The 50,682-nt window shown below is 41.2% G+C and overlaps 6 protein-coding genes across 6 annotated transcripts; 4 read left to right on the forward strand and 2 right to left on the reverse strand.

Moving 5' to 3' along the window:
* Positions 1-321: 321 nt before the first annotated feature.
* On the forward strand, positions 322-1,496 carry LOC113036691 (lysophosphatidic acid receptor 6-like). The gene has a single exon (XM_026193127.1). It carries the CDS (start codon positions 620-622, stop codon positions 1,466-1,468), a length of 849 nt encoding a protein of 282 aa, XP_026048912.1. The 5' UTR covers positions 322-619; the 3' UTR covers positions 1,469-1,496.
* Positions 1,497-13,239: 11,743 nt separating this feature from the next.
* LOC113036520 (lysophosphatidic acid receptor 6-like) lies at positions 13,240-14,546 on the forward strand. Its single transcript, XM_026192920.1, has one exon. The coding sequence runs from the start codon at positions 13,539-13,541 to the stop codon at positions 14,385-14,387; it is 849 nt and encodes a 282-aa protein (XP_026048705.1). The 5' UTR covers positions 13,240-13,538; the 3' UTR covers positions 14,388-14,546.
* Positions 14,547-19,768: 5,222 nt separating this feature from the next.
* On the forward strand, positions 19,769-22,741 carry LOC113036360 (lysophosphatidic acid receptor 6-like). The gene is made up of 2 exons (XM_026192677.1): positions 19,769-20,456; positions 21,835-22,741. Exons 1-2 carry the CDS (start codon positions 19,830-19,832, stop codon positions 22,036-22,038), a joined length of 831 nt encoding a protein of 276 aa, XP_026048462.1. The 5' UTR covers positions 19,769-19,829; the 3' UTR covers positions 22,039-22,741.
* A 1,057-nt stretch (positions 22,742-23,798) lies between these two features.
* itm2ca (integral membrane protein 2Ca) lies at positions 23,799-29,287 on the reverse strand. Its single transcript, XM_026193406.1, has 6 exons — positions 29,008-29,287; positions 27,206-27,349; positions 26,804-26,992; positions 25,656-25,766; positions 25,024-25,174; positions 23,799-24,861 (listed from the first exon to the last, which is right to left on the reverse strand). The coding sequence occupies exons 1-6, from the start codon at positions 29,098-29,100 to the stop codon at positions 24,770-24,772; spliced, it is 780 nt and encodes a 259-aa protein (XP_026049191.1). The 5' UTR covers positions 29,101-29,287; the 3' UTR covers positions 23,799-24,769.
* A 1,704-nt stretch (positions 29,288-30,991) lies between these two features.
* cab39 (calcium binding protein 39) lies at positions 30,992-45,193 on the reverse strand. The gene is made up of 9 exons (XM_026192526.1): positions 44,948-45,193; positions 42,097-42,252; positions 41,783-41,947; positions 39,322-39,440; positions 37,512-37,680; positions 36,312-36,371; positions 35,806-35,871; positions 35,251-35,394; positions 30,992-33,236 (listed from the first exon to the last, which is right to left on the reverse strand). The coding sequence occupies exons 2-9, from the start codon at positions 42,208-42,210 to the stop codon at positions 33,048-33,050; spliced, it is 1,026 nt and encodes a 341-aa protein (XP_026048311.1). The 5' UTR covers positions 42,211-42,252; positions 44,948-45,193; the 3' UTR covers positions 30,992-33,047.
* her8.2 (hairy-related 8.2) lies at positions 43,470-50,053 on the forward strand. Its single transcript, XM_026192527.1, has 5 exons — positions 43,470-44,130; positions 48,241-48,555; positions 48,672-48,767; positions 48,847-48,925; positions 49,348-50,053. The coding sequence occupies exons 2-5, from the start codon at positions 48,493-48,495 to the stop codon at positions 49,680-49,682; spliced, it is 573 nt and encodes a 190-aa protein (XP_026048312.1). The 5' UTR covers positions 43,470-44,130; positions 48,241-48,492; the 3' UTR covers positions 49,683-50,053.
* Positions 50,054-50,682: the final 629 nt, after the last annotated feature.

The following is a 50,682-nucleotide window of genomic DNA, read 5'->3' on the forward strand; positions in this document are numbered from 1 at the left end:
CTGTTTGTTATTTGATGAATTTTCCATAAGGTGTGAACTCAAATAGACCTGTGGGTGGAGAGGCTAAAATGTGTTTTTTGATGTTAAAGGTTGCCGTCCCCTACATTAGACATAGCCATATTGCGTTAACAATTTGTTTAAAAGTCCTACAATGTCACATCCAAAAAGTTGGGACACTGTCCCAAATGTCAATAAGACATGTAAAATATTTACAGTGAGAAAGTTGGAATCTGATTGCAGCAATATATCTTAGGAGACAGAGGCAACAAAAGCTAGAAAACAGAAATAATGAGAGCAATATTTTGCAGTTTATTGGGTTAATAGGCAACAGATCAGTAACATGAGTTGGTATAAAAGCAGCATCTTAGAGAGGCAATAGTTTCTGTGTAGTAAAGAGAGCCGCATGATAAAAGTGGCTCTGCCATCCAAGATCACAATATCGTCAAAGCACAAATGTAGAGGAAGAGCTTATGAGATGAGCTTGAGTTTCCTGTAGTGAGACTAGTTACAGTCACAAACTAGTCACGCCTCACTCACAAAGAAAAACCACACAAAGAGGAACCTTTGCCACACTGCTTCCGTTCTTTAAAAAGGACATTCAGACATTTCTTTTCTCATCATGAACACATCAAACAGCTCCACAGAAGATGACCGGGTTTATGCTGGGATCTTTGGCTGCATTATGGTGATAGGTCTGCCACTGAATGCAGTCTCACTGTGGATTCTTCTTCGCCGCCACAGCCTCAAATCACCCAACGCTGTCTTCATGGTGAACCTGGCACTCTCAGACCTGCTAGCCATCTTCTCTTTGCCCATGAGGATCTACCATCATGCAACAGGCACCTCGCTGGGAATTATCACATGCCTCTTCAGCCTAATAATCTTTCGCAACAACCTCCGCTCCAGCGCCTCCTTCATCACCTTCATAAGTGTGGACCGACTGCTGGCTGTGGTTTATCCTCTGAGGTCTCGCCATCTTCGGACCTCGTGCAATGCCTGGAAAGGAGCAGCACTCGTCTGGGGGGTTTTGCTGGTGGTAAATATCCCAGAGGGCATAGGATTTTTTAAACACTTACAGAACCACACAGAACACAATTGTTTTCAATCTCATTATTATAAAAGTGTAACACGATCAGCAATTATTTACCTTCAGATTGTGTTACTGGTCACAATGCTAGCAGTCAACATTGTGTGCACCGTTATGGTTTCTTGGACTCTACACAAACATCACAGTGACTCTGCAAAGGTCAGAAACAAGGTGAACGTAATGCTGATTTTTGCCATCAACTTGTTTATATTCTGCACATGTTTTCTGCCCATGCCACTACACGCAGTTACAAAAAGCAAAGGAAAAATAGCTCCACTGGCATGTCTGACTGTTTTGAGCTGCTGTCTGGATCCACTGATGTATTATTTTTCTTTTGACTCCTTCTGGAAGAAAAAAGAGGACGTGGGAAGAGAACTATAGATTAGTGACCTGCTAGAGTTGCTATCAGATGTCCCATGATAAATGCCTGTTTTTTTGTTTTTAACAAAGTAGCTCGTTTGTGCACAAGATTCTTAAGTAGTTCAACCACATGCAAAGTTTTCAGCAGTTAACCATCAATATTCATTTCTTCAGCAACATTTGCGTGAAAGCCAGAGACTGAAACAGCAAAAGCAAAGGCTTGGGTTAGTGGCTTCATATTTTATTTTCACTGCAACATGAAAGCCTCAGCTACAGAAAGTATGGGAAAAGGCAGCAAATCACATAATTGATTAAATCTACTTTATATTTGTTCACTTCACAACCAGTGTTGCCAACTTAGCGACTTTGTCGCTATATATAGCGAGTTTTCAGACCCCTTAGCGACTTTTAAAAAAAAGTCGTTAAAAAAAGACGTGAAAGCGCGTATCTCTTTTACTCTCAACAAGCAGCGGGTGCTGTAACGCAGTCAGTTCTTCTTTTACTCTTTTACTCTTATGCTGTTTTGTGGATCACAAGGTTTAAAACTACTTATAAACACACACACACAAAGTAACTTCACCAGAGTGCCTATTTCGGGTCACTTGCCGGTCCAGGCCCGGGTAAAGGAGCAGGGTTGGAATTGTGACATTAAAAAAAAAACAATAATTGCTAAAAGAAATTTAATTTGTAGTTCTAAATAAACTCTAAATGCATTTAGGACGTTTTTTACTCACTTTATGTCTCTTCCACGATGTTATTTCTCTCTCCAACAACATAGATTACAATTAGATTAGCATGACCAATTATGCAAATTAGGCGAGGACGTCATTTAGCGACTTCTAGCGACTTTTAGGACAACCGATTTTCCTTACTGAGGAGTTGGAAACAGTGTTCACAACTGAGGAAGCAGCTTGTCTAAATCAGTTAGAAAGCTTCTGGAAGTCACCGCTTGTTGAACTAAATACTGTCAGGACATGAAACAAACCACCTTTTAACAAACAGATAAGAAAAACAGAAGAAAAATCGTGTTTTTTCGTCTTTTTAGTCAGACTAGCTGCTTTGTTTTTGTGATAAGTTGTCTCCTTGTTGTACATTTTTCAGTTGCATGAAAGACAGGTCAGTAATGTGGTATAAAAAGAGCATCTTAGAAAGGAAGAGTTTCATCAACCTATAAAAACTGCGTCTTTAAATTGTGAAAAAAAATCAGAATAACATCCCTCAATGTAAAATTGTAAAGGCTTGAATATCTCATAATCTACAATACATAACACCATCAATGCATTATGAGAATGTGGAGGAATCTCTGTGCGCAAGGGACAAAGCCCAAAATCAACATTGCAGTCCTGTGATTTTCAGGCCTTAATATAGCACTGCATTACAAAAAAGTATGCCTGTGTCATGGAAATCACTGCATGGGCTCAGGAACACTTGCAGAAATTGCTGTATGTGAATCATAATCATAATTTACTGTGCCAACGACAAATCCAAGTTAAAGAAAAAGAAGAACATGGTCCAGGAACACCACCATCTTCTCTGGGCAAAATGCATTTAAAATGCACAAATTGAAAAACTTTTCTATGGTCAGAGCAATTCTCTGGACTAAAGAAGAGATGGGCCTTCTAAAGGTTACACTTCTGATGGTATGGGTGTGCATTACTGACCATGAAATTGGCAACTTGCACATCTGGAAAGGCACCATCACTGCTGATAGTTATATACAGATTTTAGAGCAATGCTCTAAATGTTGATGACATTTTTTCAGAGAATTTGTTGCATAAGACTGATAAATAACATACTGGCTCTATTACAGCAGTGTGGCTTCATAGTAGAAGAGTCTTTTTTTTAGATCAGTTGCTGCCATCAAATTTAAAATGGGCTAATATTTGTCTTTAAAAGGTACATTTTCTCAGTTTAAACACTTGGTATGTTTTCTATGTTTTTTTGTGAATTGTTTATGAGTTCAAGAGCTTTTCATTTGGGGCTGTTTTTCATCTGCCTGAAACACACTTGCTTCTACAAAAAAGCCTCTCTAACCTTATGGCTGATTTAGTCCAATATACAATAATGTTACATTCTGCTTGATATTAGGGTTGCTAAGGTTTCATTTGAAACTTCTGTCGATACAAGTGATTGCTCAAAATGAATTTTAGTGGCAGCCCTGTGACATACTAGCGACCTGTCCAAGGTATATCCTGCCTGTCACCCTATGGTAGCTCGAATAGGCTCCAGCACCCCTTCAACTGTGAATTGGATAAATAGAGGTGAATGGATGGAGATTTTAGTTGCCACTATATCAGCCCACCTTATGGCACATCATTTAGAGAGGGAGCTGCTGCTGCTTTGCTCTGTATGGCTCTTTCTAAAATTAAGCCCATGTGTTTCATTGTGGTAATTTGTGCTGTCTAATTGTGATAGATATAGTGTCACATATAAAACTCTCCCACTGCCTGTTACAACTGCTGACAGCTAAATCAATCTTAGCATGTTAGTTATGCTGTGCTCGCCTTTCTTTTGAAAGAAATTTGTGAAGAATGAATTTCCCTTACTTGCTGCCTTTTCTCCCGCTTGTTTTGTTTTGATTCTTTGATTTTGCTTTGATTTGTTTCATCCATGTGCAGTGAAATTGATTTCATTTAGTTAGGTTAAATCTCCTGTAGATACGTTTCTATTGATATTGTTAAACAAATGTTAGCTTGTGTATGTCGCAGTAATGTTGGGCTAATATATGTCAAAGTGTATAAAGATTTTAAATAAAACAAATATTTGTTGTTTACACAGATGCTTTTTTGTTTTGTTTGTTTTCTTTTGTGTAACAGCAAAATGTACATTACTTAACTGTCCTGTAGCTGATGCGGTGTTTCCTGGAGGAAAAGATTATAAAAGGATGAAGAATTCTTTTTCTACAGTTAAAGCTGAAGATTCATAAAACTTCCAGAAATACCAGTAAAGTTCACCAATGTTTGACTGGTGTTTGCTATAGATTCTGCATTATCCACTTTTCTGTGATGTGACCATGCACAGAGTGGTCAGTAGAAGAAGGTTTAACTCAGCTGACATAGCTGCAGATGAAGATGCAGATACATGGTACTGGACTGTGAGCACGGGGCCCACTAAAGGATGTTGGAACCTTGTGCCACCTTCACAAAACCTTTTCCTGACAGTTTGATAACTAACATGCACAGGAATAGCCTGCTGGAGGTCATTCTGTGGGAGTCTGGCAGCTCCTCCTAGTAGAAATGAGCAGACACAGATCTTGCCCTTTAGGGTGAGGCCTTTCTATGGCCCTGTCCAACTCTCTTTGTGCAACCTCCCATCTCCTGGTATCTCCTCCATATACTCAAGACTGAGCTCGGAGACACAGCAAACCTTCTTGCATGGATGTGCCATCCTGGAGGAGTTGGACTACCTGTGCAACCAGAATTGGCTGTAAGCATCTGGGCTACCAGCAGTGACAAGAACAGTAGCTAAAAACCAAACAAAAGGAAAATCAGTCAGGAGGGAAAGTAGAGAAATGGTCTGTGGACACTGTGGCTCTCCAGTGCACCTGTTGCCACTTTTATTTATCATCACCATATGTGATGATAGCGCACAAGCGCCACATATTTAAATGTTTTCCAGAAAAAGACTCCAAACGAGGAACATTCACTGTGTCCAGTCTAATCATTTATCATCACGCTGCCACATTTAAGAAATTGTTTCTTGTTCTTCTGTTTAGTTTTAGCACAGGTTATCTACTGTAATAACATGTCTTTACCTGTTTATTCAAACGGATCATCTCTCTTCAAAACTTACAAACGTATTAAAGGTAACTGAAAACAAACCATCTGGCATCCATCAATGTAAATTCACATAAGCCTAGGCCCTGTAATGTTTCATACTTTTTATTTATTTCATGTAAAATTACGCTTTGTTTTTTTTTCTTTTTTTAGACCGATCATATCTCAGTTTTACAGGTCCTTCTTAAAAAATCAGCATATTGTGATAAAGTGCATTTTTTTTCTGTAATGTACTGATAAACATTAGACTTTCATATATTTTAGATTCATTACACACAACTGAAGTAGTTCAAACCTTTTATTGTTTTAATATTGATGATTTTGGCAAACAGCTCATGAAAACCCAAAATTCCTATCTCACAAAAATTCTGACCAATAAAAGAAAAGTGTTTTTACTACAAAAAAAGTCAACCTTCAAATAATCATGTTCAGTTATGCACTCAATACTTGGTCGGGAATCCTTTCTCAGAAATGACTGCTTCAATGCAGCGTAACTGAAAACAAACCATCTGGCATCCATCAATGTAAATTCACATAAGCCTAGGCCCTGTAATGTTTCATACTTTTTATTTATTTCATGTAAAATTACGCTCTCTGTTTTTTTAGACAGTCCAACGTTCATTTTTATGTGTACAGCTGAACAGTGACGAAAAATATCTTATTTAAGTATAAGATGGGGAAAATCCCTAAATTACACAATACTTAAAATAACAAAACTCTAAAAATTTAATTGACTTGTTATTTGTTTTATTTTCAATGTTCTTGAAAGTGAAAAAAAAAAGTGAGGGAAGGAAATAAGGCAAGCTGACTGCAGATTAGTGAACTTCAGTTTGGAAGCCATTTATGTGTGAACTTTATCATGGTCCTGCCTGCAGTGGAGTCACAGTGGTTACAATGGCCTAGATCAGGGGTGTCAAACTCAAATACACAGTGGGCCAAAATTCAAAACTGGAACAAAGTCGCGGGCTAACGTTAATATTTATTGAAAAAAGAATCTTCCTCTAGATATAAGAATGAATCTTTTCTTATGGATTCAAACAAGTTTTGCTGAAAAACTGAATATGGAACAAGCAAAGCTTAATACTAAACAATATATATATTAGCTGTATAATACCAGTAGGCCAGCTCTAATAGTAATTTGGTATGGCTTCGCGGGCCAAATGTAATTAGGCTGTGGGCCAAATTTGGCCCGCGGGTCAGAGTTTGACACCTATGGCCTAGATTAAAAACGCAACTCAAAAATAATACTGTCATTTCCAATATTTCTAAACCATCATGATCTGAGGCTGCAGATTGTGTGAGACCAATCAGTGAGCACCAGAATGAAGACGACACAGGAGAGATTGGTAAAAGAAAACAAGACGTTTATTTTGTATTTTGGCTGACACAATAAACAAGACAAACCTAAATGCAACAGGGAACCTGAACTGGGAAAATACTTTATAGAAGCAGGGGCGATTTTAGCTCATTTTTGGGGGTGCTTCAGCATTTTGGGGGTGCTTCATCACCCCCCAAAATAAATCAAAGCACCCCCAAAGATTTCTTACTTTTTTTTGAAAATATTTGCTGTTTGTGGGACACACTACTAAAAATATAAAAAGCATACAGTACTTACTTGAGATGGAACATTTTAACAACAAAAGTATAGATAACCCCTCCCCCCTCCCAAAATGGTTTGTTCCAGCTCGGCTCTCCCCTGCTCTGGCTCTAGCACCGTTGCTGCCAGAGCAATAGTGGCTGAGCGGAGGTGGGAGTGCCTGGCTTAAAACAGGACATGTTTTTTTTTTTGTTTTGTTTTGGGTTTTTTTCCCATTTCAATTATTTATTTTTACCAGTGAAACCAATATAACATCTCTACATTCACAAATATACATTTCTGACATTCAAAAACAAAACAAAAACAAATCAGCGACCAATATAGCCACCTTTCTTTGCAAGGACACTCAAAAGCCTGCCATCCATGGATTCTGTCAGTGTTTTGATCTGTTCACCATCAACATTGCGTGCAGCAGCAACCACAGCCTCCCAGACACTGTTCAGAGAGGTGTACTGTTTTCCCTCCTTGTAAATCTCACATTTGATGATGGACCACAGGTTCTCAATGGGGTTCAGATCAGGTGAACGAGGTGGCCATGTGATTAGTTTTTCTTCTTTTATACCCTTTCTTGCCAGCCACGCTGTGGAGTACTTGGACGCGTGTGATGGAGCATTGTCCTGCATGAAAATCATGTTTTTCTTGAAGGATGCAGACTTCTTCCTGTACCACTGCTTGAAGAAGGTGTCTTCCAGAAACTGGCAGTAGGACTGGGAGTTGAGCTTGACTCCATCCTCAACCCGAAAAGGCCCCACAAGCTCATCTTTGATGATACCAGCCCAAACCAGTACTCCACCTCCACCTTGCTGGCGTCTGAGTCGGACTGGAGCTCTCTGCCCTTTACCAATCCAGCCACGGGCCCATCCATCTGGCCCATCAAGACTCACTCTCATTTCATCAGTCCATAAAACCTTAGAAAAACCAGTCTTGAGATATTTCTTGGCCCAGTCTTGACGTTTCAGCTTGTGTGTCTTGTTCAGTGGTGGTCGTCTTTCAGCCTTTCTTACCTTGGCCATGTCTCTGAGTATTGCACACCTTGTGCTTTTGGGCACTCCAGTGATGTTGCAGCTCTGAAATATGGCCAAACTGGTGGCAAGTGGCATCTTGGCAGCTGCACGCTTGACTTTTCTCAGTTCATGGGCAGTTATTTTGCGCCTTGGTTTTTCCACACGCTTCTTGCGACCCTGTTGACTATTTTGTTTTTTTTTGGTTTTTTGTGTCCCGTTTGGATCTTTAGCCATCAGAATTGTTGTCTTAAGGCCAAGAAAGATGCCAAGCGGATTTATTTTACCAAGTGGATCATCATGGCCTTGCCATATTGGTCCATTTGATTGACCTTTATTATAATTATGAATTTATTTTATTTTCAGTTGCTACAAACGGGACAGACATGACTGGGGGATAGGACAGGGAGAGAGAATGAAAGAAAGAGAGGGAGAGAAAGAAAACCAAAGGGGAGAAGAGACGGTGAGAAGGGGGAGAAGGAAGAAAGAAAAACAAACAAAACACCTGGGTCACCTGTATGGAGAAAAAAAACAGAAGAGAAAGCAAACAACAAAGAGCAACATAATAAAAAAAAAACGCACCATCACAATAAACTAGCTAGCAGTAGATATCAGTAGATACTAAATAATAAACGATATTGTGCAGCACGCAAGATAGACAGCGTACAATGTGCTTTGAGGCAGCAGCCAAGAAAGCTGTAGTCCGCGTCTGTGAATACCCGTGTGTACACCTGTGTGCATACCTGTGTGGATCAGCATGCTTGCATTCCAAAGGTTTCTCCATGTAACGATCTGCTAGGGAGTGTGGGGAGCCACAGCCCCGTCCTCCAGGGTATGAAGCAGGTATGGAGGAGATCAAAACTCCAGACATCCAGAGGCCCCCAGAACACAAGAGACCAAGGAAGACCAACAGAGGGGCAGCCGCGCCACTGTCCCAGTAAGAGCTGAGGAGAGTCCCAGATGAGGGCTCACTCAGCAGCCGCGGAGCAGAAGCCAGGGGGAGTTGCAGTGACGCGCCCGTGAGCTCCGCCGGCACCCAGCTGTGCCTGAGTGACCGAGCCCCAGGCCGAGAGACCGGGGGCACCCCACCTCCGAAGTGGCCCGAGCGAGCCCCAGGCTCCAGGCCCCGATAAGCGGCCGCCAAGGAGTGAGCCAGTGTGTACCCGGACGCCCACCCCCAGACACAAAGAACCACCAACGCACCGACACCTGAGGGAGTCCGCCACTGGCAGGGGAAGTGGTGGGTGGAGATAGGCCTCCAAACCTTGGAGGGCCTGAGATGTCCCCAGAGAGGTGGCGTCTGATACCCAACCTGACATATAGACAGAGACATATAGGCACACACAGACACAAACATCCATCCCCACCCTCATGCTCTCATATGCACTTACTCCACACTCAACCAACGTGGAGACAGACATAAAGAGACGCTGTACACACGATCACACTCCCCAAGCGTACTCTACGAACCGGGTCTAGGTACCCTTGCCCCTGGAGGGGGGAACTGCACCCAGACCCAGGTGGTGGTGGTCTTCTCTCACCCCCGTTCTCTGCGGCCTGCTGGAGCGGGGGGGCTAGGAGGAGTTGGCCGTCCAACTGCGGTCTGGAGTGTGGGGCCTCCCTGCTGCTGCGGAGTCGGGGCGGTCTGCCTCTCCCCACCGCAGGGAAAAGGGTAACACCACCTGGGAAACAGGACATGTTAGCTGCATTTAATTTTCAGTTACTCTTTATATAGTTAGGTAGGAGTCAGGCCATGTTTCTTTTTAGCTGAAAAAACATTATAACAGGTAACCTGCAGTGTTGAAAACTTCCGACGATGTTTGCTACCCTACAATCCGTCCTACTCTGTAGTAAAACCAGCGCTATTTGACTGTCCTGTTGATGTCATTGAAATGTATATAGCCTATTTAAAATCTAAAACTTAACATTGTCCGTAGCCTGCTGTTGTTACCACTGTCCTGTTTGAAATGTAATGAGAGAAACTGGTTATTTTGTCATATGTGCATGTACCGATATTGAACCCAAGGTACTAACTAGCTAACTGACTGGATGCCCATTAACTTTATAGCTCCTGTTCTGTGTGTGTGTGTGTGTGTGTGTGTGTGTGTGTGTGTGTGTGTGTGTGTGTGTGTGTGTACACAGAGAGACAGCCAGGCTCATAATGGATATGAGGAAGTTTTTTCAAAAGAAGGAGCCACATTCTGTCATGGTCTGCGGTGGGTGACTGGAATTTCCATAAGGCTCCTGAACTGACCTGGGATCCGCCCCTGGGCAGGGCCAACTCCAGCTCCTGCACACCTGGAGCCTATTGCAGGCAATCAAGCCAGAGGGATTTAAACCACACGTTGATGTTCATTCACTGCCAGTTCGTCATCAACACATGTTGGTAACAGGCCTTATACTTCAAGTGCTTGCTGTGATCTATCTTGTTAACAAGACTCTTGTGCTGCAGTTGCTGTATTCACCTTGGCTCACGCTCCACCTCCCGACTCAGGATACCAAGCAATCATTTTGAAAATCTCTCTGTGCCTCACCTGCCTGCCCTCCTGCCATCACACTCCATCTGAAGCCCCGGATCTCAGGCCAGCCTTTCCACGCCACTCAGCCTCCCCCTGGATTCTCATCACCCCCCTCTCAACACTCCATGTCCCCTACTGCAAGTAAGAATTGCTACTCTTACAACTGGCCACTTCAGAGCTGCCTCCAGAATCAGAATCAGAAAGGGTTTTATTGCCAAATGTTGAGCAGGTTTACAACATTAGGAAATTGCTGCAGTGCTTCAGTGCAAACATACTGTCATAAATTACGCTTAAATAGACATGAGAATAAGAATTAAAAGTGCTAAGTAGATATATACATGAGTGCAGGTGGTGATCAGTGCCAAACATGGAATGATGCAGTGAACACAGCGTAGGGTCATGTGTTAGTGGTGGGAACAGTCATACGGTTATTGTTCATGTGTCCAACAGCAGAGGGGAAGAAACTGTTCTTATGGGGAGAGGTTCTGGTGCGAATGGACCGGAGCCTCCTGCCTGAGGGGAGCAGGTCAAACAGACTGTGTCCAGGGTGAGAAGGGTCAGCTGAGATCCGAGCTGCACTCCTCCACTACCTCCCTAACTCCTCTATCTTCTCTCTTCAGTGTGACTGTTCCCTGCGCAGCTCCACTCCGCATCTCAGGCCTCATTCCCTCGCCCTAGCCACGTTCCCCAGGCCACGCCTCGTCAAACTCCACGTCTTATTGTTTTGTTTTGTTTTTTGTCTTTGCTATCTTTTCTTTTTTTGCACTTAAGCCTAATAAATTGTTACATCATCTGCTGTCTCTGCTCTGGGTTTCTGCACCGGAGTCCTGTTCAGTACATGCCACTCGGCCCCGTGACACATTCAGGTAAAAGTGTAAGATCAAATGATCCATCAATAACGGATAATGTTGGATCAGTGTTTCAATATTTGTATCCTTTATTAGATGTACATGTGGTTTGGTTATTTGCCTTTTGGTTGAAAATACACTGAGAGAGGACTTTTTTTATTAGTGATCTTAATAGTATTTTTTTTAATCTAATTGAATACAATCTATTTGTGTATGAATGTCAGTCCAAAGAGGAAAGAGGGGAACATGAGGAGAAAGTACAAGGTCAGGCAGAACCAGGTAAGAAAACAGACAGGGAGTACTAACAGGCAAAACAGAAACTGTTAAACTGGCAAAGGGGGGAAAAACAACTAATTTTACTCATACAATCTGGAAGTTGTGTTCTCCCTATATTAAAGCTGCTCTACAGAATCTGCAAAACAAACTGGGTTGTCAGCCCTGGCACTGCATTACCATATTGAGCTTCAGTCAGAGGAAGTCACGGTTACCAAAGACTTTTTGAAGCTCAAGAGTGAGGCTGGTGCCATTCCAGATATGTTAACATTGTACAATCTTCTGGATAATCAGATCTTCCCCACACTGAAAACTGTTATTCAGGTTGCCCTAACAAACCCAGTTAGCAGCTGTAGCTGTGAGAGGTCATTTAGTGTCTTGAGTCAGCTCCATACCTGGTTGAGAAGGACCATGGGTCAAAGCAGACTCCAGCACCTGGCTGTGATGTCAGTTGAGAAAGAGATGCTTGAGAGACTTGACCACCAAAATGTGATAGACAGATTTGCCAACCTCAAGGTGAGGCGACATAGGTTAAAAGAAAAGAAAAAAATCTGCAGAGCCATAGTAGCATCTGCAGTAAAGATCTTTTCATACATTATATACATTGTACCATAGGCCAAGGTGTCTCAGTTTTCTAATTTTTTAATAATATTTTGTACATTTCAAGGACTCTTCTATTTTTGGAGTGTATTTTTTTACGTATCCGTATTATATTATACATACACTTTAAAAGTGAATCTGTCCAAAAAATGCACTCAGTTTACTTTTTACTCACTATGAGCATCATTTTCATCATCAGTTTGTTTGTTTGTTTTTTATTCCAATCCATTCTTCTTTAGCAGCATTTAAATAACCTTTATCAGATTTGATGGTTTTGTTACAGACTTGTCAAAAAAGTGTTTTGCTTTTCTTTCACAACTGTGGGGATTAAATTGTGTTAAAATGTACAAAACAGTGATGTCATGTTTTGTGACGAGGACCCAGGCACAGAGAGATTTGATGAATTTAAGAATCTTATGATTTAATAAAGAAATTTGCAGACTTGCACAGAGAGGGTAAAATTATGATAACTGATAATGGAGATGAAGACAACAGACAATGAGGACAGGGAGGAACAGGGGTTTAAATGCACCAAGGAGACAGTCAGAGGGAACTTGGGACAACTGGAGACATTTAGGGATGCAGGGACTAACAGAGACAGGGAAGAAGTCTCATCGTGATGAGTAAAGTTTACCTTGCCTGGATGGGCAGCTCTCTGGGTGCTCAGCACCCCCAAAGCTCTGATCCTAGAATCGCCCCAGTATAGAAGTAAAGTTTATATTACAAAAAACCCCTCCCCCACTAAAATAAACTCAGAGACATTAAAAGAACTAAACTCAAGACTAAATGTAACGGTCTTTTGCATTTGATGTTTGTTAAGCTGTATGTCTGGATTTTGTTCTTTGCGCCCTCTGGTGGTGAATTGTGTAGGGTACAGCTTGGTCTCCTCCCAGTCTCCTTTTTTGCTAACGCACATGGTGTCTGCATGCTGCAGCTCACAGTTAGCTCCACACATGGAGAAAGTATCGTTCAAAGAGTAGAAATAATTGAGAAAGAAGATGGAGGATAAGGCAATAAGGCCATAAAGGACTATTTAGCACCTCCTGGATGTCAGCTCACGAGGTTTGTGTGTTTTAAATGTTTTATTTTATGTAATTAAGGACTTTTGATTGATTGGCACTAAGTACAAGAGCGCATTTTGATGTGATGTTTTGTTTATTGTTTGTCCGTGAGCAGTTCTCAGGGATTGCCAAGACCAGAATAACCCCTGTTCTATAACTACATCGTGCGTACGTCAATCCTTGAGGGTGCTACACTAAACCACTGCAAAGGAAAGAATCAAGAATATAAAAATACACTCAAAATGCACAAATATAGAGGCAGAGCTTATGAGATGAGCTTGAGTTTCCTGTAGTGTGACTAGCTACAGTGACAAACTAGTCACGCCTCACTCACAAACAAAAACCACACAAAGAGGAACCTTTGCTGCTCGGCTTCAGTTCTTTAAAAAGGACATTCAGACATTTCTTTTCTCATCATGAACACATCAAACAGCTCCACAGAAGATGACCGGGTTTATGCTGGGATCTTTGGCTGCATTATGGTGATAGGTCTGCCACTGAATGCAGTCTCACTGTGGATTCTTCTTCGCCGCCACAGCCTCAAATCACCCAACGCTGTCTTCATGGTGAACCTGGCACTCACAGATCTGCTAGCCATCATGTCTTTGCCCATGAGGATCTACCATCATGCAACAGGCACCCCGCTGGGAATTATCACATGCCTCTTCAGCGTAATAATCTTTCGCAAAAACCTCCGCTCCAGCGCCTCCTTCATCACCTTCATAAGTGTGGACCGACTGCTGGCTGTGGTTTATCCTCTGAGGTCTCGCCATCTTCGGACCTCGTGCAATGCCTGGAAAGGAGCAGCGCTCGTCTGGGGCTTTTTCCTGGTGGTAAATATCCCAGAGGGCATAGGATTTTTTAAACACTTACAGAACCACACAGAACACATTTGTTTTCAATCTCATTATTATAAAAGTGTAACACGATCAGCAATTATTTACCTTCAGATTGTGTTACTGGTCACAATGCTAGCAGTCAACATTGTGTGCACCGTTATGGTTTCCTGGACTCTACACAAACATCTCAGTGACTCTGCAAAGGTCAGAAACAAGGTGAACGTAATGCTGATTTTTGCCATCAACTTGCTTATATTCTGCACATGTTTTCTGCCCATGCCACTACACGCAGTTACAAAAAGCAAAACCAGTATAACCCCACTGGCATGTCTGACTGTTTTGAACTGCTGTCTGGATCCACTGACGTATTATTTTTCTTTTGACTCCTTCTGGAAGAAAAAAGAGGACACGGGAAGAGAACTATAGATTAGTGACCTGCTAGAGTTGCTATCAGATGTCCCACGATACATGCCTGTTTTTTGTTTTTTTTTTTTTTTTGTTTTTTACAAAGTAGCTCGTTTGTGCACAAGATTCTTAAGTAGTTCAACCACATGCACAGTTTTCAGCAGTTCAAGGTTCTTTATTTGTCACATGTATAGTTATACAAGTATAACACACAGTGAAATGTAGCCTGACACGCTCCTCGACATGTGCAAAAAAAATTGGGGGGGGGGGGGGGGGGGTGTAGAGGAAGAACATTATATATATATATGTATATACATTGGGTGTGCAGTAGTAGCAGCAAGCAGGTGAATTCTGTACGTTAATATGAATAGACATCTGACATCTGACTATTTTACAGTTAACCATCAATGTTCATTTCTTCAGTAACATTTGTGTAAAAGCCAGAAAGTAAAAGAATAAAAGCCTTGACTTGGCCTAGTGGTTTCATGTTTTATTTTCACTGCAACATGAAAACCTCAACCACAGGAAGACCGGTGGCTCATCTGCTTTACTAGAAACTGTGAAAAAAGGCAGCTGCAACACGGGAACTAAGATGTTATTTTTGTCAAGTTCAGTTAATATCTCAATCAGTATCATGTAATAAGTTTGTCAGAATTAACAATCTGACATGAGAAGATGTATTCAGACACACTGAAGTTTTTTTCTTAAAGCCTTCTCCTGAAGTATTTCTCATGCAGTTGAGAAAAACAGTGTAGAGAAAAAAAAATCACATAATTCATTAAATCTACTTTATATTTGTTCACTTCACAACTGAGGAAGCAGCTTGTCTAAATCAGTTAGAGACTTTTTTTAAAAAAAAGCTTCTGGAAGTCACCGCTTGTTGAACTAAATACTGTCAGGACATGAAACAAACCACCTTTTAACAAACAGATAAGAAAAACAGAAGAAAAATCGTGTTTTTTCGTCTTTTTAGTCAGACTAGCTGCTTTGTTTTTGTGATAAGTTGTCTCCTTGTACATTTTTCAGTTGCATGAAAGACAGGTCAGTAATGTGGTATAAAAAGAGCATCTTAGAAAGGAAGAGTTTCATCAACCTATAAAAACTGCGTCTTTAAATTGTGAAAAAAAATCAGAATAACATCCCTCAATGTAAAATTGTAAAGGCTTGAATATCTCATAATCTACAATACATAACACCATCAATGCATTATGAGAATGTGGAGGAATCTCTGTGCGCAAGGGACAAAGCCCCAATAACATACTGGCTCTATTACAGCAGTGTGGCTTCATAGTAGAAGAGTCTTTTTTTTAGATCAGTTGCTGCCATCAAATTTAAAATGGGCTAATATTTGTCTTTAAAAGGTACATTTTCTCAGTTTAAACACTTGGTATGTTTTCTATGTTTTTTTGTGAATTGTTTATGAGTTCAAGAGCTTTTCATTTGGGGCTGTTTTTCATCTGCCTGAAACACACTTGCTTCTACAAAAAAGCCTCTCTAACCTTATGGCTGATTTAGTCCAATATACAATAATGTTAAATTCTGCTTGATATTAGGGTTGCTAAGGTTTCATTTGAAACTTCTGTCGATACAAGTGATTGCTCAAAATGAATTTTAGTGGCAGCCCTGTGACATACTAGCGACCTGTCCAAGGTATATCCTGCCTGTCACCCTATGGTAGCTCGAATAGGCTCCAGCACCCCTTCAACCCTGAATTGGATAAATAGAGGTGAATGGATGGAGATTTTAGTTGCCACTATATCAGCCCACCTTATGGCACATCATTTAGAGAGGGAGCTGCTGCTGCTTTGCTCTGTATGGCTCTTTCTAAAATTAAGCCCATGTGTTTCATTGTGGTAATTTGTGCTGTCTAATTGTGATAGATATAGTGTCACATATAAAACTCTCCCACTGCCTGTTACAACTGCTGACAGCTAAATCAATCTTAGCATGTTAGTTATGCTGTGCTCGCCTTTCTTTTGAAAGAAATTTGTGAAGAATGAATTTCCCTTACTTGCTGCCTTTTCTCCCGCTTGTTTTGTTTTGATTCTTTGATTTTGCTTTGATTTGTTTCATCCATGTGCAGTGAAATTGATTTCATTTAATTAGGTTAAATCTCCTGTAGATACGTTTCTATTGGTATTGTTAAACAAATGTTAGCTTGTGTATGTCGCAGTAATGTTGGGCTAATATATGTCAAAGTGTATAAAGATTTTAAATAAAACAAATATTTGTTGTTTACACAGATGCTTTTTTGTTTTGTTTGTTTTCTTTTGTGTAACAGCAAAATGTACATTACTTAACTGTCCTGTAGCTGATGCGGTGTTTCCTGGAGGAAAAGATTATAAAAGGATGAAGAATTCTTTTTCTACAGTTAAAGCTGAAGATTCATAAAACTTCCAGAAATACCAGTAAAGTTCACCAATGTTTGACTGGTGTTTGCTATAGATCGTGCATTATGCAGTTTTCTGTGATGTGACCATGCACAGAGTGGTCAGTAGAAGAAGGTTTAACTCAGCTGACATAGCTGCAGATGAAGATGCAGATACATGGTACTGGACTGTGAGCACGGGGCCCACTAAAGGATGTTGGAACCTTGTGCCACCTTCACAAAACCTTTTCCTGACAGTTTGATAACTAACATGCACAGGAATAGCCTGCTGGAGGTCATTCTGTGGGAGTCTGGCAGCTCCTCCTAGTAGAAATGAGCAGACACAGATCTTGCCCTTTAGGGTGAGGCCTTTCTATGGCCCTGTCCAACTCTCTTTGTGCAACCTCCCATCTCCTGGTATCTCCTCCATATACTCAAGACTGAGCTCGGAGACACAGCAAACTTTCTTGCATGGATGTGCCATCCTGGAGGAGTTGGACTACCTGTGCAACCAGAATTGGCTGTAAGCATCTGGGCTACCAGCAGTGACAAGAACAGTAGCTAAAAACCAAACAAAAGGAAAATCAGTCAGGAGGGAAAGTGGAGAAATGGTCTGTGGATACTGTGGCTCTCCAGTGCACCTGTTGCCACTTTTATTTATCATCACCATATGTGATGATGGCGCACAAGCGCCACATATTTAAATGTTTTCCAGAAAAAGACTCCAAACGAGGAACATTCACTGTGTCCAGTCTAATCATTTATCATCACGCTGCCACATTTAAGAAATTGTTTCCTGTTCTTCTGTTTAGTTTTAGCACAGGTTATCTACTGTAATAACATGTCTTTACCTGTTTATTCAAACGGATCATCTCTCTTCAAAACTTACAAACGTATTAAAGGTAACTGAAAACAAACCATCTGGCATCCATCAATGTAAATTCACATAAGCCTAGGCCCTGTAATGTTTCATACTTTTTATTTATTTCATGTAAAATTACGCTTTGTTTTTTTTTTTCTTTTTTTAGACCGATCATATCTCAGTTTTACAGGTCCTTCTTAAAAAATCAGCATATTGTGATGAAGTGCATTTTTTTTCTGTAATGTACTGATAAACATTAGACTTTCATATATTTTAGATTCATTACACACAACTGAAGTAGTTCAAACCTTTTATTGTTTTAATATTGATGATTTTGGCAAACAGCTCATGAAAACCCAAAATTCCTATCTCACAAAAATTCTGACCAATAAAAGAAAAGTGTTTTTACTACAAAAAAAGTCAACCTTCAAATAATCATGTTCAGTTATGCACTCAATACTTGGTCGGGAATCCTTTCTCAGAAATGACTGCTTCAATGCAGCGTGGCATGGAGGCAATCAGCCTGTGGCACTGCTGAGGTGTTATGGAGGCCCAGGATGCTTCGATAGCGGCCTTAAGCTCATCCAGAGTGTTGGGTCTTGCGTCTCTCAACTTTCTCTTCACAATATCCCACAGATTCTCTATGGGGTTCAGGTCAGGAGAGTTGGCAGGCCAATTGAGCACAGTAATACCATGGTCAGTAAACCATTTACCAGTGGTTTTGGCACTGTGAGCAGGCGCCAGGTCGTGCTGAAAAATGTAATCTTCATCTCCATAAAGCTTTTCAGCAGATGGAATCATGAATAGGTCCCCCAAGATCTGGAATCGGTTCTTCTCCACAATCTTCCTCAGGGTCCGGTCACCTCTTCTCATTGTGCAGCGTTTTCTGCCACACTTTTTCCTTCCCACAGACTTCCCACTGAGGTGCCTTGATACAGCACTCTGGGAACAGCCTATTCGTTCAGAAATTTCTTTCTGTGTCTTACCCTCCTGCTTGAGGGTGTCAATGATGGCCTTCTGGACAGCAGTCAGGTCGGCAGTCTTACCCATGATTGCGGTTTTGAGTAATGAACCAGGCTGGGAGTTTTTAAAAGCCTCAGGAATCTTTTGCAGGTGTTTAGAGTTAATTCGTTGATTCAGATGATTAGGTTAATAGCTCGTTTAGAGAACCTTTTCATGATATGCTAATTTTTTGAGATAGGAAATTTGGGTTTTCATGAGCTGTATGCCAAAATCATCAATATTAAAACAATGAAAGGCTTGAACTACTTCAGTTGTGTGTAATGAATCTAAAATATATGAAAGTCTAATGTTTATCAGTACATTACCGAAAATAATGAACTTTATCACAATATGCTGATTTTTTGAGAAGGACCTGTATGTGTACAGCTGAACATTGACGAAAAATGTCTGATTTAAGTATAAGATGGGGAAAATCCCTAAATTACACAATACTTAAAATAACAAAACTCTAAAAATTTAATTGACTATTATTTTTTATTTGTTTTATTTTCAATGTTCTTGAAAGTTAAAAAAAAAAGTGAGGGAAGGAAATAAGGCAAGCTGACTGCAGATTAGTGAACTTCAGTTTGGAAGCCGTTCATGTGTGAATTCTATCATGGTCCTGCCTGCAGTGGAGGCACAGTGGTTGCAATAGCCTAGATTAAAGACTCAAAAATAATACTGTCATTTCCAATATTTCTAAACCATCATGATCTGAGGCTGCAGATTGTGTGAGACCAATCAGTGAGGACCAGAATGAAGACCACACAGGAGAAATTGGTAAAAGAAAACAAGACGTTTATTTTGTATTTTGGCTGACACAAACCTGACCTGGGAAAATACTTTATAGAAGTAAAGTTTATATTACAAAAAAAACCATCCCCCAAATAAATAAACTCAGAGACATTAAAAGAACTAAACTCAAGACTAAACCATATTGCAAAGGAAAGAATCAAGAATCTAAAAATAAACTCATTACAGTCAGAGCGTATTAAAAATGTGTATTACAGGAATCATAATCAGAGATCCTATCTTCAAAGCACAAATATAGAGGCAGAGCTTATGAGGTGAGATGAGATGAGATGAGATGAGCTTGAGTTTCCTGTAGTGTGACTAGTCACAGTCACAAACTAGTCACGCCTCACTCACAAACAAAAACCACACAAAGAGGAACCTTTGCCACTCTGCTTCAGTTCTTTAAAAAGGACATTCAGACATTTCTTTTCTCATCATGAACACATCAAACAGCTCCACAGAAGATGACCGGGTTTATGCTGGGATCTTTGGCTGCATTATGGTGATAGGTCTGCCACTGAATGCAGTCTCACTGTGGATTCTTCTTCGCCGCCACAGCCTCAAATCACCCAACGCTGTCTTCATGGTGAACCTGGCACTCTCAGACCTGCTAGCCATCTTCTCTTTGCCCATGAGGATCTACCATCATGCAACAGGCACCCCGCTGGGAATTATCACATGCCTCTTCAGCGTAATAATCTTTCGCAACAACATTCGCTCCAGCGCCTCCTTCATCACCTTCATAAGTGTGGACCGACTGCTGGCTGTGGTTTATCCTCTGAGGTCTCGCCATCTTCGGACCTCGTGCAATGCCTGGAAAGGAGCAGCGCTGGTCTGGGGGGTTTTGCTGGTGGTAAATATCCCAGAGGCCAAAGGATTTTTAGAACACTTACAGAACCACACAGATCACATTTGTTTTGAACTTCATGAATATAAAAGTGTAACACGATCAGCAATTATTTACCTTCAGATTGTGTTACTGGTCACAATGCTAGCAGTCAACATTGTGTGCACCGTTATGGTTTCTTGGACTCTACACAAACATCTCAGTGACTCTGCAAAGGTCAGAAACAAGGTGAACGTAATGCTGATTTTTGCCATCAACTTGCTTATATTCTGCACATGTTTTCTGCCCATGCCACTACACATACTTACAAAAAGCAAAACCAGCATAACTCCACTGGCATGTCTGATTGTTTTGAGCTGCTGTCTGGATCCACTGATGTATTATTTTTCTTTTGACTCCTTCTGGAAGAAAAAAGAGGACACGGGAAGAGAACTATAGATTAGTGACCTGCTAGAGTTGCTATCAGATGTCCCATGATACATGCCTGTTTTTTGTTTTTGTTTTTTACAAAGTAGCTCGTTTGTGCACAAGATTCTTAAGTAGTTCAACCACATGCACAGTTTTCAGCAGTTAACCATCAATGTTCATTTCTTCAGTAACATTTGTGTCAAGCCCAGAAAGTGAAGGAGTGAAAGAGGCTTGGCCTAGTGGTTTCATGTTCCATTTTCGCTCCAACATGAAAGCCTCAACCACAGATCGGTGGCTGACTTACTAGAAACTGTGAAAAAAGTCACCTGCAACACTTTTTTGTGTTTGCAAAACTGCGTCCTTACTTGTCTTCAGTTTACATGAAGTCAATATCCTGATCAGTATCATGTAATAAGTTTGTCAGATTTAACACTCTGACATGAGAAGATGTCCCCTCCCCCCAGAAAAAACAGAGTCTTCCAGAAGTCACGTGTGTGGAACTACATACTGTCAGGGACATGAAACAAACAACCTTTTCTCATATCGTTGTTGCTTTGGCCTAATATTTAATCAAGACGTATAAGAGTAATATCAATCTCCTCATTTCTCTTTTGGCAAATAAAACAGCATATACATAAGAATAACTCTGACAGATGGGTGTGTGTACGCATGTAAAGTACCACATGAATGAATAATGTTGAGGATAGATTAAGAATAATTAAACATTCAGCAGAAAAGCTGGTTTAAAATTGACTAATCACAATATTTTGTAAATATTTTTGAAAACATTACATACAGCACTGTTTAAGCCCATCTCTTCTGTATATTTTAAGTCCTTTCATAAGACTCAGGCCTTTGTTTTTTTTTGCGAGTGCCTCAGTAGTGGAGCCAACGGCTCAAGGCCTAATTAAGTCCCACCAGATGGAAGGGTGTTGGTGTAAGCCTACAACAGACTGTAAGACGACTGATTATCTCATCTGCAGATTTAAAATTATCCAAAGGTTATCACTGAAAATGCTATTAGACACTGAAGATTGGTTGAATTTCCCAGACTGGCCATTACATTTTACTGTTGTTAATGTTTACTATTGTACACGAAAGTTGATTGTGTCATATTCAATATAGTCATCATTTGCCAAGACCTAGTGATCATAATTGACTACAACTGGTAGTTTCTACTTGCCAGGATATAAGGACCAAGTTATCTGGACGTGTCACCACTTTGCCAAGTCTTGGAAGAAGGCCCAAACCGTTACATTCTGCTGGGATGAAATTGGTTTCGATGTTGAGGAACAACCCAGAAACCACAAAAGTTCAACTGTGGCATGAACAGGAAAGTGCTGTAATACTAGGGCCAATGTCCAGTGAGTTTTACTTCATGGTGAACTGAGAAGGTTTCAGAAAAAAAAACCCTGCTACAAAATCAACACTTTCAAGCTGAAATTTACACCTGCCCACACGAACAGGACAAATGACTTCTGGAGTTTTACCAGTCAAAGAAACAATGATTGAGTTATTTGGCCACAATGGCAAGAGGTATGCTTGTTTAGGTATGTTTAAACCTGAGGCTTTCAAACCTAAGAACACTGTATCAGACATCAAGCATGGTGGTGGCAGCACTTCTGTTGTGCATGGAGTAATGAAGAACAAATGTCATGATCCTATGTCTTTGACACAGTTTGTGAGTTTATGATGGTTTTGTGAATCTTTCTTTTGGATTGAACAGATTTTCATCTTCTTGTCCTGTATTAGTTAGTCTGTAGTTTTGTATTTCCTAGTGCATCTGTGTTTAATATTTCTATTTTTTAGTTTTTGCCTGCTCTCATGTCTGTTCTGTCTTCAGCATCTCCTGCTGCTTTCTGTTGTGTGTTTTTTCTCTCCAGTCTGTCGTGTGTTTCCATGTTTATCCCCGTCCTAATGTCAAGCTTTTGTGTCCTTGTCTCAGTCTCTCGTCTCTTGTTTTTTGTTGTGTGTTTTCAGGTCTCCCGGTTCTGAGTTTCCAAGTTTAGCTTTTTACCTGATGTCTTGTATTTTTTTATACCATTTTTGAAACTTTTAAGTCACAGCATTAAAGTTGCTTTTTTTTCAAGTCATATCCTCGACTCAGAGTCCTGCATTTGGGTCCTAGTCTGCCTGCCACACAGCCATGAATGACATTCAGATTCTTCAGCTTCACCTCAAATCAACACCTAGCTGTTTGAAACTTGGACACAGTTGGGTGTTCCAGTTGGACAATGATCTCAAAGACACATTAAAACTGGTTAATCGATAAAGCAGTCTATCATTAAGGTTCTGGAATTACCAGCACTATAGAAAATTTGTGGACTATGGTTAAAATGAACTCCATCAATCTGCCAGAATTACAATAGAAGCTTTTTCATGGCTACCAAAAGGATCTTGCCAAAGTGCAACTTGCTAAGGACATTAATAGAGCCTGTATGAGCGTTTACGTATAGCTTTGACCCTGTGTGGATTGGAGAAAATCCCCCAAAAAGTCAAATGTCTGCAGTCAGTACTTGAGGCTTTTTTAAAGTCATTAAAGACAGAATTCATTAAAGGTTATCTGATGCCATCATGTCATCAGATAACAATGTACAAGCTCTACTTCCAATATAAACAGAAAAGATAATCCTGAGACCAAAAGCAGTGGTTGAATCACAGTGGCTACGTCCATGTTTTATCCCATCTGTGTAATACAGTCATCATTTCTTCTAATATTACCCTACATTAACCTACTACAAGTTTCACACAGCATGTAGTTCAAATCACTGACAAAGACTGGAAGATGTAAAAAGCAACTATAAGGCGCATATGTCAAATACAAATAGCAGTTAAGAGCGATTTCATTATGCAAAACAAATAACCAACACATCAAAGTCACCTCTTTTACTTTAAGAGATTTCTTTAGAAAATCTAGGGAGATTTTATGTTTTTGATTAATGGTGACTGGAAATGTAGTTGCTGGCAGAGCTGCAGGTTCACACGAGGATTTTACTATATTCTTGAGTCATCGTATTCACAAATTTGGGTGTCAACATTGCTTGCCCACCCACCCGTATGGTGACAACAAAACCCCCTTAGTCTTTTTACATTCATAAGATACTGACTGAAGCCTAGTAACGTTTGAAATAAAGTAACATATGCCTCAACTCAGTCATTTTTTTTTTACTACTTTATTCACAGACAGATTTCATTGGCAGACAAAATATACAGATCACAGTTGGTTTTGTTCATCTAACATATAATACGCTCCCTTTCACTTGTTTTGACTTTAGTCCAGTCTCTGACTCTGGACTAAGGCTTTAAACGTGGTTTTACAAAACATTCTAAGAGTGCTGTTTCTCTTATACATAAACACATGCAAGGGAAAACAAAGGTTAGTCTAAAACGATTCAGAAAAGTAGTGGGGACGGGGGGGGGGGGGGGGGGGGGGAGAGAGAGAAGAAAAAGTGTGACAAATTAGAGGTCAAAAAGAAATATGGGTCTGTGTTTCAGGGGCAGAATATTATTCCCAAAGAAGAAAAATAGTAAGTGTAATGCCCAATGCAGCCTGGTCTAAAGTCTACTGTGCGATAGTGCTTTTTAACAGGATGAAGGCAGAAGCAACAGGTAAGCAAGAGGCTAAAGATGCAAGCAAGCTACTAGTCATCAACAGTTACATTACACTGAACATGAGAAAATATAAATAAATGAATCCATGTTTGCTCAGGAAGGCAATACCTCATGCTTTGTGTAGATAACTAAGGAAAACAACGTAACCTCAAGGGGAGCACAACAAAACAACATGGGGAGAAAGTCGTCTCCCCCGGCAACGGTAACCATCATACAAATCCCCAAAGAGGAGATGTCTTGAAATCATTATTTTTGGCTTAAGGCCTTTGCTACATGGAAAATCCTGTGACATAACCAGCAGCTTAGTATTGCATCACACTTTAGGGTAAATATTACCTAATTCGAAACAGAATAAAGGGGAGGTACTGAAATAAAATTAAAAACAAAACAAAAACAAGTAAAGTGCAACTCAGACATGATCAGATCCACAGGAGGTTGCTACAGTGGCTGGAGACATGACTGGTGATGTGCCTTTGTGTGGGCGGGAATCTCACAGATGACAGTCGCGTTTACGCTTCATCGCAGATAACCGTCTCCACCACAAATGTATTCTCAAAGTGGCGGATGTGGTGGCAGTCCTTCGTGTCACGCTTGTTGATGCCTATGAGGGAAAATGGGGTGAGACACAGAGAGGCGATCAGCCGAGTCGCTGAACTTCAGATACAATCACAGCTTAAACGATAAACCTCTTAATCCCCCAAAAGAAAACAAAAACACAGGCATGTATCAGCTCTTTTTAATGGCCACATTAACCCCAACGTACGCCTGCGGGTGACGCGGCGGTTCAGGCGGTACGTGTCCTTCCCGTTGCACAGGCGATAGATGAAAGGTCCCAGCTGACGCATGTTGTGCACTTTGCCGGTCACCACCATCTCTTCATGGATGATGTAGGTCTGAGGCAAGTATGTGCCCTTCTGCAAGAGACACAGTAACAAGCTCGGTGGGAACACAAAGGGGCTGATGATGCTGCAATACTAATTCTTGAGGGGACTGACATCTGTGGAAATTTTCCCGAGTGACTTTTAATGCTGGCAAATTGTAGCAGAGGAATATTTCCAGTTAAACAATACCAAAATGGTGTATTAACTCAAATTAATTTTAACTTTGCCAAAAGTATCAACTCCTTCGAACATCAGCAAAGAAGGTTAAATTTTTTTTTCTTTAAATTAAAAAGCTTGGGAAGCTTCGACAGACTTACTAAGCCATGCTAGTTGTTAGTGTGTCCACATAATAAGCAGTGTATCAATACATCACAGAGTACACCAACGATATTACAAATAAAGGAAGAAAAGAAGTGGGGTGGTTTTCTTCTTATTCATTTCTTACACTGCTAAATATGTTAGCTTCCAGCATTTGGTAACAGCTGGAGATGTCGCCTAAGATTGGCTGTGTTACCTTGACATTGATAAGCAGCTCCCAGAGGTTGCGCGGAGGCATCACAATGGTGGTGTTGAGCTCGATAACGTAGCACTTGTCCAGAGCAATGTCATGATATGCAGTCAGTCCCTGGAAACAACAACAAAGCAATCTAATTATGACCAGTTCTCCATTACTGTAGCGTCTTTAGCTTACAATGTAAAGCACCTTTAGCTGACTAGAATTTCATTTGGTGCTTTAACAATAAAATTAAACTCTCATTCTCATTTAAAAACAAAAGCAGGTCAGTATTTCACTGACTGAACTTTGATATTTAAAGTAAGTCAGTAATGTTAGCTTTTCTGTATATTTTGCAACTTTTTTGGTTGAAAGATAAAGCCAACGTGGAATCGGTGAAGACCGCAGTTCCTCAAAAGGCCACTTGTTTACAACACAGTTTTGTGTTTTGTAAAAAAAAAAAAAATAATAATAATAATATATAAAAAAAAAAAAAATTGTAAAAAGCCTTAAATATGAATGATTATCAGGCTCACTGTATAAGTGCATGGGGCTACATCATTTATTTACTTATTTTCTCAGCACCAAGTAGCAGGTGTCTGTGTCTGCAGTGCAATAAACCCATGTCGTCTATGGATGCACTTTGCTAACAAAGCTAGTTAGCATTAGACGACAGCTTTGCACTTTGGCCAAATGAGCAATGAGTATACAGTATAGTTAGAGTCCACTTTCTGCTAGCTGTATGCTTCTTTCCGATGCTCTGCACTCACTCCCTCTGATGCAGCCGAATGAGCAATGAAATCTGCCTCATGTTCATATTTTCCCCCAATTCTTGTCAGCTGACAAAGACAACGAATATGAAGTCTTGTTTTTAAAGCAGCCTATGAGCTGTGTGGAAAAACTCTAGCTGTTCTATACTCCTGGACTGCAGATTTTCATGAACTCAGACAAACTCCATGTTCACATTTACTAGAAGAAGAAAAAAAAAGAAGTTATCATACTGAAAAAATGTTACAACCCACATTTTGGCTCAGAACTGCATCTATGTGTGTTGTATTTGAGGCTGAAACTTGAAATAGACATTCTGGAGACATGCGAGTGTGGCGTTAATGTGTCTTTAAGGGGTAGAATATCAGACCTATATGTAACATGTGTATATTTGTCCTCACTCTGTGGAAATCATGGATTATATCAGCAGGGTCACTTCCTCCAAAGTGAGGCACGGGCACAGTGATCTTCTCGTAGTTGTCGGCCAGGTAGATGCCAACATTCTCCTCCAACTCCTGACGGCCACGCAGCGGAGCGTACACAGAGTCTTCATACAGCACCCTGCAGTGAAACAAGTTCTCCTCTGGGATCTACACACATGCACACAGATCAGCTTTTAATGCAACACAGCAGCCAAGAAACACGACTGCAGCAACATTATCCGTCTCAGATGGCAGTGATTACAATTATTTATTGTTTTTAAAAAGAAGAACATTTTCCCCCCCATTTTTTAGTGCAGTGTTTCATTGCAAGGCCAACAAGGGCACACATATGGCACACTGCAGAGCATAATCGAGTCTTACATGAGGTATGAAGTAGTAGCGGTAGACAAAGATGGAGGCTAAAACCAGACCAGCCATGAAGACCACCAGACCAAACGTCAGGCAGCACAGGCCATTGAGAGGAGACTTCTTGGGCCGCAGGGGTAGGACCAGCTCCTCCTCATCCTGGAGGACACCACAAATGCATACATTAAAACTTCGAGAAGTGCACAGAGCAGCATTTCTAGCCAGCTTCGATTCGATCGCGTGACGGGTGGCTGAAAAGAAATCTGAATTTAACTGCAGGAATTAGCAGCACGGATCTCGGACAGGAGGAACGGCTGACGGAGACGGCGGGTAATGAAAACTTGACTTAGATAGTGAGTAATCTTCCCAGACGCCTCCAGTCTCGCAGCCCATCTGCTGATGCCACGCACCCAGCCAGTGTTTGGAGGGTGGCACTACACACAGTTAGTCATTATTGTTGTAAAAGGAAACGCGCACACACACAGCGAGTGGCTACTATCTGAGAACTGGCTCAGCGAATTACTGTAGATGTGCTGCAGAGTAACTACAGCAGGAGAAATTATCTTGTGAAAAGCAGACTGTAAGGAAACAAAGGGCTGCTATTCTTAGCTGGAGCTATGAAGGGAAAAATAACAACTGTGTGCATGTGAAAAAAAAGACTCTTTGAGGATACCTCAAAGAAAAATGATGGCAACTGTGTTTGCGTGTGTTCCTATTATTATTATTATTTTAAAGGGAGATGACTTCAAAATGCTTGAAAGCTTTCACCAACCACCCCCCTCACCCCACCAACATTGCGTGGTATGGCCCGAGTGCCTAATTTCAGGACACCGCTTTTGCTATTTGAGCTGAATTTGATTCTTCAAGCCTTTGTTCTTTGGAGGGAGCATTTGGAGGGTGCACAAGGACAAGGAGACAGCAGTGTATGTGTGAAGGCAGACTTTTGCAAGTTCTTTGTGTTCCTCCGTCCCACTGAGATGGGATCGTGGCAGCAGCTGAGTGCGTGTCACACCATGAGGCCTTGTCTGTCTGTCTGTCTGTCTCCTGTTCAGTACATTTGGAGGAGCGCAAGTCACTCAGGGGCCGCAGCTCTGCACTCCTGCGATATTCACTTCCTATGCAATGCCGGACGCCTCCTCTGTATTCTGTCGGTGTTTGTCGTCTCTGCTGCTCAGCCATGTATTTTTTAATAAGAGTGATGCAGGGGGATTCCGCAGCACAGCAAACTTCAGGACTCCGCAGCTCTGCCTCCCTTTAGAGCTGTGACAAATAATCCTGCATGCGCTGCAAGCCTCGGCAACCCATCTGCCATTTTGTCATCCCAAAGCTCTGCATTTCTTGCATTCTACCCCCCCCCCCCTTTTTTTTTTTTTTACCCCCCCCCTACCCTTTTTTGAAAGCTTGGGGGTTTTGTTTTTGCTGAATACATCAGCACTGCAGGGGAAATCGACAGATAAACCAAGTACAAAGCCTTTAAATTGGTACATTGTGGCTTTTTGCTGTGCTTTTTGCACATTGGAATAACTTGCATCAAACGTGCACAAAGCGCGCTGGCGCACAGGAAAGCGTCACAGCAATGACATGTTTTTGTTCCCAACCAAATGTCGATAGATGCTGTCAAAAAAAGGGGAAAAAAAAAATCCCCCTGCTGCTGCTCATGACCGAGCAGGTGCAGGCTGCCCTGCGGACCAAGCAGGCAGGTGAGCCTGCTGGACACACAGCAGGCATCGCGTTACATAAAGACCATCTACACACAAGAGTTGATATCATGCTCGATTATAATGGGTTAAATGTGAACAGGCGACTCTTTTGCTCACCATCGGATGAGGAATGAGGATCTCGGTCTTGTCGCCATCGCTCTCTTTTTCCACTTTCTGTCCCGAGACAGCCTGGAAACTGATCTTCACCATGGCTCCGGGGTAGTGGGGCGGTCACTGCTCGCCTGTCTATCCGCTGCAGGTGACTTCACTCTCGGGCTGTGTTGACGATAGCTGGCCACCTTTCTCAGACAGATCCCTTACTCTCGCCCTCTTTTCTGCTGTCACCACCGGGGTGCCTCTCTGTTTTTGTCTCTGCCCACCGGAAGTGTGCTTTTTTTAATCGTCCTTTAAAGGACCAATCTGCCGCTTTACTGTCTACTGTTCAGAGGAACAGCTTTATTAACGAGACAAACAGTTTCCACATAAAACTAAGGCTGTAGCTATAATGATATTTTATAATAATATATGCTGATATATTCAAACTTATCTACCCTCAGCTTAAATTTCTGCTTGAAATTATTAAAATCTTTTAAAATTAACTAAACCTATCAACAGAATATGAAGAAACGGCTAAAGTCTGTGTGCAAAATATCCATCTATCCATAATTAACCTAACCCCACTAATTGCATGTCTTTAGACTGCGGGATCAAGCCAGAGTACCCAGCGATAACCCACGCAGACACGGGGAGAACATGCAAACTCCACATAGAAAGGCCAGATGGTGGATTCAAAACCACGACCTTCTTTCTGTGAGGCAGAGTGGTAACCGTGCTATGTATGCACTGTGTTAAAGAAGTATGGAGTGGCCGCTGTACTACCACTTTGTACCACAAGATGATGTAGTGAGTAATTATTAGCCTTTTCTCACACTTCTGACCCTGATCTGGTTGTCTTCATCAGTGACTGTATGAAACGGTCATCGGTCTGCATTCACACACAGCTTAATGTGTTCATTTCTCAGCGTCTCAAACTTTTTCTCAGACTGGCTCTGATTTCATGCACATACATGATCTTGAAGAGCACTTTATGGTTTGACACTTAACTTTTGATACTTAAGTAGTGATAGGTCAGTTTTCCAACAACAGTATTTCTACACTGGAATATTGCTACGTGGTGTGGTATAGGTCCTGCCTTAATATAGCGAGAAACCAGGGTTCTGTTTCTTCAGGAATAGTTCTCCAAACTCCTTGAAGGACATTCAAAACGCTTCTTTGCATGTTTCTGCCTTTTGGTCTGTTCTCTGTTAAGATGACCCCACACTGCTTTCGTAATGTTGAGGTCCGGGTTCTAGGGACACCAATCCGTGACTTGTAGAAAAACACACAGTGGAACACTCTCTAGATATGGGTTTACTGCACTGGCAGAAAAATGAAATTACTGCCAATCAGATGCTTTCTAGATGATCTTTCACAGTGGATCAAAATCTGACAGTTGTGTGTTCGTAATTCCATCAATTTTGGTAAAATCACAAACCATGACAGACCCTCCACTGTGTTTTACAGACGACACTACATTCACTGTTCTACCTCTCGCCTGAAGTCCTCCATAAACATGGATTCAGACACCGTTTATCTGTTGTAGCGTTAAGGCCTGAAACTTCTTTCATCCTCCACTTTTCTAGCTTCCTTATTTAATAAGGACACCCTTCACACCATGCTGGGATATTATACGTTTTGAGCTAACAGCTCCTTAGGAATCACCTTGGTGTTTCAGAAATACTATTTTGTGTCTGTCGCCATTTTATCTTTGGCAGTTTCCATAGGTTCAACTAAAGAATGGTAAAAAAGTTCCTAAAGATTCAATTACAAATTTTGCTTTTTGTAAGTTGTCTGTTCTGCATAGACTGAGCGATTCCCATCTTTATGTTAGAAGGATTCATCAGTCAGTGTTAATGGTCAGGTACAAGGACTGGACTGAAAATGAGTGGAGAAATTAGAAAAGGCTATTTACAAGACACTTGACTTTGTAATGCTTTTACCAAGTACCCACATGAACCTTAGAATCACAGAGCACACATACAATCAACAGCCGAGACTTTGATAGTCAGAAGGAAAGCAACAACAGGCTTTGTTTTATTCCAAATACTTTTTTTGTTTGTTTTGTTTTTATTCCTTTATTTAGATTGTAGGGCCCAAGCCTTTGACACTTCTGAAAGCACCCACACGCTCGTTGCTGAAACTGGAGTCAAAGCCAGCGTACAGCCATGTAGCCAAGAGTTCAACTGGACATTTCAATGTTGTTAAATAGCTGGAAAAACCAATTCCAGTACAACATCTTTAGTACAGCATCATGCACAGCCAGTGGAGCAACATGCTTGTTCAATGCTCATGGAAGAACTATGGGCTTCTGGTTTCTGTCTAAATTGCTTGAATGTGTTGACCATAACACGTTGCCCGAGTTCAGTGTAAATGCAGAAAAATCTGTGGTTTCATCAGTTTTGCTCAGTACCATGAGGACAATCCAAGATGCCCAAAGTACTCTGCTACCCACAATGCTTTACGCTCACAATTGTACTGGAATTAAATCAACCCTCTGAAGAGACAGGCTCAAACACAAGGGAAAAAAAGGGTGTAGGGGGTGGGGTAAGAATGTGGAAAGATGTGCTGAGTTTCCAAAGTCCTAATGAGGTCACCCCAGAAGTACACTCACTGTGGGGCTGCACAGCACTCCAGGGCCTCATGCCAAACAGTGAGAAAGAAAAAAAAAAAAAAAAAACAAGTTAATGAAGAAACTGGGGAAATCTTCATCACCCTAACTCCAGTAAGTGATGCTGATCATCCAGTACTTCACAAAGTGCACAAACACACAGGCTTTAATGTTTCAGTAAATGCTCTGCGCCTACATCACCTCCCCCAATACATATTCAGCAGTCTGAGTCTGAAATACTCAAAAATGTAGATGGAGAATAAAAAGAAGATTAAGAGATCCAGAGCTAATACAATGACATTCCTCTGCTGGACAAATTGTTAATATCCTATAAGGTTAGCTAAACGTGAGCTGGCCCTTCAAAGTATGTACAAAGAAACCCACCAGCAATCAGCAGTAAAATGAAATGCAAAAACAATGTCACTTAACTTGTGTTGTTTTTTATGGTTTAGAAAGCAATTTGATTACAATTAACCGAAAACATTATGTTTAAGGTAATATATATAATATATATTCATGTGTCAAGGTTAAACAAAAATCTACAAAGCAAAAGAAAAGAAACAAAAAGGCATATGTACATGTTCATCCTGTCCCAGAAAACAATAAAAATGTCCATGTCTTGGGCTTCACCAGAATTATACCTTTCCTCCCTCCCTGCTTTGCGCCTGTGCTTCATGTGCCCTGTGGTGACGAAGCACACGGGAGGTAAACGGTGCGATGGCGTCTGAGAGTTCGCCCCTGTAAAACGAGCCGCTGTTGCTTTGTTGGATGAAGGCATACATGTTGCTGTGATGCACACAAATTTCAGTTTGTGGCACTGAACGTGGGTGCCGGGCTCGGCAGGCCATCACAGAGCCGACGCCGGGCACAGCAATGGATCTGTCACATTTCGAGGCATGCAACGACCACACACACACACACACACACACACACACACACCAATGTTCAACTTGCTCGTACCATTTCCAAGACATACACACATTCTTGCAGCATGTGTGTATGCATGTTTTGTTTTTTTTGTAATACGCATGTTTGTGTAAACGGGTCCATTTTTGTTGCAGGAAGTCTGCCTTACTTTAAATGCACGGATATTTTCTGCCACTGTGTTTGATGGGCTGTGGGTTGTGTCAATATAATATACCGTAAATGTCTCGATGTGCAAGAAAGCAGCAGCAACTATTATTTTCTCTTTTGAGGGAAAAAGACTGAAAAGAACAAAAAGAAAAAAGTTCCGGGGTGCAGAGGAGCTGGCAACTTCCTGACGAGTTGATACGAGTAGATTTGTTCTTCTTCTTTTCTTTTTTTTTTTCTTTTTTTAATTTGTTTCTTACATTTTGTTCAGAAACCAGAACAGCAGCTGCTGATGGGGTCCATTAAGCAAATGTTGCCTGGATGATGTCCAGACATGGTCCTGGTGGCTCCCCCCCTAAACTTCTGCACGCTCTTCGCCTCAGGCCTCCTGAGGTGCAGGCTTCTTAAGATCCCTGATCTGTTTGACCAGGTAAGTCTTTTCATCGTTGAACTGTTCGTCTTCTGTCCTGTCGTTTTGGAACTTGCTCAGAAACTCGATGAGTTTGGTCTGGTTCTTCAGCAGGATGTCGAGAATGGGCTGTGTCTTGTTCGGGTTGGCCACAAACACCTGTGGAGAGAGACAGAAAGAGGGAATTTTTCATGATTTTGTTTTCTACAGAATCTGTATCTGTGGTGCTAGCAGGACCACATGTGCTCACAAGAAGAGGCTCACCAACACTTCACCAAATAACTCACTAAATAGTAACAATATATATTGCACTATTGATTATATTAGTAACCGAGTACTCTGTTATTCCACCGATTAATGAAAAATCTGATGAGAAATACTTTTGTCCTATTAATGAGCAATAATAAATATTTCAAAGAGAAAAGAGGATCTTTCAGAATAAAAAGCTCAGATTTGCCAAAAATCAAACAAAAACAACAACTAAACTCTTTGACTGTATGTAGAGGTCATATTAAAAATTTATTCTTTAAAGAAAACATTTTCTTAAATGCAAAAACATAAATATCTCAAGTAGAGTCATATGTCAGAGTTGAATAAAATTCGATGCATATACAACAAGGTAGAACAGGTGTGTGTTCATGTGTTTTCATTGTAAGCCTTTAAAGAAGAAAGTGGTGGCTGCAAGAAATGCGAGCATACCAGCATTTTGAAGTGTGCTCTGTGCTTTGATGCCAAATTCTTATACTGCTGCTATGAAAACATAAATGATAATAATAACATTAATATCAACAACCCTATCCCGGACAGGGTGAACTGTTCCCTCAATGGTCTTCTCATAGGGGTCTTCTGAATTGCTCTTTGTCTGGTCCCTCACCCAGAACCAATTTTCCATGGGAGACCCTACCAAGGGCCAAAAACAAACAAAAGGGAAAAAAAACCCTAAAAACAACATCGCCCCTGGGATCCCTGGGACACACAAACCCTTCAACCACGATAAGGTAGAGGGAATCTAAGTCTCTCCCTTAGACATAGGATGAGAAGCTCAGCCATCCGGGAGGGGCTCAGAGTAGAGCCACTGCTCCTTCACATCGAAAGGAGCCTTTTGAGGTGGTTTGGGCATCTGACAAGGATGCCCCCTGGGCGCCTCCTGGGCAAGGTTTTCCCGGCATGTCCCACCGGGAGGAGGCCCCGGGACAGACCCAGGACATACTGTAGAGATCATATCTCTAGCCTGGCCTGGGAACGCCTTGGTGTTCCAACGGACAAGCTGGAGGAGGTGGCTGGGGAGAGGGAGGTCAGGGCTGGGCTGCTGCCCCACGATCGATGTATGTATGGATGATAATAATACCAATGTGTCCAACCTAACAACCCTCAGGTCAGTGGCTCAGAGTTTTACTGGCCCATATACATTTTTATTTATTTTATTTTTTTTTAAAGCTATTTTTTCTTATTTTTAAATATTAATGTAATTTAGTGAACACTATAATTTATGTTTCATTTTCAATCTGAAAAATGTTTGAAATAAATATGATCTAGTGCATCCCATGTCCGCCATGAGACTCACCCCGTTTGCTGCATGTACGTTAACCTGTGCCTGTGTCGTCATCACTGCTGCTGTTGTGTTGTCAGTGTTTGTTTAAAACTCTGTGGGCTTAATGTTGTCAGATTTCTTTATTCACACGTTGCTCCTAAATACGTTTGTACTGCAGGTCTGTTTTTAGTCACAAATGTAGTTGAAATGCTCATGTTTACATTGTTTAACACATCGATGCGCTGCACAGCTGTGCGTTAAATGAAGCACTGAAGCAAAACATTTGTGTCAGGAATTTTTTATAATTGAATTACTCCATGAACTGGTGCAGCTCTGTCTTGAACTGCAGGCAGTGACAGTAGTCTGTGCTCTGCATTGCAGGCTCAGTGAATTCAGCGTATTGGCACATGAATCAGTTCTCTACCTGCTGCTTCTTCCACTAAGCAAAAGAAAGCAGAACAGAACTAGAAATGATCCACATGAAAAGTAGAAGAAATTAGAAGAAAGTCTGCCTGATGTCTTGAATAATTTACACAACACTATTAAATCAGGAAGTGCATTAAGCACCTTAATATTTTCTTTACCCCCCTCAAGCCTTGCCTCTTCTGTAGAAAGGACTAGCATACAGTGCTTTGATTCTACCTTAAAAACGTGGAAAGCCTCGAACTGGATGTTGCGGCTCTTGTCCCGTAGCAGGTTCATCATGAGTTTGAGATTCTCTGGCTTGCTGATGTATTTTGTCATAATGGTGAAGTTGTGCCGGTCGAGGAGCAACTCCCCCAACAACTAGAGAGAGAAAAGAAATAAAAATGTATTCCATCAGTGTATTTCTTCTACTATATTTAAATAAGTAGTCACGCTTTACTCGTTTGTATATAAATCATTAGTGATCATGAATAAGGCAATAAAAATGTGTTTGAGAATCACCAGTGGTCAAACATCTGGATTACAGATTTAGTCATCAAGTACTCAGTCTTCAGACTGAAATCGAATTAAACACTCCAAATATGAGGCCAGTGAAGGAGCCATTAAAGCTCTTTAAATAACCACATAAGTTTGTGGTCTAACCACTAGATGGCAGTCATGTTAAGAGTGATTCAGAGAAACCCAACACTAGAAACCATTTTTAAATAGCTCTCTGAATAGAGTTGCACCACTACTTGAAACCTCTTTACTGGCACAATCCTGGGCTCTTACCTTGAGGGACTGCCTTTTAGTCACGTAGTTTTCTGAGTGGAGCAGCTTCTCATATTCACTAAAGAACTAGAGCAGCAGAGAAAGAGGCAGTGAGGCAGACAAAATACAAGTGGTCAGCGAGAGAGGCAGTCATCTAAATGCTTCAAGCGGTGTTTTCACAATTACATCTGTATCTTGTATCAAAACACTGTGACAGGAAAATGAGAGCTTTTCCTCTCACGGACTGACAGCTATGTTGTGCTCCCAGCCTGCAAATTATCGCCCAAATGGCTGGTTTGATGTTGTTAGAAAAAGAGATTGCCAGCATCTTAAACCGCCTGACTAACAGAGACAGACCTAATTCACACGTAATTGGTCAAAAGAAACTGTTTTTGTTTTTTAATCTAAAGCTTATAGTTGTCTCAAACACTATCCTTGGCAGGGGTGAGGCTATATGGTTTATTTAAGAGTACATTTTTTACATATTTTGATCTAATCTAGATATTTTTAGTTAAATGTGAACTTACTCTGTCATAATGTTGTTCCAGAAACTCTGCGCTGAGTAGCTTGTGTCTTGTAAGGAGGTCCTGGAAACAGACAAAGCCAACTATCAGCGACACATTCAGACCTGACAGTTATGACTGGGTCCCATCTGTCTCCTATTTGTACAGCGCAGATACAAACCACAACCCAAAGAAATCCATTTACGTTTTGTCACTAAATGAACCACTCTGAAGCTAAAAATTAGCGAGAAAAGACATGTCAGCTCACTGTCTGATGACTGAAACTGTTCCAAGACAGCAGACAAATGCTTTATTACAATGGTTTATCAAAGTTATCTCTTGCTGGATGGAATGAACACGTTTACTGTCAAGACTAACATGCCAGTAAATGTATTCAATAAGTAAAGGTGTGAAAGTCTTTTTGAATAGCACAAGATTTAAAATAGTCAAAGAACTCCACAGTAACTACACAGCTTGTTTGGTTTCTATCAAAGCTAACAAAGGGCCGTGCACTTAAAACACTTGACTACTTGGATTTATCAGGTTTTTCCTTTCTTTTCTTTTTTTTTTTTTTAAATATGTGTCTAGAAGAAAACCCCTCTCACTCACAGCAGTAATCATCCTGCTTCAGTTCACATCGCTGTCTTGTACTTAGTGACTTTGTTGCCCGATTTAGCCATTTTCAGATACCCTTTAGTGGAGAATCCCCCCCCCCCCCCCCCAAAAAAAGAATAAAATAAAAAAAATCTCTCAGCATGACAGAGAACAGCTGTGTGTCATGCCAGGGGAATAAAGTAATAAACTTTCTGTTGCTTCTTACACTCTCTTTGAGTGATTATTTTACATGTACTACAACTTGGCCCTCGATTTGCATGCTCAAAGCTGGCACTGGCCTGTCGTCCCCATCCTGAAAAAATACCATCTTAAACATGAGCTGCTCCAATGGGAGACTGAAGTAGCAAACTACAAGTAAGGGCTTACATAATAATATAAACAGCTATTTAAACTGTCATAAACATAAAAGCATGACCAGGTTTTCCCTTTTGAATCTAAGAGGCAGATCATGAGAGCTGAAGTGTTGAGATCTGGTTTTTAATTCAAGGCATTTGGTGACTGTGCTTTGTCAAGTCTGTTTTCTTTAAGCTGTTTAGGCAGTTACAGCTATGAGGAACCATAGATGTTTTAGAGCATTACTTCAATAGATTAACAACTTTGCTGACTTACTTTGAAAGTGGCAAATGCGTCTGAGGCGATGTCGAATGTGGACATCTCCACGTATCTGAAGAAGTCGTAGAATTGTTCTGACCACAGTGTGATTTTGGCCAGTGGCTCATGTCTGATGCACTCCCTCAGCATGATACCGCAGTTCAGTGCAATCTCTGGAGACTCATACCTGCATATAACATCAACATATGGAAAATGATTTCTCATTTTGTATTTCACATGCACGCAAACACAAGCGGTAGGAGGATGGATGGTTTCCTGAAAAACTGAAAACAAGAACACAGTGAGCTGCAAAATGTTTGGCATAATAATGGTGTACAGAACAAGAGCAGGCCGATATGACTACAAATATTTATCACGATATACATTGAAAATTTGCGATAACGATATAACTGACGATATAATTGACACTAGACAAGATACTTTACAACTCCACAACTTTATTAGTGCAAAAAAACTTTGTTGTGTAGCTGACGGACGAAAAGCTAAACCAGTTCCACATCACTGAAGTTGCAGCATTTTTACAAATCAATTCTGGTTCATCCGTTTCATTCAACAATCCGCTTTCGCCCTTCTCATTCGCCGTCGCTGGCATGCTTTTTCCGCCATGTGCATATGAAAACAAAGGCACTGCGCATGCGCGTTTTACCCATATTCTATGGCAATATTTCATTTTCTTATCGTTGCCCAACATTATACCGGTATTACCGTGAACGGTATGATATGGCCCCGCCAGTTTCACATAAAACAGACTTCCAGTGTTTAAACTGAGTGCAGCTAGCCAAAGATCCTTCAGTTTTCAGGAAAGACAAAGCAGGGATAGTGACTGAGCTGGGTGAAAGCTTATGATGTTTACACTACTGATAATGAGGATCAATTCCACTGTGCGACACACAACAAGGGAAATCCTCATTAGTCCTATCACAATGGGAGTATGCGCACAAGATGTATGTTCTTTCAGAGCACCACTTTACTGCAGACATTTAAATAGTTTCCCTTGGGATTAATTGAACAAACACAAAGAACAGAAAGCTTCAGTCACGTCAAGCTGTGCAGTACAGTAGTGCATCTATTCACCGTGCCCCTGGCACAAAATGACTGATCCTCGTGTCGTGTGCTTGGTTTTCACAAAACAGGTTTAAGAAGAGATTTTTAAATCCTTTGGAGTCGCTAGGATTTCTGCACAGGTGACTCCAAATATTCTCATATCTTCATCCAAGTCAGAAAGACAGAAACAATCTGACTAAACTGACAACATAAAACCAGTTGTGCTTCTCATGTGTTGTATAACCTCTCCACTTACCTTTTCAAACCTTCACTGAACTACTGAATCTGAGAAGCGCAGACTTCCAATTCTATCTAACTGAAACACCTGACATTTTGAGCACAGCGATTCACAAACTTATTCCAGCCTGGACTTGCATGTAGCTTGTTGTACTCTAAAAAACAAGAAAAGTGTAACTGTTTATGTTACTAGTAGCTGCTCTATTACTGCAAAATTAGACAAGGTGAAGGGCAGACCAGGGGATATCTGTAAGCGTGGATGAGGTGCACAGAAACGAGCCACCTTCCACAAGGTGTAGCACTCTAGGATGCCTTATACTGGTGTTTTTATAATCTGTAGTGAACTGGACTGCTTGTTCTATTTTTACTTTTCTTATATAGGCAGCAGCTCTCATTTCCCTTTATGCTAGGAAGAAGTTACTTGGTTCCTTGGTCTTTTCAATACCAAGTACTGTTAACAACAACAATTATAATGAAATAATCATTGGGGGGGGGGGGCAGTATTACTCCGTGTATATGCTCTTACCCTTTAAGCAGCATGAAGAGAATATTCTGCTGGGTGCAAAGATACTCCACCGTGGGTGTCCGAGTACCAATCTGACGCCTCAGGATGTTGTTGAAAATCTGAGCCACATCTTTTTTACCCTGACAGAAAAATACCACATGAAGGCTTAGACAGAACAGAAATGCACACAATAGAGAATTTATACATGAAGTCATTTTACAACAAGCTCTCTGGGTGGAAAGCCAAGGGGCCGTTGTAAATGTAAGGTGTGGTGCTTTATTGCATAACAGCTAATGAACGGCTAGGAATCTGCTGCATTTTTAATTTTCTGCAGTGTGGCAATAAAACCTTGATGAAAGATTCGTTCTCTTGAGGTTTAAACATATTGACAGGAAACAGCACTAAACAGAGGAGCCAAAAAGAGAGACACTGTCGTATACTGGCAAAACTGAACATATAATAAAAGTGTGTAAAGTTATCAGAAATATCAAATTACTGTCACACTTTGATATTGGACTCTTGTGCTTTGCAACTGTTCACCAGGCTTTTCTTTTGAGCAAGGGGGCAGTATGAGCGAGGGTAAAAGAGGAAGGAGGATCACACAGTACAGTGAGTCACACTGTGATGGGGTGAGTCAGGGAAGCCTGCAGCAGTTACCACACACACCATGACATATTGCAGCGAGACATGAGTTTGCTCCCATATCAAAACAGGCAGGTTTGTCATTAATAGCAAGCTGTCAATCCACGTGCACTTTTTCGAAACATCCTGCTTTTTCCTTCTCATACATAGTTTAGTTCCTGCACCATTGTTTTAAAAACAAAATGCTTTAAAAAAAACCTTTAAAGAGAAAAACAACAGTACATTTTTTTTTTTTTTTAAACCACAGTTAAAAGGGAGTACATTTCTGCAGATTTTGCACTGCTGGTCAAACAGAACAAGAGCTTTAAAAACATCACTTTGAAATGTGGTTTGAACCATTTAATGGTGCAGGGCCCTACCAGTCTGTTCCATATCAAGGAATCTAATATTTTTAGCTTTTATTTTTAGCTTTTATTTTTAAGCGATCAATTACATATTTACAAGATGCATACTTAAATAATTTTTTTTACCCAAGTTCAGGAACCTAATTTAATTTGCAGACCCTCTTTCGTCATTTTATCCATGCATCCATTCTCTCTATTCTTATCAGGGTCATCAGGGGGCTGGACCCTACCTCAGGTATTATAGGGAAAGAGGCGGATTAAACCCTAGACAGGTTATCCTTTGACACTAACACAGAGGGCATTTTATATTTAGTTATATCATTTGCTATACTGCATTTGATTTGTGCATTTGCTACTGTGAATTAGTGGGGAAAAAAACAAAAACAAATCATCAGTGAGTGTAAAGTTACTGCAGGTCCACTGCCAACACACAATGATGACCAACAGAACACTGACATGTTAAGCATCATTTATGATCTTGCACATGTGTCTGTCTGCGTACACTTTTGTGTTTGGATGGGAGGGGTTTTCACCCATGGCAGATGCACTCCTCCTAAATCCTGACTGCGTGTTGCTGGAAGCAGATGACACATACTTCTGCCAAATGCCAATTGGTTGACAAGTAGACTGGAATAGGCATGGGAGCAACAGCAGAGTTAACCGGGAACTGCAGAACCGCAAAAAGAAATTCAAAGATAAAAAACAAAAAAAACAAATAGCATGAAAAGCACAGACAGTGCTGAAGTGACACTTTTCATAGTTCTTAACACTCTGTTTCACTTCAGCTCTTTGTTTATTGGAACTTCACTCTTCTGCACAGCTGGCAGACGGACAAAAGCATAAGCAAGAGTGGTCCACACAACGACTGTACAACAGAGCTCTCTGCAGGCAGATTGGACATCCCCAGAGTGCAAGCATACCACAAACGCAAGAATAATTTTTTATTTTCATTTACTGTTTCCATTTTGTGAACCAAAATAAGGCACATGTCACGACATAAAGTGATTCTTCAACTAATATTAATGTGAAGTGATTTTAAACAAATTAAAAACAACACCTGAAGCAATTAGTGGATCAACAAAGTTCCTAAAATAAATAGCAAGAATGGGACAAACATTATGACTTAACACTGTTTTGCTTTCAGATCATCAATATCCATCCACTTATACTGACTGATTAATGTAGGCTTAATTCCTTGTGCTCTCTAGTTGGTTTTATTGTGCGTTCCCTTTATGTTTGCAGTGAGAAATAAAATGTATCCACACCTTTTCAAACTTTCTCACCACAATCTGAATCCTCTACATCATGTGTGCTAAGTGCTAGACCTTACATGTCACTGTAAAGCTGCTAATGGCTTCTAACTGCAGATATTTTATTAGGTTAGTGCCCCTGTAAGACGCATTCTTGCAATGCTTGCATACCTTGGATAAATTGAGACCACTGTTCAATATCTACCACTAGTTCCTGTTCTTTCAACTTCACATCAAAAGTCTCACCTCAAAGTCGATGAGCTGCAGGTCTGCTATCAGGGTGCTGAGTAATCCACTGTTGTAGAGTTCCTGGGCGAGCTGGGCCACTGCTTCTGTCTGGGGCTCTTTTTCATTAGTCCCATACAAGATCTCCTTCATGGCCACAAGACTCTTTGACACCTCCTCTGTAGCCTGAACACACAAATTAATCCAGGGCACAACATCAACATATCAGATTATCTCAAAGTTCAAACAAATTCCTTCAAACTCGTGTCACTAAGTACAGTGAACTCTCTTAGGTGACGGACACTGCACCTGACAGATGAAGAGATTCACCCTACCTTCTCTGCCTTTTTGTCCGAGATGTCGTGCTTCTCGAGCACCGTCATGCTGTCCTTAAGATTCTTGACGATGTCCGCCGGCGACTTGTGGGACTTGCCAAAGGGGAAAGGCATGGCGGAGAGTTACCACGAGTGACCAGGCAGCCGACTGTCCACCTGAGGAAAGAAATGTAAAACAAATCCACCTTTCAGATAAGACCAAGTACAATCACAGAAATGGTAAAACGAGCAGACACAAAACCCTGAACAGGAGAAGTTTGAAAGGTTAAATACCGCAGAAACAGGAAATGTATTGACTGCTGCTGCACTTACAGGTGTGCATGGTAGCAGTAAATGTATCCCTCTACTTGTTACTGTATTCAAGACAAGAAGAGATTTTTTTTTTTTTTTTTATCTTATGAATTAGCGTTTTTGGCAAATGTTCATTGGATAAGCAGAAATGCTGCTCATGTCATTACTCTGGATTGAGCCTTTGATGAAGTTGTATTGTTATGCAACTTTGAGCTGAGAAGTAGAAGTTGGGTGGGGGCAGGGCAGTGGTGCACTCCATATATCCTGTAACAAACACTAACCTACGTAGTAAGTCCCAAAGAAGCTCTCAATACTAATAAAAGTCAAGCTCATGTTAGTTATAGAAATAAATTTGTGGAAATATGTTTTTTTAATGATTTGCACATATCTAGATCTGACCTTTAAAGCTTCATTTAGCAGCTGTAAAAGCTTGTGAAGTTTTTTGGTCATTATTAGTAAATGATTAACTGTGAAATGAGCTTACTATGACACAGGGCCACATAAATGAAGACACCACCTCAGACCTTTGTATGCCCGACTCCTTCACTTCAATAGCATACCTAAACAGACACTACATTGCCAAATATACTTTATCAGTTCAAATTTAGGTTTGTAAACACACCCTTTGAGTCACAAATCTATAAAACTAAATCCTCAAACGATACCAAAAAACAAACACTAAAGACCCTAGAAAGGCCACGGGTGATGCAATCGACTGATGTCACCATCTCATATCTCACTGCTGCTCCTGTTTAACTGTGTGACTTAACAAGGACCCCTTTCTACAAAATTCTCCGACCCACCCAACAACCCTAAGTTCACAGGGCAGGGCAAAAGTCAAAGTTTCATGAACAGTCACGAAGAGGCAACACCAGGCCAGTAAACTGTAATCCCATTCTCATGATCAGGTTAGCTGGAGGAAAAATAGAAAGCGTGCTGCCCTTTTAGGACATATTTCCACTTGATGTTTGGTGAATTTAGTGACCTAAAGGTACAAATCTGGCACTGCCACAAACCTGTTTTCCAGCCAGGATCCTCTAAACTGTGCACACAAACCCTGGAGTTGTCACACACTTCCTCTTATATCTTGGCAGGGAGTCCACATTTAGAAAGCAATGCTGGAGCCAGGAATATAAAACCGAGCAGCAACCAAAGTGGGGTGGCAGGCTGCTGCTGTTGCCCACCATTCATATATGATGTGTCATGTGTGACAGAGCTGAAACAGGAGAGCCTTATGTTCCCAAGCGGATGGTTTTTGCTTGCTCACAGCTTCGTTAACGTACACAGGCTTCAGCTTCGCCAGGTGGCCACATGCGTCTTTCGCGCAGGCTAATGCTCGTTAATGTAGGCAGCAGAAGCGCCTCTCTGCTCCTGACCTGATACAGTACCAGTGACGCAAATAGGAGGGAAATACATATGGTGCGTTCAAAATCGGTAGATCACATCTAACCCACAATGACTCCGGTACTAATCAGGAGTCCGAGTAAAATTGTGCCAACCTGACGTCTGTACAACCTGTCCTAACACAGACAAAAAAAAAAAAGACAAAAAGAAAATCCAAACCCGCTCGACCTCTCTTTGGGTAAATTAGCCTAGAAATACTTGTCGTGGCAAGTGACAGTGAATCCTGTCCTATAAGTACCTACCAGAACTCAAACAATACAGTGCCATAGAACAGCTCAACGTTAACCTCACCATCTCTCTCAGTCCAGACAGCAGCGGGTGCCCTGCTACCATCTGAAGGTAAGCTAGCAACCGCTACTCGCTGCTAGCAAGTGCTAGTCAAGTCCCCTGATTTATTTAAAACATTTTCCAAGCGATATATAAAAAATATATATATATTATACACATCAACACATCTATTTAATGAAAGTATTACCACTCGTACAACTTAAAAGCTAATTGCAAACCTACGGCCCAATAAGCTGTGCAACATAAACCTGACAGTGAGCACCGCCCATCTCTGTTATCCATGCCTGGTTTGTGATGGTGTGAAGTCTGCCAACTTTGCGCAATGTTAACAAAATGGATACTGAATAACATGGAGTCTAGCAAACAAAGGAGCGTTTACCGCAAAGCTGGAACAATATGCCACTTAGCTTTCTTTCATTTCTGCAGGACAGCGAACTTTATTTGTTTGCAAGGTAGCGTGGCCTATAGTTTTTCAATCACAGTCCACCAAACAACCGTGCTACTGTTGGCTGGCTTATGGAAGTGTGTATATGACTGTGTGTGTGCTGTCGACACACGGGAGGCCTCGGCAGGCCCACTGCTTACAAGCATTTTCCAGCTGCTAAACCTTCATTTACAGCTGCTAGGAGTTGTGGCAATATATTACCAACTCACTAGCTATCATAAGGTAAAAGTGGCTACGTTAATTAGCTAACTCGGCCTAACGTTAGCCAGGCCTGACTGAGGCTCCTCGCGTTAGTGCTTTGAAAACCATGCCTGGCTTTAGCAACTATCAGCAGCAGGCTAGGTTCAGCTAAACCGTTTCCACTTGCTCAGAAAGCTATGCCTGCAAACCACAATTCATAGGATAATATTCACAACACAATACCTTGCAAACGGCGTTTTCACTCGTTTCTCCCGGTTTGTCAAGACAGTAAAAGGCAATCCAGGTGCTCCTCGGACCAAAAACCGCTTTGTTTTCCTTGCTCGTGTCGCCTCCCCTTGTTTGTACTGTTGTTAATTGTGCAGCCCCTGTTTCCTCCTAGTGCTTTCTCTGAGCCCGACTGGTAATGTTAGCAGAGAGCGGCTGTCACTGCAGTGTCGTCTAGCGCCTCCGGTGGTCGCCTCGTGCAACAACAGTGGGGGTTACACTGCAGGGACATGCGAGATCACCGCATGAGGGCGCGCTTGCTCCATAGACAGATCATGGGACCTATAAGATGAATTAGGTAGAACCCCAAGCGACAATCTGCCTGCAAATAAATGTACGTATGAGGTGTCTTAAAAGCTTAAAAGCACTTCCTTTAGCAACAACAACCTTTCACTTGCACTGAACCATATGATCCCACTTCTACAGTTTCCCTGCAACCGTCCAGTGTGCAATATGAATACTAGCATCGGTCACAATCTGTACATGCACTAAACTTCAATAGAAATGTGTCTTCTTGCCTATAAATATCTTCATGTCCTCTGATCAGTAATAAAACGTTCAAGATATTTTACTTTATTACAAACTTTAGGATTATTGACTTAAAATCAGGAAATTTGAAATATTTGTCTTCCTTTTATAACTATTTCAGTGTACAGAGAGCATATGTGGAACGAAATCTTAGCACCCCATTTAAGGTTAGAAACCAAGGCCTTTTAGGATGCAGTTAGCATAAATCTGGAGTACACTGTATCAAATGTCACCTGAAGGAAATATTGTACTTACAGGTTATGATTTGAACTCAAAGCATTATTATTTCATCCAGTTTTGACAAATGAAATGATGTACATTAACACATTTGAAATAAGTCTACATTTTGCTTGAAATAACTCAGCCTTTTCCTTGAATTGTCTACATTTTGCTTGAAATAAAACTGAACTTTGTTTGAAATGGGTTTTTTTTTTAAGTTGTGTGGTATGCTCTCTCTATTAGCACAAACTCTTCCTTAACTCTAAACAAAACAAATATTGGATGCATTGCATTCTTCCAAATTTCTAAATTAATTAGTTGTACTTTAAGTTGTTTTCTAAGTGATGATGCAGTGTATTGCCAACAGCCAGAGTATTTTAAAGCCTCTTGTATAGGAAAAATGTTTTGTTAATGCACAATACACAAAACCATTAACTCCTTAGATATTAAGTTAAGAATGTGCAGGCAGTGGCTTGGGAAACAGACAGCTGTGATTCACTTTAATAACCAAAGCCTCAGGTGAGAGCTAACAGAAGCAGGAAGAGGCTTTAATTTTATAGCTGTCTGTTTAGCTGCATGAAGTGGAGTTTAGCAGCTGTTAGCTCCAAACTCTGTTTTTCATCTAAAGGTGTAGTAAGGGTTCACCTAGAGCTGAAAGTTACATGTTGGGGGATAAGACAGAAGGAGAAGGCTGGTTTCTAAACAAGAGAAGCCTCAGGTGGAGGATAGTGGTGGGATATGGCTGACTATCAAAAAGTAATTGCAGCAAATATGGCCCCCTCATAAAGCATTATCTGCTTTTGCTGGCAAACTTCTAACGAAAAATGAAACCTTGTTTCATCATTTCATCAAATGTTCATCATAATCATCAGATTTGATCTTAACCCATAAACAGTTAACTGAGTAAAGTCAATTGCAACGTAAAATTCAAAGCAACTACATCACCCAGATGGTTTGAGATACCCACTCCCCAAAGCGAACACTGATGGGATTGGCAGTCCTGCATGTCAAGCCCTTGCATACAGGTAACATACCTGGTGTATTTGTGCAGTCTGTTATACTGTAACAATTCAGATCCTCTGTGTTATTGATTCCATTAGAATTCAGAATTCAGTAGTACTGACATTACACTCGCTGACCATGCTGGTGCAGGGTCAGATTTCAGAACTGCTTTAAATCTGCAGAGTTTCCATTCCACTACAACCCAGAGGTGCACTAGTGGATTGAGATCTCAGAGATTCAGAGATTCACTTTCACATAATTTTTTAAACAACTGGTTATTGGAGTTAATGTTGCCTTGGTACTACTCAAAGCTATCTGGCCATTTTCCTCTGACCTCTGGCATCAAAAAATAATTTTCTCAGAGAGAACTGCAACTCACTGAAAGTTTTCTTTTTTCAGAAAACTTTTTTCCCTTTTTCTCTGCAAACTGTAGAGATGGATGTACGAGGAAATCCTAGTAGATCAGCAGTTTCTAAGATACTCTGACTTGTCTCTCTCTGTAGCTCATGAGCTGTTTCGGGGCCTATTTTGTCTTTGTTTTTGCCACTGTCTGCCACTGAACACTGGAAAAAGATGGATCAGTAAAATCAAAACTCTATTACAAACACTTTTGTTATAGTAGTGCGACAACAGCCCCACAGTGGCTTCAAAAACCCACTCCCTTTAAAAATACAGACGCCTACTTAACGCTTCTCTGAGGGATTGATGTATTTGGATTGGTTGCTATGTGTTACACCTGGCCTCGTCACCGGCTATCTACTGGTCACTTGCCAAAGGCCGAGCCTCCTCCTCGTCCTCCTCTGGTCGGGCCCTGTGTGAAGGTTATTACTCACTTCATGCTGATTAAGTTTGGGTGAATAGCGCTCTTTGTCCGACCTCGATTCCCACGACCCGGCATTCGCCTGGCAGTCGCGTGGCTCTGAAACAAGGGCTCCCACTTTAGGGGACCCAAAAGGTAGGAGGACGGGGAGGGAGCGAGAGAGGGTTGAAGGGGGAGGGGGTATCTGGTCAATCTGACATCTGCTCGTAAACAGTTAACAGCAGATGTCTCACATTTTAAAAACACCGAATGTGATCAAAGCAGGCTAAATACACAGCGTGTTTCCCCCCCCTCTTCTGCGCTTCCACGAAGGTACAACCTCTCCCAGTGCAACCAGCTTCTGTTAAAGTAATTCAGGGGTTTTAAAGGATATGATTATGAACTATAACAGGTGACAGAAATATATTCTCAGGTGATTTGTCAGCCTTTTTGTGTCGTCCCGTGAGCTCTGAGGAAATAGGTTTGGTCTTTTTTTGCAGGTGTAATGTTGCCCTTGAATAGAATAGACGTGGGGGTCCCGGGAGTAAAGCACGGTAATTGCACACTCTTGTTCATGCCTGGGAGAAGAGGAAACTGCAGTTTTTTGGTGTTGTTGTCGGGTGAAGAGGGGGGAAGGGGGGTGTAGCGCAATGGTTTCAGGCTGGACATCTGTCGCTTGTGAGCTTTTTTTTTTTTTTTCTAGGCCGGGTCTCTCAGTTATTCAATGGAGCCAGTGACCTGTCAGTCTTGACTGATGGGACCCCGTGTGTGGGAAAATCCCGCAGCCAAAGAGTTGGCGCATTCACATGCTAATTGCGCCCTATAAATAAGAGGGTCGCGCCGCGCCGAGGACCCTAGAGACGAACTGAGATTCAGAGGAGAAGGGACAAAAAAGCGCGCACACAAACACACACATATACACATACACACACCATCACACACCACAGGTTAAAACATGACTGCTTCATCCATGGCGCACAACCTGGGGAAACATCCTAGCGCAAAGGAGGAAAGAAAGGTACTGGACATACTGAAGCCGGGTTTCTTTTTGACCAATTTTTTTAAATGAATCCAGCATAGTGCCTCTCCATCTTGTTTTTGCTGCTCTTACCTGATTTGGTTACTTTTTTACAGCTCAGAAAGCCGCTCATTGAGAGAAAGCGGCGGGAGAGGATAAACAACTGTTTGGATCAGCTCAAAGAAACCGTGATCGGAGCGTTCAGGCTGGACGTGAGTATTGTCCTTACGTGTCTCCTCTGAGCAAACAGCGAGGGCTCAATAATAACTGAGGTTTCTCCTCTCTCGACAGCAATCCAAACTGGAGAAAGCGGATATTTTGGAGATGACGGTGAAACATCTGCAGAACATCCAGAACAACAAAGTTAACGGTAAGGAGCCGGGCACTTGATTGATTACGATATTACGAGCTTTGTTACTGCTGTTATTCATCGTAATAAAATAGATTTATATCTCCGTTTTTTTTAAATTTGGTTAGGCGTAATAAACCGATAACGCGTGAGAATGAAAATCCACTGACCCATTTGGCATTAGGCAGCAGGGGGCAGCATCAGCACATATCATGGCATATGTTGGAGGTCTGACAATGTTTTCACTGGGTGGTGGTTAGAGCAACGTGGTATGTGGAGCTGCTGGATGGGCGAAAGTGGAAAAATTAGAAAATGATGGCTGTCTGAGGTGCTGAGCCATGGATGGAAATGTCATTGCAGCCAACCGGTTATACTGGTTGTGCTGTTTCCTGTTACCACCGGGGTTCGCTGTGACACATGTATCTTTTTCTCTCTTCATTCAGACCCCACGTTAGGCCTTGAGGCCCAGCAGAGATACAGCACGGGCTACATCCAGTGCATGCACGAGGTTCACAACATGCTCCTGACCTGTGATTGGATGGACAAAACTCTGGGCTCCCGTCTTCTCAACCACCTCCTCAAGTCTCTGCCTAGGTCCACCGATGAGCACCCCCTCACCCTGCCCACACCCAGACTCGATGCTGCTCTTCCAGCCACCCAAGTCGTCCCAGGGTCCCCCCTCAGAGTAGAGCAGTTCCAGAGAGAGGCTGGACCTCAGGAAAGGCCAGCACTCCACAGTTCCCACCTGGGGACACTTGAGATGTGGAGGCCCTGGTGAACTGCTGGATTGATGATCTTGGTTGTCCATTCCGTTAGACCATCCTTTGTTATGTATCTTATAGATATGCTGCTCAGAAGACAAACATGTGGGGCGGTTTTTGTTCCAGTGATTATTATTGTAGGTGTGCTATAATGATTCTATACAGACCTTTTCTCAGTACTTCCCTTCAGAAGTTGACCTCTTGTAGCCTGCATTATAGAAGGCTCTTATTAATCTTTCGTGTATTTATTGTATTAACAGCTTTATTTATTGTTATTATAAGGCATGACTTTGCTTCTTAGACCACCTGCTTGGCCTTTGCATAGATTCCTCCTTTGCTGTACTATTAACCTAAACATTATTAATAATAAAACTTATTTTGCACTCACTCAGATTGTATGATCTTTGCAGGTGCTCTTTTCTGTTGGATCTTGACAGGAGTACTTTAAGGTCTAAGAGGCCTACAAGTGTTTATTGTAATATGATGTTACAGTAATATGGATTAAGATTTTTAGGGATTATACAGCATTCGACTGTGACAGGTTCCAGCCCTCTTGTGGCCCTGGATGCGATAAACTAGGAAAATGGATTCATGGATGGACTATTGTCATGTAATGGACATGAAACAAGTCAAATAAGTGCTAAACTCAACTGCCTAATCGAAACGTGTCAAAGTCAGAAAGAAAACACTTAAGTACTACATAGACTCATATCCTTATGCTCAGTTGTAGTTTAGCTGATTAAGCAGAACAGAGAAGCAGCTAATATTTGGACTTTTCATAAAGGGGTGAGAACAGATGTCAAAATTTCATTTCCACTACCCCAGTAAGCTAATATGTCTAACATGAACACCCTGGGACCAACAAATCTACAAACCGGATATCATAAAATCTGGCATGCTGCATAAAATGTAAATAAAAATAGAATGCAGTGATCTGCCCCCTAATCTTATTCACAATAGAGCTTAGAAAATATATCAAATGCTTAAACAGAGAAATTTTATCGACAAATATTAACT

This window comes from Astatotilapia calliptera, chromosome 14, assembly GCF_900246225.1.
Source record: "Astatotilapia calliptera chromosome 14, fAstCal1.2, whole genome shotgun sequence".
NCBI lineage: Eukaryota > Metazoa > Chordata > Actinopteri > Cichliformes > Cichlidae > Astatotilapia > Astatotilapia calliptera.

Coding starts and splice junctions, on each gene's coding strand:
- itm2ca (XM_026193406.1), bottom strand. CDS start 29,100: ATGGTGAAGATCAGTTTCCAGGCTGTCTCGGGACAGAAAGTGGAAAAA. Junction 26,993..27,205: donor GCTACTACTTCATACCTCAT/GTAAGACTCGAT, acceptor GCATGTGTGTAG/ATCCCAGAGGAGAACTTGTT. Junction 25,175..25,655: donor AGCTGCTTATCAATGTCAAG/GTAACACAGCCA, acceptor TGTCTCTTGCAG/AAGGGCACATACTTGCCTCA.
- her8.2 (XM_026192527.1), top strand. CDS start 48,493: ATGACTGCTTCATCCATGGCGCACAACCTGGGGAAACATCCTAGCGCA. Junction 48,556..48,671: donor GCGCAAAGGAGGAAAGAAAG/GTACTGGACATA, acceptor ACTTTTTTACAG/CTCAGAAAGCCGCTCATTGA. Junction 48,768..48,846: donor TCGGAGCGTTCAGGCTGGAC/GTGAGTATTGTC, acceptor CTCTCTCGACAG/CAATCCAAACTGGAGAAAGC.
- cab39 (XM_026192526.1), bottom strand. CDS start 42,210: ATGCCTTTCCCCTTTGGCAAGTCCCACAAGTCGCCGGCGGACATCGTC. Junction 36,372..37,511: donor ACGCATTTGCCACTTTCAAA/GTAAGTCAGCAA, acceptor GTCTGTTTCCAG/GACCTCCTTACAAGACACAA. Junction 35,395..35,805: donor CTAAAAGGCAGTCCCTCAAG/GTAAGAGCCCAG, acceptor TTCTCTCTCTAG/TTGTTGGGGGAGTTGCTCCT.
- LOC113036520 (XM_026192920.1), top strand. CDS start 13,539: ATGAACACATCAAACAGCTCCACAGAAGATGACCGGGTTTATGCTGGG.
- LOC113036360 (XM_026192677.1), top strand. CDS start 19,830: ATGAACACATCAAACAGCTCCACAGAAGATGACCGGGTTTATGCTGGG. Junction 20,457..21,834: donor ATCTCAGTGACTCTGCAAAG/GTCAGAAACAAG, acceptor TCTACTTGCCAG/GATATAAGGACCAAGTTATC.
- LOC113036691 (XM_026193127.1), top strand. CDS start 620: ATGAACACATCAAACAGCTCCACAGAAGATGACCGGGTTTATGCTGGG.